The sequence below is a fragment of the Pongo abelii genome, chromosome X (genome assembly GCF_028885655.2).
Source record: "Pongo abelii isolate AG06213 chromosome X, NHGRI_mPonAbe1-v2.0_pri, whole genome shotgun sequence".
Taxonomy (NCBI): Eukaryota; Metazoa; Chordata; class Mammalia; order Primates; family Hominidae; genus Pongo; species Pongo abelii.
The window spans coordinates 135709821-135780148 of record NC_072008.2 but is presented as its reverse complement, the minus strand read 5'-3'; the positions used below and the strand labels follow the sequence as shown (position 1 = coordinate 135780148).

Genomic DNA, 70328 nt, shown 5'->3' with positions numbered 1-70328 from the left:
CCCAGTAGGCAAAGAGTAAGCATTCATTTCTCTTACCCCGCTCCCAGACAGCGTGCCACCAGCACGGCTGTAACCCAGTCCTTTCCTCCAGATTCGGCAGGTATCCCCTGCATCCCCTACTCACCTGTTGATGCCTGGCGGCTGAGCACCGGAAGTTCATGCTCCTCGTGCTCAGAAAAGGCCAGCGCCATCTTCTCAGGGCCAGGGCTGTCCAGGCTGTAGTCTGGAGATGTCGGGGAGGCAGAGCCCTCCTCTAGAGTGTCTGCCTGCAGGGAGGGTAGGCGGGAAGCTTTAAGGAGCCTTGCTGGGGTGTGCATGAAGCTGAAGAAATGGGCCTGGGCTTGGTGAAGAGCTGGGGGCTGGCTCAAACCCCAACTCTACCACTTATAGGCTGAATGGCACTCTCTGAGCCCTAGTTTCTTCCCCTTTTGTAAAAATGAGAGTGACAGTCCTTGCCCTGGTTACCTCACAGAAACAGGTTCAACCGGGGCGCCATGTGGATGTGCTTTTGTCAGCCTCAAGTGCCGATGTACATACAGAAAAGACCACAGTGGCACAACCTGGACTCAACCATTGTTACCGCACAACTGGGCAGACAATGTCGCTGGAGAGGAAACTACTTTTGCCTGTGCTTCTGTGTGCCAGGCCAGCCTGCCATTTCACTGAATCCTTACAGTGACACTTGAAGGTAAGTGGTATTGTTGGCCTGAGTTTACAAATGAGGAGTAAGGCCCAAGGGTTACTTACTCCTCATTTGTAAACTCAGGCCAAGGGAATTCAGGTTCAAGTCCCAAGGGAACCCACAACCACGCCAGACTCCAGAGCTCCCCCCACTTCACCACATCTCAGTGAGATGATAACTGTTTAACAGCTGGCCCTGATGAGCTGCCAATTCCCGTGTTGTAAACACTCCCCCCCACGGCCAATGTCAAGTTACCATTTTGACATCACTGGACATGTTGTCTGAAATGAGGGCGAGGCTATTGCGACCATGAAGATGCTATGGATGCACGTAACCTCAGCAGCATTGATAAGAGTAAAAGGTAGTACAAGAATTAGGAAGTGATGAGTTTTGAAGATTTACTGTATTACCTTTGTTCTTTTTTACAAAATTTGGTGTTTATTTATTTATTTATTTAGAGACAGAGTCTCCATATGTTGCCCAGGCTGGACTCTTACTGGGCTCAAGCAATCATCTTGCCTCATCCTCCTGAGTAGCTGGGATTATAGGCGTACACCACCAAGCCCAGTTTACCTTTTTAAAAAAATATAATTAACTGAATTGTAAGTTTCTTTAATTTGATTTTTAATAATGGTTGTGTTTAACAACTGGCTTGCAAAATTTTTGACAGTTTGACCAACTGCTCTCGTAAGCTGGTATAAGCCCAGTACGAGCCAACTCCAGGACACCACTGCCTCCGTGGCTCCTTTTAGAGCCATGGCAACCCAGACCCACTGTGTGATTTAAGCTTCTTGGGTCATGCCTGCCCCACAGCTGTCTGTGCTAACTTTCTTCCCCGGGCTGAAGCCAGCCTTCTCTGTTTTCTCTCTTTTTTTTCTTTTTTTTTTGAGACGGAGTTTTGCTCTTGTCACCCAGACCAGAGTGCAATGGCGTGATCTTGGCTCACTGAAACCTCCGCCTCCCGGGTTCAAGCAATTCTCCTGCCTTAGCCTCCCGAGTATCTGGGATTACAGGCACCTGCCACCACGCCTGGCTAATTTTTTTTGGTATTTTTAGTAGAGACGGGGTTTTCCCATGTTGGCCAGGCTGGTCTCGAACTCCTGACCTCAGGTGATCCACCTGCCTTGGCCTCCCAAAGTGCTGGGATTACAGGTGTGAGCCACTGTGCCCAATCTGTTTTCTCTTATAGGGATTCTATGAGAGAAAATAGGCCTTCCCAATCCCAGGGAAGTTCCAAAGCAAAGCTTTGAGCTGGATGGATTGCCTCAGGCCATTTCATCTTTCTTCAAGCTGCCCCTGTCCCAGGCCCACCTCCTCAAGAAGCATCCCTTGCCCACACTTTTCTTTTTTTCTCTTTCTTTCTTTCTTTTCTTTCTTTCTCTCTTTCTTTCTTTCTTTCTTTCTTTCTTTCTTTCTTTCTTTCTTTCTTTCTTTCTCTTTCTTTCTTTCTCTTTCTTTCTTTTCTTTCTTTCTGTCTCTCTCTCTCTCTCTCTCCTCTCTTTCTCTCTCTCTCTCTCTTTCTTTCTTTCTTTCTTCTTTCTTTGTCTTGCTCTGTTGCCCAGGCTGGAGTGCAGTGGCACGATCTTGGCACACTGTAACCTCTGTCTCCTGAGTTAAAGTGATTCTCCTGCCTCAGTCTCCAAGTAGCTGGAATTACAGGCATGTGCCACCACGCCTGGCTAATTTTTGTATTTTTAGTAGAGATGGGGTTTTGCCATGTTGGCCAGGCTGGTCTCAAACTCCTGACCTCAAGTGATCGGCCCCAGCCTCCCAAAGTGCTGGGATTATAGGCATGAGCCACCGTGTCCAGCCCAGTTGCCCAGACTTTCATCCCTTCTCAAACTCCACCCCTTCCCCTGCCAGCCTCCTGCCCCATCAAGACTGCCTGGCTGCCTGTCCGTGGCTGCAAGTGAGTTTCCCCTCCCATGTGACCTTTCTTCTTGCATCAAATAGGGCCTTTGGGCCTGAGTAGTGGCTATTGAGGTGGTCATGCTCACATTCTGCCAGAGTGGTCCCCAGGCCCCCTGGACACCGCCTCCCCTGTATCCCCAGGCCTCACCATCTCTTCTGACAGAGCCTTAACCATCATCTTGCCCATCTTCCTGTTCATGGTTCGGGAAATCACTGCCCTCCACTTCTTCCCCAGCTTTTTGCCACTCTTCCCAGCATCCTCTGGGGTGGGGACACCTGAGTCATCTTCTGGAATCTGTGACAACAAAAGAGGCGATCCAGGGACCCTGGTGGTCCTGCCTGGGTCCGGGACTTGAGGCAAAAGAGGCCTTGGGGTCATAGCAGAAGCTGGAGGGGGTGGAACTGAGAGGCCCCCATCTCCTCCCCTCTTAGCCCCAGCCATGTCCTTAGCCTTATAAATTTATAAATAGTTTGCTATTTAATGTGAATTGAAAGGAATGCAGGGGAGTGCTTGGTGTGGGGAGAGGTGGACCCTCTGTGTTAAAGGGGGCTTTGCCCCAACAATTCTGTCTCCTCTTCACCCTCCTCCCTCCCACCCCCACTCCCCTGCCCAGGGCCTGCAGCCAGATCCCCCAAGGATGCCCTGAAACTCACGTTATCATCCAGATTAAACTCCTTCTCGCTCACCACGGGGGAGCTGGGTTTGGATTTGGCAAAATCCTTGAAGCTGCTGGAGCGCTGAAGGGAGAGCTGGAAAAAGTGTAGGTGTTGCAATCAGTGGGCTAAATGGCTGCCCGAGGGCCCACATACTCACCTCCCCCCACCACACAATACCCACAGCCCAGAGCTGGCAGAACCACATTGCCCTGGGAGCCCCAGGCTAATGGGTGAAGCACCTCAATGTTCTTGGGGCTACCTGGTTTCATCCCATTCTTCACCTTAGCCCTGGCCACAGACCAAGTTCCTGACCTCAAGAGCTTCACACCTCAATCGGGCCTCAGACTTAGCCTGAAATTCCACCAGTTCCTCAAGTTTGGTCCCCAGAATACTGGGGTGAAAGACTACATGAGTCAGAGTAAACGTGTATCTACTACTAGAGACATACCTCAGCATCCACGAGCACATCGCCCAGTGTGTAACTGAGCAAATCCCTCCGAAAACCCGTGGCTCTGGCCTCCATGTCCTGGGTGTACTCTGAGCCAGGTCCCCAGTCACAGTGATAGGAACAAACACACTGGGGTCTCCAGCCTGATGAATTTGTGTCCCAAGAAGAGCAAGACAATCTGACTAGAAGCCAGCAAGACCTGGCATGACACTTTCTGGAAAAGCACAGTAGAGGCTTACTCACAGAAGGGGCCCACAGATTTAGGACATACGTGATTGGGGCTAATTTGGTAGAAGAAAGACACCATTTTCTCTTTCTTCTCAGCCTTTAATCTTAGCCACTAATGTGATGAGCTGGCAATCGTGACGTTTGCCAGTGTTTGGACTTTTAGGCATGACCTATTATTGTTTGTGGTCTGTGTTGATGAGATGTTTTTCAGGATATGAGCTTTATTTTATTATTTTTTTTTTTGTATTTTTAGTGGAGACGGGGTTTCACCCTGTTGGTCAGGCTGGTCTCTAACTCCTGACCTCAGGTGATCTGCCCACCTTGGCCTCCCAAAGTGCTGGGATTACAGGTGTGAGCCACCACGCCTGGCTGAGCTTGCCTTTTTTTTTTTTTTTTTTTTTTTTGATATGGAGTCTCACTCTGTCACCCAGGCTGGAGTGCAGTGGCAAGATCTCTGCTCACTGCAAGCTCTGCCTCCCAGGTTTATGCCATTCTTCTGCCTCAGCCTCCCGAGTAGCTGGGACTACAGGTGCCCGCCACCAGGCCCGGCTAATTTTTTGTATTTTCAGTAGAGACGGGGTTTCACCATGTTAGCCAGGATGGCCTTGATCTCCTGACCTCGTGATCCGCCTGCCTCAGCCTCCCAAAGTGCTGGGATTACAGGCGTGAGCCACCGCGCCCAGCCTAGTGAGCTTTCTTAAATATATATGCATGCACATGCCAGGTAGCAGCCAGAAACCAGGGCAAGGCAGGTAAGGAGGACAGGCCCCGGACACAAGAAGTTAAGGCTGAGCGTGTATCAAGATAAACAGTCGAGACCAGAAGATACACACAGGAACCAGGGTTCACAGATGGCCAGACAGATAGAGTAGGATAGACTGCAGACATCCGAGATAAGGGCTTGAGGAACTGAAGCCCCAAACCCACACAACATTGAAGTTTTCACATCCTCTTTCCTACTAAAGGGATTGTGTGTGTCCAGTGACAAACTCCCAGGGCAGGGGCAATATCACCTGTCCCCCACCAACACACACACAAATAATTGGCCCCAACTCCTGGGGACTGCAGTGTAGCAGTTTAGTACTCTTGATGGGTCTTGACCAAAGCCAAGTCAGCAATTGGGGGTCAGGGGTCACACATTCCTAAAAGTCACAGCAAGGTAGTTAATGAGAAACTAGGTCAGCGGTCAGGCCAAGCAGACGCTAGCACATTTGGGGCCTGATGGGTGGGGTGCCTGCAGCCTCTGTCAGAAAGCCTCCTCTGTGTTGCCCTGGGGAGCTGAAAAGGGGGCCATAGGTGGGTGTAGGGGGGGAGGCATGACCACGGGGTGACCACTCTGGTTCACCTGCATCTCCTCCATCTTCCTTTCTTGGTTGTCCCCTCCCACTATTCTTTCCTCTTTTTCTCCCTTTCTTTCCCCTTCTCTCCTCCACCTTCCATTTATTTCCTCCTCTTGTATGGCTAGGATGCAGCTGCCTGGATAACTTCCTCCTCTTATTGCATGGAAAAGAGGGAACGGAGAGAGGGTGGGCATCGGGCTGGCCTGGGCCCAAGGAGGGCAGGCTGGGCTGCTATTTATAGGCTGATGGGGCCTATTGTGGCCTTCTCTCCACCAGCCCTCAGCCTGATCTGCAGACCAGGAGGCTAAGAGTCGCCCCTGAAACCCTAGGGACTGGTGAGGCTGGAAAGCAAGCAGGAGGGCAGGCATGGGGCCGGAAGTCGGCTTTGTTGGGGAAGAGTAAATTCACCGCCTGCGTGCCCTCTAATTGCAGGTCTTTCCCAAGGCCTTTTCCTGTCATTAACTTCAGTCTGGGGGCTGGGAGGAAAGGCCTTTGGCTCCCAAACCCTTGTGCGAGGGTCCCTCTGTCTCAGTTTTAGCCCAAAGTGGGAGGAGATAATCACAAAGAACTACAGAGATGGTGCTTGGTCTTGGGCCCAGTTGGCTACTCTCAGCCCAGGGAGATGGAAAGGACAAACACATGTTCTTTGGGTGATCAAGTTTCAGGGCCCGCCAGGGTGGCATTTTGCCAAGCCTACCTCCAACCTCAGGGACAGCCCCAAATATCTTGACTGCCTTTCAGAGAGAGGTGACCCCCACTCAGGGTTGAGTTGAAATTCTTGAGCCTGGCTGGCTTTTCTCCTGGCTTCCCTTTGGAGTGAGGACTTCCTGGGAGTCATGCCGGACGGGGGAGGTGGTACCATACACTGTTGGCCCCCTTTTCACTTCATGGCTCAGGGGAATGTGTGGGCCTCTTGGAAAGAGCTACATTTCAAATGTATATTACATTTGAAATATACGAAATATATTGTTGAGTATATATGTATTGTATTGTATATTACATTTGAAATATATATTGAAATATATATTGTTGAGTATATATGTATTGTATTGTATATTACATTTGAAATATACTAAATATATTGTTGAGTATATATGTATTGTATTGTATATTACATTTGAAATATATATTGTTGAGTATATATGTATTGTATTGTATATTACATTTGAAATATATATTGAAATATATATTGTTGAGTATATATGTATTGTATTGTATATTACATTTGAAATATACTAAATATATTGTTGAGTATATATGTATTGTATATTACATTTGAAATATATATTGTTGAGTATATATGTATTGTATTGTTATTACATTTGAAATATATATTGAAATATATATTGTTGAGTATATATGTATTGTATTGTATATTACATTTGAAATATACTAAATATATTGTTGAGTATATATGTATTGTATTGTATATTACATTTGAAATATACTAAATATATTGTTGAGTATATATGTATCGTATTGTATATTACATTTGAAATATATATTGAAATATATATTGTTGAGTATGTATTGTATTGTATATTACATTTGAAATATATATTGAAATATATATTGTTGAGTATATATGTATTGTATATTACATTTGAAATATATATTGAAATATATATTGTTGAGTATACTCAACAATATTACATTTGAAATATATATTACAATTGTATATTACATTTGAATATATTACATTTGAAATGTAGGGCCACCAAAGAGTATATATACACCATATGGTTCCCCCTGTATAATTATAGTTCAAAGCCTGGCAGAACTCACCTATGCTATTGTAAGTCAGGATAGTGGTTACTGTGGGAGAAAGGGGGCATGTAGTTACTGGCAGGGGCATGAAGGAAGCTTTCTCAGAAGTTCAGCTCTGGATTTGTGACCTCCAGCAAGTTATCGAACCTCTCTGAAGCCCACTTCACATCAGGGCAAGTGTTCCCATCTTGGTTCTGCCACTGATTGTGTAAACTGGGTATGTTTCTTAACTTCTCTAGGTTTCTGTTTCCTCATTAGTGGAATGAAGACAAAAGCACCGACCTCATCTGGCTGTTGTGAGGATGAAATGAGCGAGTACGCATACAGTGCTTGGAACATTGTCTGACACGGCAGTCCCTTGTGGAATGTAGGTTTATGCTTACTCTTTCCTACAACCCACCTCCAGCCTCTTACCCTGGGCATTTCCCCACCTGGAATACTCTGCCTTTCTCTCTGTCAGCTGTAGTTTCTCCCCCTTCCAATTTAAGTGGAAAACCCGCAAATGCCCATCATCTGTAGAATGGATAAATTAATTGTGGCGGAGTCACACAAAAGAATAGTACCCAGGAATGAGACAGTACAACTGTTCCCAACAGTATGGATGAGTGTCACAAACATATGGTTGAGTAAAGGGGCCGGCCACCAAAGAGTATATATACATGATATGGTTCCCCCTGTAAGTTCAAAGCCTGGCAGAGCTCACCTGTGCTGTTGGAAGTCAGGATAGCGGTTGCCCTGGGTGAAAGGGGGCGTGTAGTAACTGGCAGGGCCATGAGGGAAGCTTCTAGACTTCTGAGAGTGTTGTTTCTTGATCTAAGTGCTGTCTACATGGGGTTGTTCACATTATAGAAACTCATTCGGTGGCGCAATTATGATTTATCCACTTCTCTATATGGATATTCTACTTCTATAGAAAGATTTTTCAATTCCAGCTTAAAAGGCAGCATCCATGCAGAAACCATGCCCTGATCAATCTCTCAGAGGTCCACACTGCCCCAGCCAGCATCCTCTTCCCTTACTTCCTGAGCAAACTTGGCTTTCCCCAGTGGTCTCCTGAGCTACCCCCTCTGCTCCTTCAGGGTACCAGGCATATACTGAGCACCCTGTGAGCTCTAGGCCCCACCTCTGTGTGTGTGAGAATCCAGCAATGAGGGGCTAAACTCCTCCCGCATGCCCAGCATCCTGCCAAGCACTTCATGTGTGCCAGCTCACTCCAGCATCGTCGCAGCCCCGCATCATATTCGCACCTCGAAGCAGAGGAGACCAAGATGCGAAATGAAGTGCCCTAAGCAGGGTGGCGCAGCTGGTCTTAGGAAGAGCAAGCATCCAAACCCAGGTCTATGACTCTGGAAGCCCAAGTATGTTGCTGTGCTCGTGCTACCTCAGAGCTCATGCTGTTGCCCCGCCCCACCAGTGTAGAAGTTAGCAGTGGATTGAGTGTAGTGGTGATGGCATGCAGGTGGTTTTTGAACAGAGCTCCTAGGAAAGCAGGTGGGAGTGCAGAGGGGGAAGGGCTCTGGCGGGGCTTCGTGGAGGAGGTACATTTGAGCTGGGACATGCAGGGGAGGCAGGATTTCTCCAGGTGGAGCTCGGAAGGGTTTGAACAAGAATGAAAGTTAGAGACGTTGAGAGCATGGTGATGGGATGGTGGGTGGGGGAGTAGAAAAGGCTATGGAAGGCTCTTGCCAGCCAGGCCAAGGGCATGTATCCTGTGGGCAGTGAGGAGCCACTGAAAATACAAAGTGCATGCTGGCGGGGTGTGGGGGTCATACTAGAGGTGTGCTGTAGGAAGGGAGCCATGGAGAAAGTGGGGATGTGGTAGAGCAGGAGCATCCTTAGGGGAACCAAGTCCAGGAAAAATCCCTCTCCACTTCCTATACCCCATCACTGGCCTTTGGGTGAAATCAGATCAAAGGGCTCGCAGAACAAGAACTTGAAGGAAGTCAAAGTCTCCAAAGGGCAGCTAAGAGGTCTGTCTCCCAACCCTGGGGCCTCTCCAATCCTTCATGATCCATGGGAGGCACCATGTCCTAGCCCTACCATTCTAGAGGGCCCACACCCTCCTCTGCTCTGCTGGCTGGAAGGTCACTCATTCCACAGCTATCTGGGTCTGCCCCACGGAGCTCTCCTGCTGATGGGTTGAATCTTTTATGCTCGTCAGACTCTTCTAGAGCCTTTGAGATCAACAAGGGGACAAGAGAGTGGAGAGAGAAGGAGTCAAGACTCTGGAGTCAGACAAATCTTGGCTTGGATCCCTGCTCGGCAGCTTCCCAGCTGTGTGACCTTCAGCAAGTTGCTTCACCTCTGTGAGCCTCAAGTGTCAAATAGGGATAATGACAATATCTGCCCCTACCTCACCAGGTTGTCGTGGGGAGTGAACAAGGTAAGAGATGCACAGCACCGTGCCTGGCATCCCATGAGCCCTGACTCTGGGGTGGCTCTTAGTACTATTAAGTCTTGTGTTCTCTGTGCCAGCACTGGGGGCATGGCTCATTCTTCTTCGCAGTGTCTCCCTATCCCCACCCATGCCTACAGCAGGCACCCCCTTGTGTGGTGTGCACGTGCACACTTGTGACAGGGTACTCGCACATCTATTCTTTTGGGTGATCTGTACAACCTCTTGAGGGGGGCAGATTACGAGTTATCCCCCTTTTCAGAGGCGAGGAAACTGAGGCCCAAAGAAAGTCAATGAGCTGTCCAAGGTCCTACAGCTAGAGCGTGGTAGGATTCCAGCTCAGCTTTCTTGCCCCTTGTCTGGCACATTCTCCATTGGCAGGCCCAAGAGGAGAAGCAGGGGCAGGAGAAAGAGGCCTCTCTTGCCTTTGTGCTTTCCTCTCCACCACGTCATCTCAGCCTCTGAGAGGAAGGGACTAGCAGTGATTCAGCCAGCCCACTGCCTCTGGGCCTGGGGAAGATGCTCTGTACCTTCTGGAAGTTTGGCTTTTGGGGGACATTTCCACAGTCTGGGGCTAGCAGAGTGTGTGGAGGCAAGCTCATCCCAGCTCTGGAGGCTGGCACCGGCTCTGGCAGGGGTTGGGGTGGGGTTTGCCTGGACTACTCTCCCCAAAAGGACCCCTTCTCCTGAGAGAGACCTGGGAAAATCCCAGGGGCCCACTTGCCTGCCGAACACAGAATCTGGGTAATTGAAGCTGGGAAAGAAAAAGGGGACTTCTGGCTTCTGTGTGCCCCTAGGTACGTCCGCCTGATGTGGCACAGGGTCCCAGTGTCAAAGCGTCAGCTCTTTCTCACACTTTCCTCCAGCTCAGCGCCCCTGTGGTTTGAGGCCTAGCAGTGTCTATAGAGCAATCTCTGTTTCCCACCCCCACCAGCCAGAGAGCAAGGGGAAGTGGCCCTGCTCTCTTATGAGTGGCAGCCAATGGCAGGCCTGTTGGGCCTAGCGCCATGCAGGGTTTGGACGGGGATGACAGAGCCCGTGTGAAGATTCATGAACCTCCCCCCTCCCCCGCCCACCACCACTGCAACCTTAGAGAAGCAGCTGGGGTGGGGAGAATACAGCTGGAAGTGGTAGCCACCCCAGGACCTGAGAGCTGGGGCAGGATGCACACCCCAGTGCCCCGAGTCTCAGTCTTTCAGCTGCCTTGGCCTCCATCTCTGAGCTGCTCCCCTGACAAGGGGGATCCACCATAGGGCACCTGGGCTGAGTTCCAGGGAAAACTGGCGGGGGATAGCCTGGGCCTCTAGGACCTAGTTCAGGCCTGCTTTGGGACTGTCCTAGCATCCCACTGGATGTGTAGGATATACTTGCTGATTGTCTGGGAGAATCCTTCAATCGAATTAAAGAATTAGGTCTAGAAATTCTCAAACCCAACCAAAGAAATCTGGAAATCCTCAAATTCAACCACAAAATCCTAGATCTGGCAGAGCCTTCAAGGAATCTTCCAGTCCAGTCTCTGCCCCAGGAGGATGAACACCTCAGCTATCCATGACAGCTGTTTTTCCTCCTGGCCTTTAAAATCCTCCTTCCTCAGCCTTCACTCCTACTCACCACCTCAACTTCATTTCTCATTCCCCACCCAGGAAGAACCTGTATGCCCCCTTCATCCCACTGCACTTCCGGTCACCTTTTCCCCCAAGACTGGAATGGCCTCAGGCCCCCTTCTCCAGGTTGGCTCCATCTTGGGTGGGGCCTGGGAGCTACCACAGAGCTGAGCCAAGTGGGCAGGGTCTGGGCCATGGCCAAAGCAGAGGAGGGGGTGGCGGTCCTGTGAGCATCATGGCTCCAAGCTGGGCGGCCCAGCGGGGCCCTTTGAGTGAGATGGCTCCTGAGAGGCCGTGGCCAGGGCAGAAGTGCTGGCAGGACCAGCGTAGAGGAGAGATAATTAAGTACAGGCTTAGGGTTCAGCTTAAGCATTGTATTTTGTTATTCTCAAATTCTAGTCTAAGATTCTGGCCCCTAATTTTAGATCTTTTTTCCCATTCTTCTAGGGTTGAATTGCATGACTCTAGACTTCTAAGGATCTATTCTGTAACTCTGTTGCTCCAGAATTTTAAACATCTCTTCTGTACTTCTGTTACTCTTGTAACCTTTGGGTCCCTGTCCCGTTGCCTTCTAGGTGAGTGGCCCTCACCTACAGACTCAACATATGGCCTTTGGCTCTTCCCACTTCCAAGAGTCTTGGAAGGGATGGGTCGAGCAAGCAGAGGAAAGGAAGATGTGAGTTCCCAAAATGCTCCTCACCTTTTTCTTCTGAGTGGGCTCCTTCTCACTGGCATTGGAGGGCTTGCGGCGCAACATGGTCCTCCACCCTGGGAGACTCTGTCCCTGCTTTCCTAGGTGTCAAGATGCAGAGGCCTCTTCCTTAGCCTCGCCAGAACTGCCCGGGGGCACTGCATGAACCGAGCCTTCAGCTGCCACTCTGACTGCTGCAGTGGCAGCTTGGGAGTGCGGGCCATGGACACCCGGCGGCAGCAGCATACAGGAAGCCCTGCCACGTGACCTACTCTTACAGCAATCGCAGCCCCTGCCGGCCCCTAGGGAGGAAGGAAGTCCAAGCTTCGGTCTCCAGAGATTCTGATGCGGACGGCTCTTGGGTTGAACAGTCAGAGAAAGTCCCTACCTTGTTGTCTCATGTCGATCATCATCAGTCCTGCTCCATCTTCCTAGAGATGGACAATCAGCTCGACATTATATGGCGTACCCAAGCCCTTTATCTGACTGACCAGAATCCAGAAACCAGAAGTTGGACCATCTGGCTGCCTGTTGGATCAATGCTCCCGGTCAACTCACATCTTCAAGGTCGTCACTGCCATCACTACCACTACCATCACCCCTGTGACTATCACCACTGCTACCATCACTCCTATCAACAGCCATCACCATACAGCCATCACCCCTACAGCCATCAGGTCTGCAGCCATCTCCGCTGCCATCAGCACACCTATAGCCATTGTCACTACGGTAATCACCTCTACAGTTGACATCCTTCAGCCATCACCTCTACAGTCATCACCATTGCTGCTATCACCCTTCCAGCCATCATCCTTACAGCTGTCACCCTTCTGGACATTACAGCCAACCACACCCGTGACCCTCTCACCCCTATAACCATCGTCCCTACAGTCATTTCTCGTACAACCACCATCACATCCGTGCAGCCATCAGCCCTACAGCCATCACTCCTACAGCCATCAGCACACCTAAAGCCATCATCACTAGAGCAGTCACCCCTCCAGCCAGTACCCCTCAGCCATCATGAATATATTTATCACCACCACAGCTGAAAAGCACTTGCAGCCAACTCCATGCCTCTAGCAAGTATCCAACAGGCATTTATCAAACACCTATGCAGTATATTCAATTTGTGGGTTGTCTGTGGCAGATTTTAATAATTTTAATAACTTATTGTTATTACAAAAGCAATTTGTATTTGTCATACAATTTCACAAACACATAAACAAAAAAAAATTTCAAAATTTCCCATCATTGTCCTCTACACTGTTTTAAGCATCTATCTACTCTCCGTCTATACACATTTTTTTTCTTTTTACAAAAATCATACTGCTCAGAAAACAGATAATTGGTTTGGGGAGAAGGGGAGGGGAGAGAAGGGAAGGGAGAGATCACACAGGGTAACAGGAAGCTTTTAGGAGTGATGAATATGTTCACTATCTTGATTGTGGTGATGATTTCATGGGGGAATACACATGTCAAAACGTATCAAATTGTATACTTCAAATATGTGCAGTTTACTGTAGCTCCATTATACCTCAATAAAGCTGTTTAAAATTTTTTAATTAAAAAGGGTCATAATTCACACTATTGGTGTCTGCTTTTCACACTAAACACAGTATCTTTTTTTTTTTTTTTTCGAGATGGAGTCTCTCACTCTGTCTCCCAGGCTGGAGTGCAGTGGCGTGATCTCGGCTCACTGCAACCTCCACCTCCTGAGTTCAAGCGATTCTTGTGCCTCTGCCTCCCAAGTAGCTGGGACTATAGGTGCGCACCACCACCCTGGCTAATTTTTGTATTTTTTGTAGAGACGGGGTTTCACCATGTTGCCCAGGCTGGTCTTGAACTCCTGGTCTCAAGTGACCTCTTTGTCTCATCCTCCCAAAGTGCTTGGATTACAGGCGTGAGCCACTGCACCCAGCTGAACACAGTATCAAGATTGTCTCATGCTAGGAAATATTCTTCAACTACGTGATTTATAACGGCTGCGAAACATCCCATTGTGTGGATGTGCCATGCTTATTTCACCAAGCCCTTGCTGATGAACTTGGGTTGGCTTAAATTTTTAAATTATTCATTGAACATACTTATGGTGAATATTCACATCCATAGTTTCTTTCTGTAGGGAAAATATCCAGAAGAGGAATTGCTGGGGTCAAAGGTATGCACATTTTTAAGGCTTTCAATTCTGTGGTACTTGTGAAATACTAGGCTTGTCCACCCCTGTTCCCAAGATGTTCTCGTGACTTCCTCCGCGATTCTGCTTTTTGCCCTCTGACCATCCAACCTTCAGGGTGAGCTCAGGGAAGATAAGATCTTTCTTCCCTAAGCTGAAACCATACATTCTTTGGCCTACTCAGTCGGCCAGGCAGACTCATGAAAAGATTCCACACCCCAGATCTCCTTCCCACTGGCCTGTGTTTTCCACCCTGAAAGTCCCTCCCAGGCGGCCCAGGGGCACTAGCAAGCGCGGTAACTGGTTAGGGCTTTTCGGCATATACAGTAGCCTGGCAGCCGTGTAGGGGACCCATCGGGCCTTTGGGGCTCTGCGTGACAAGGGGCAGGAGGGCAGCCCCAGAGGGTTCTGGGATTGGGGACGCCGCTGTAGTGACCTGGGGCACCTGGAGCCAGAGCCGTGAGGCAGGAAGCAGGTCGCAGAATCTTCCGGGCCTGCGCAGCGGCTGCGTCCCTTGCCGCCTCGCAGGATGTGCCCGCTTCCTGTTTGCTCAGCGCCGGCAGCGACCGAAGATCACACACTAACCGCAGAACCTTCAAAGGCGGCCAGCAAACCAGGGCACAGGGCTGGCGAGGCTTGGGAAAAGGCAGCGAGGGGGAGGTGAGGGTGCCTCGGAGAGAAATATGGAGAGGTGACCAGCTCCCAGGACAGAAGGGAGCAAGTGTTTTCAACGGCTTCCTTCGTTCTCCTTTTCAGATCTGTCTCCTCTGATCAGCAACACCTCCTCCCCGCCACCTGGGGACCGGAGCCAGTGGAGGCGGGGCGTCCAGGACCCCGCATCGGGACTTGGCTTTCCCCAGCTTTTCTCTTCCAACAGATTGCCCTGGCTAAATCCCAATAGGCCAGGTCCTTGCTGGCTAATGACCCTTAAACATGTGTTTAATAGATTTTCCCTTCTGGGTAACATATTTGCATTTTACAGGTTATGTTGTTTGAGGTAGGCAGAGCCCTCAGCTAAGGAAGTGATAGGAGTCAGTAGTTCAGGGAACAAGGTCACCTTAAACTTGATAATGGGCCGGCAGGCAGGACCTAGGAACTTGCTGTGGGCACAGCCTTGTGCTAGGCCTCGGGAGGAGGTACAAAATAAATAGCCATCAGGGCCCCTCGTACCTGGGAGCTGACATCCTAGGTGGGGTGGCAAGCTTACATTTACCCAGCACTTGTTCTTTACCAAGCACTACATTAAGCACTTGACAGATGTTTAATCCCACCACAACCCCCGGAGGCAAGTAGTTTAATATAAAGATGTATCCAGAAGTATAGATTTGGGGCAGAAGAACCTTGATTTAGCACCAATACTGCAGGATTGCAGGGTGTGTATGTGTGTGTGTATGTTTTGGGGTTCCACTGACAGTGAAATCAACCTGAACCCTCAGAGGGTGGATGTAGGACTACCAAAGACACAAAGGTCATCGTAGGCCACATTCAGATAAAGCAGCTCCCACACCAGCACACTCCAAGTATTTTTAATTTTAATTTTAATTTAATTTAATTTTTTTTTGAGAGTTTTACTCTGTTGCCTAGGCTGGAGTGCAGTGACGCGATCTCGGCTCACTGCAACCTTCGCCTCCTGGGTTCAAGCTATTCTCCTGCCTCAGCCTCCTGGGTAGCTGGGACTACAGGCGCATGCCACCATGCCTGGCTAATTTTTTGTATTTTTAGTAGAGATGGGGTTTCACCATGTTAGCCAGGATGGTCTTGTTCTCCTGACCTCGTGATCTGCCCACCTTGGCTTCCCAAAGTGCTGGGATTACAGGTGTGAGCCACTGCACTCAGCCAAGAAATTCTTATTTAGTAGATGATCATGAGTGGGATATTTGGGGCAGGTGAGATCCAGACCATGTACAAAAGCATCTCTCACTCTCTGAATGGATAGATTTCTGATTTGAGATAGTAAGAGTTTGGATAGTGAGAGATACTTATATCTGGAAAAACCTCCCAAAATATTCTTTAAGTTTTAATTAATTAATTAATTAATTTGAGACAGGGTCTCCCTCTGTTGCCCAGGCTGGAATGCAGTGGCGTAGTCACAGCTCGCTGCAGCTTCAAACTCCTGGGGCTCATGATTCTCCCACCTCAGCCTCCTGGGTAGTTGGGACTACAGGCACATGCCACCATTCCTGGCTATTTTTTTTTTTTTTTTTTTTGCCTATGTTGCCCAGGCTGATCTCTAACTCCCGGCCTCAAGTGATCCTCCTGCCTCTACCTCCCAAAGTGGTGCAATTACAGGTGTGAGCCACTGCACCCGGCCCCCAAAGATTCTTATTACCATTCCCCCCCATCCCCACATCTAGCTGAAAATTATTATACTTCATGGCAGGCAGTGGGCTTTACAACAACCTGGTAAGTCAGGCACTATTGTTATCCCCATTTTCCAGAGAGGAAGCTGAGGCCCAGAGGAGTTAAGTGAATTGCCCACACAGCTAGTAAGCAGTGGAGCCCAGCGTTAAATGCAGGTTTGGTCTTGGCCAGGGCCCACACTACTAACCACTCAGCCGAAGTGCCTCTGATGCGGAGTTCCTGAATGGGGAGGTGAGAGAATTATGGAGCCCTCGGCTTGCAGCCTTCTCTTGGCACCTGATGCTGGTTTGTGTGCCACACTAGGTGCCACAGAGCCACCTTGAAGCAGGCCCAGAGGGGAGTGAACAGGATGAGGAGGACATCTGGAAGTCGCATCACACGTGCAAAGCTGCAATAGCTAGGGTCGATTAAGCGGGGGTGAAGTATAGGGAAGTCATCAATGTGTGAAGTACTAAACTCCTGTCACATTTAGCCTAGGTGATTGGGGTGGGGAAGCAAGTGGTATGAATGATGGGGAACAGATAAATGGAAGGTTTTAGTTTATTCCAAGGAATAAATTTTGGCTATTCAGATGGCACTAGTTTAGCTCTGGTAAGTAATGATCTCCCCATCTCTTGAAATATTCAAGCAGGCCGGTCACGGTGGCTGACGCCTGTAATCTCAGCACTTTGGGAAGCCCAGGTGAGTGGATCACCAGAGGTAAGGAGTTTGAGACCCGCCTGATTAACATGGTGAAACCCGTCTCTACTAAAAATACAAAAATTAGGCGGGCATGGTGGCACATGCCTGTAATCCCAGCTACTTGGGAGGCTGAGGCAGGAGAATCGCTTGAACCTGAGAGGTAGAGGTTGCTGTGAGCCGAGATCACGCCACTGCACTCCAGCATGGGCAATAAGAGTGAAACTCCGTCTCAAACAAAACAAAACAAAACAAAACAAACAAACAAAAAAAAAAAAAAAAAAAGAAAGAAAGAAAAAAAGAAAAGAAAAAGAAATATCCAAGCAGAGGCCACATAGTTTCTTGAAAATACCTGGACATTTCCAAGGTGGAGCCCACTTTAGCAGCCCGGCCCATTAGCAAATTTAATGGTGGTCATTTTAGGCAGGGAGGGCAGAAAGAGCAAAATTGCAGGAGGGAGAAGGCGGGCAGAGGAAAGCAAAGAGACAAGGGCAGGTGACTCTTGCACCCATTCCTCACGCCCACATACAACACACACAGAGTGGGCAGCTGGTGGCAGGGGCTGATGGGAGGGGAGGGAAAGACAGTGATCTTTGGAACTCTGAACTCGTGATAAGGTCTTGGTTTTAAAACAAAACAAAACAAAAAACACCTGCTGGTAGCTCTGTCAATTACCATCAGAAGAGGAGGCTGGACTTTGGTGCTTAGATTAAAACACACTCATGACTCACTGGTGGGGGGGTGCACTTTCTATGGGGGACAAGTAGGGGCTGGGCTTCTCTGCATAAATCTCTGTCCCAAGGTTACAAGGACAAACCTCTCTGATCAGTGGGCCACTCCCCCATGGGGACAATTGTCCAGGGCTCCAGGGAAGAGGAGGAGCAGAACACCTCTCAGAAATGGAGTCAGGTTGACCTGACTGGATTCAGATTGTTGTATGGTCACCTACTGGCTGCATAACCTTGGGCAAGTGACCTCACCTGCAATGAGCCTTAGTGAAGATGGTAACAGTGATAATGTGGGACTTTCTTGTGGGTGTGTGTGACTAGGGTTACTACTCAGGTGACATGCATAGAGGGAGTGCTCTCAGCCCAGTGCCCAGCTAGTGGAAAGTGCTGGGTACCTGGTGAGTGACTCCACATCAGGTCACTTCAGACTCCATCTGGAGTTTCTCCCCTTGCTAAATCCAGGAAGTCCTTGGTGACTGTTAGGAGCTGCTGCTTTCTCCCTTGGTGTCCCCTTGGAATCTTCTTCTTCTTCTCCTCCTATTTTTTTTTTTTTTTTTTTGAGACAGAGTCTCACTCTGTGGCCCAGGCTGGAGTGCAGTGGCAAGATCTCGGCTCACTGCAACCTCCGCCTCCCAGATTCTCCTGTCTCAGCCTCCCGAGTAGGTGAGATCACAGGCGCCTGCCACCACACCCGGCTAATTTTTTGTATTTTTAGTAGAGACAGGGTTTCACCATGTTGCCGACCACGTTGCCAAACCAGGTTCATCTCGAACCCCTGTCCTCAGGTGATCCACCCACCTCGGCCTCCTAAAGAGCTGGGATTATAGGCATGAGCCACCATGCCTGGCCTGGCACCTGCTTCTATGTCTCTTGAGGTCCGCATCTGAATCTCTGCTACATGACCCTGTGGCCCATATCCTACGTCTCCACCTTGTCAAGAGTGCATCCCTCACCCCAAGTTGTTTTAGAACACAAGAGGTGTGACAAACAAGAGGGCCTGAAGCTGCCTGGGACCTGCTGAGAGAGAAACCAGCTTTTCAGCTTCGTGGACTTGCCACGGACCACTGGGGCTTTCTCAACCACCCATGCTACCCGACTTAAGCTGCTTGCTCAGTTCCTGTTTCACAAAGAAACAAGGAAGTGAAGAGATGGGCCGGCCTCTGGGCAAAGGCTAGCTGGGTAGGGGTTTGGGGAGCACCTCCCCCTCCTGACTGTGACGAGCCATGAGGGGCAGGGACGGACAGGGAGGAAACGGTTGCTACTGAATCTTTCGCATTTCTATATATATATATATATATATTTTGGTGCCAAGAGTGCCCAGCCACTCATTTGAGGAAGCACCCAGTGAGTTGGTAAAATTCACTGCTGACGTGGTTTAGCTGGCTGAAGAGTAGCCAGCCCAGCCCCTTCTGAGGTCCCAACTCACACACAGCTGGAACCAGCTGACTGGCAAACGAGCAAAGGCTGAGTTAGTTATCATTTTAAAAAATGAACTATTAAATGTCTCACACCTGTAATGCCAGCACGTTGGGAGGCCAAGGCAGGAGGATTGCTTGAGGCCAGAAATTTGAGACCAGCCTAGGCAACATAGACACCATCTCTATAAAATAAAAATTAAAAAAAAAATTAATAGGGCATGGCGGTGCATGCCTGTAGTCCTAGCTTATCAGGAGGCTGAGGAGGGAGGAGCACTTGAGCCCAGGAGTTCAAGGTTACAGTGAGCTATGATGGTGCCATTGCTCTCCAGCCTGGGTGACAGAGCAAGACCCTCTCCAAAAAAAAAAAAAAACCAAAAGGAGCCATTTAGACGATTTGTGTATGTACCTATCTACCTATCATCTTACCTATGCCCTTTTCTATTCAGATTTGAAGCTTGAAGGAACGTGGCTCAACACCGCCGTCACCATTGTTGTCACAGCTGCGTGACCTCCAACAGGTCTCCTTGGGCCTCAGTAGGTCATTAGAGGCAGTAAGGGAGTGACAGAAGCACACACTGAAAGCGAGAGCGGAGCCATTGTGGAGCTGAGTCAGTATGCTGCGGATTTAGTCCTTGCTCTGGCCCCATTGGACTGTGTGACCTTGGACAAGTCCCTTCCTCTTCCTGGGTTGCTGTTGAAGTTTCCCCATCTGTACACTGAAAGGACTGCACCAGGTTTGTGTGTGTGTGTGTGTGTGTGTGTGTGTGTTTGTGTGAATGTGTGTATGTGTTTGGTCATGGAGCTCCTATTCAGGATTGGCTCTGGAATTTTGCGGGCCTTGTGCAAAATGAAAATGCCCGGTGCCTCTTGCTTAAAAATTATCGAGAATTTTGAGACAGTGACAGGCGAGCATTAAACCAAGCATGGGGCCCTTCTAAGCACAAAGTCTTGAGGGACTGCACAGGTCCTACACCCGTGAAGCTGGCTCTGCAACTACTTCAAGTACAATTTTACGGGAAGCCCGTCAGGGCTACTTCGTGCAGCAGCTCTGTTTCCTCGACAGCCCCTGTGGTGTTTCTGAGGCATCTCAGGCTCCCGGGAGCATAGTTGGAAAGACGTAAATTAGATTTTGCTCTACAGCCTTTCTAATTTCAGCTATTTATATATAAAACTTGGGTCCCAGACCTTTTTCTTACCTACCTGCAAAGGTGAAGCTGAGTTGACCTTGTGCTGGGCAAATAACAGCAATATCATTTCTTGTCTGTGTGGCTTCCTGGTTTAGAGTGCTGCCACATCCGGGTCTCATGAGCCTCTCGCTGTAACCTCACCATGAAGGCAGTATGGGAGATTCCAGAAAGGATAACTGAAGACCAGAGAGAAGTGACTTGTCTAAGGTCACACAGCTGGCACAAGTGGGACTCAAACCCCGGAATCTTAACTCCTAGGAAAAGGGGCTTTTCCACATGGCCGGCTCCCCAGGCAATCAGCAGGCAAGGAGAGGTTTGCTAAGCCCCATCCTCCTACGTTAAAACAAAGTACTAGAGCCCAAGGGGACAGTTCCTAATGATTTTTCATTCCTAATGATATCACAAGAGTCCCTGTGTGTCAGCCCTGGTGTATGTGCCCTGAATGTTTCCCTGCCTGACCCAGAGTTAATCCCTTAAAGCAGGAATGGTCAAGGCTGGCCATCTGGGTCCCAGGGGAGGGAAGAGCTGGGGTGACTGTGAGCCCTCGTTCCAGCCACGTTCCAGGGCTGGGTTCTTCCTCCCAGAATGGTAGGCTGGAAGGGGCAGTTAAGGGGAATCAGAGATGAGGTGGAGTCCTGGGTCTCCTACTGAGGAAAAAAGCACATGAGCTGCCTCAGTCCAAAAGGCCTGTGTGAGGGTGTTGGTCAGGTGCCTGGTCTTGCCACCCATGACTTGCCAGAACCCCAGGAGCAAGTGTCAGGGTGCAAAGGCAAAGGTCTGGCAGGGTCTGGGGAGGCATTATGATGTGGATCTGCTTCTCACCAGTGGTGTGATCCTGCTTGAGCCTCAGTTTTCTCGTCAGTAAAATGATGAAAGCCACACCACTCCTCTTTATTTTTCTTTATTTTATTATTATTATTATTATTTTTTTTGGAGATGGAGTCTCGCTCTGTTGCCCAGGCTGGAGTGCAGAGGCATGATCTCAGCTCACTGCAACCTCCGCCTCCTGGGTTCAAACAATTCTCCTGCATCAGCCTCCCGAGTAGCTGGGACTACAGGTGTGCGCACCAAACCCAGCTAATTTTTGTATTTTTAGTAGAGATGGGGTTTCACCATGTTGCCCAGGCTGCTCTCGAAATCCTGGCCTCATGTGATCCTCTCACCTCGGCCTCCCAAAGTGCTATGATTACAGGGGTGAGCCACCACACCCGGCCGGGACTTGCCCTTTCTTGAGAGTGGATTCTAGAGTCCTCTGACTGGTTTAAATCTGTCTTTTTTTCATTTACCCAATGAAAAAAGTGACTTTGAGCCACTTGATAAATCTCTATGGGCCTCACTGAGTTCCCACGCTTGTAAAATGGGAATAAGAAAAGGGCCTTCTCAGAGGTTGTGAGGATTAAATGAGAAAATGCATGTAAAGCTTCTTGCACGGTGGCACATAAACACTCAGTAAATGGCAGTCATGATGATGATGATGGTCATGATGATGAGGGTGATGATGAGGGTGATGATGACTTTAATTTTATTAGTAGTACCTGTCTTTGTGGGGTGAGCAGGTGAGGGAGCAAATTACTTAGCAAACAGAGGCCCATCTTTAGATACTCAGTAAGGCTTGGTCAGGGCTGGGGCCTCTGGATGCAAGCATTGGTGATGGTAACCATCACAGGTCACCCTCACACTCAGCAGACTAGGCCTGATGGTCCCAGGCCAGGAGACTTCTCTGCCTGGTGCCTTTGCCTGGCACCCTGCACCTTGGTTCTTTCCTTCCACCAACTGTGCGCTGCTTGGCAAAGGTGCCAGCCCCAACTTTTCTGGACTACATTTGACAAGTTCCCCAGTGTAGGGCTCCTTTCTGTCCCTTCCACAAGGTTACAATACCTTTTTAGACAGGCTGGAGGTTGTCTGGTTGGGCGTGGTGTGCACGTGCATCTGTGCACATGCGCACACATACATGTGTGCTCACACACACACTCTCAAGCCCACGTGCTCCCCCACTGAGCTTCTAGGAGCCTCATGTCTCCCCACCCCCACCTCACCCTCTCTTCTTCCTCCCCCACCACAAAAGCCACAGGTGACAGCAGTCTCCGGCAACACAGCAGACACAATGCAAAACCCAGAGGCAAGTGTCTTTGTTAGGCTGTTTTAAACCTCTTAGCAGGATGTGGACCCAGGTGGCTAACGGCCAATTTGGCCGGAGCAAATTCTTCTCACCACAGTGGGCTCAGAGAATGAGGAGAGGGCTGGGAGGTGGGCTCAGGGACTCTGCATGGTGCTGAAGGGTGAAAGAGCTGGAGTGCTGGCTCATCTGGACCCATCAACTCCCAACCAAATGCGTGTGTCCTTAGGCAAAGCCCACCCCCTGTCTGAAGCTCAGTTTTCCTGTCTGTAAAATGGAGAAACCAGACACTGTCCACACAAGGTGAAGGGGCATCCAAGAATGCGGGAGGATTTAACAGCATTGTAGCTGTGGCTGCACTTTGGAAAGTTCAAAGGGCTCCTCGAATGTCAGGGAAGTCTAGAATAGTGACGGGTTCTGGCTGCCCAAGTTTGTTCTCCAACCTCTGGTAGGGTCATATTCCAGAGTGCCTCACCGCATTCCCTCTTACTCCACAGCCAAATTCCTATGGCTTAACTCCCTCTGCTGTTACTTGGCATAGAGCTCACCCAGGGTTTAGGAATGATGGGTTCACATGTGGGGGGTTGATGTTTCATGCCCTGGCTGGGTGGGAACAGCTCTGGCTATGCCCAACAGGTGGTGATAGGTTTGGGCTCTCCTGGGACCACAGCACCCTTGGGTGGTAGGGGCATTGCTCTCTTGGGGTTTTGTTTGGCGGGAGGGGAGCAGCTGTAGCAGTCTGTGCTAGGTTATAGGTTAGGCCTACTGAGATCACAGGAGAGAAGAGACTAGCTGGCTTTCCTATCTCGGGGCCTGAGGTTAGGGGCCCAGGGTGTGGTATACAACCCTGGGATGCAGGGAGGTGCTGTCTGGGACCAAGAAGCTCTGTGTTCCTGGGGCCTGATCTTGGAGAAGGAGGATGAATGCAAAGGTTTCCAGGCAATGGGCCAGCAGGGGCTCTTGGGGTGTGTTCAGTGCAGGGTGAGGAGAGCTAAGCAAGGGAGCCAAGCAAGGGAGCCCCCCATCTAGATGTAGGGTTAACAGGAGAGTCTGGAGCCTCTAGGCACTCCAGCCGAGGATGGCAAGAGTGGAGACCACTAACACAGAGGCCCAGGAGGCGGTGTCTGGGGCCCTGGCGGCCAGGGGCTCTGTGTGCTGTTGAAGCCACTCGAACTCCTCTAGCAGCTGGCGCCTCTGCAGCTCTGGACCCACCTTCTCCCGGATGGTCTGGTAGTAGCGATTCAGGTACTGGAGCTGCGAAGGATAGAAGGGGTGAGAGCCTCTCCAAGCCAAGCTGCCAAGAGGTGAAGTCTTGGTGACGCCCAGTCCCCTGCTGTGGTACTCCAGCTGTCACCATAGTCCAGATGGCCACAGGTCCCCCACCATCATCAGGCTTCCGGAATTTTCTGGGGCTTTTGAGAGGCAGTTCCCGTCGCTGGCTGTTTGATGTCATGGTGATGTTCATGGGCGGTGGGGTGGGTAGATTTCAGGCCCGGGAATGGGAGTAAGCTGGGCAGGCATTCTTATCCTCAGCTTACAAAAGAGGAGACTGAGGCAAAAGAATGGAAGGGATCACTTATAGTTCCAGGCCTTGTAGTGGCCGAGCTCAGAGGCCCAATCTCAGATTCCTCCAGTTATTCACTACCTGGGGTTGGGCAGGCTGGTCTGACTGGAAAGTTCTAGAAGCTCTGGGGTCTCTGATGAGCTGGGGAGGAATGCCCCAGTGTGTGTCTGCAGGTGCCACCAGTGTGGACCCTCCTGGAGGAGGTGCAGGGACAGAGGATGTGGTGGCAGGTAGCAGAGGCAGGAAAGGCCCAGGGTCAGGGAGAAGGCAATGCTGAGGGGCACTCACATGCTCGGGAGACAGCAGGCTGACATCGATGAGGTTCCGGTCATAGGGCACAAATGATACCACTTCAAAGGTCAGGTAGCTCCCTGGGTACTGGGAGCCCACAAGAGAAGGCGGGTAAGCAGGACAGTGAGGGAGGAGGAGGAGCTGGGCTGAAGGGAAGGAGGGAGCACTCCACCTGGAGGACACAAGGAGCTGGGCCTCATCAACCCTGGACACCCTGGCTGGGCCTGAGCCTTCCAGAGTTCCTTCTCTTGGCCAGCCCCCTTGTCTGCCACTTAGTGCTCCACCTTTGGTGCTTCCCTCCTGATTCTGAAAATTTAGACTTAGGTTTGTGTTTTTCAAAGTATGCACACCAACAGCACTTAGGGAGCATGATAAATATGCAGATTCCAGGGCCCACCTCCCAAACCTACTGGAGGCAGAATCCTCAGGGCAGGGCCCAGAAATCTAAATTTCAATTATTTTATTTTATTTTTTTTGAGATAGGATCTCCCTCTGTTACCCAGTCTGGAGAGCAGTGACGCGATCACGGCCCTCTGCAGCCTCTACCTCCTGGGCTCAGGTGATCCTTCTACCTCAGCCTCCCAAGTAGCTGGGGTTATTGATGGGCACCACCACACCCAGATAATTTTTGTATTTTTTGTAGAGATGCGGTTTCACCATGTTGGCCAGGCTGGTCTCGAACTCCTAAGCTCAGGTGAACCGCCCACCTCAGCTTCCCAAAGTGCTGGGGTTACAGGCATGACCCACCACGCCCAGCTGATCTGATGGTTTTATAAGACAGTTTTCCCTGCTCTTGTTAGCTCTCTCTTTCCTGCCACCATGTCAAGATCCTTGCTTCCTCTTCGCCTTCTGCCATGATTGTAAGTTTCCCAAGGCCTCCCCAGGCATGTGGAACTGTGAGCCAATTAAACCTCTTTCCTTTAAAAATTACCCAGTCTTGGGTAGTATCTTTACAGCAATGTAAGAACAGACTAATACACCAGTCTCTACAAAAAAATACAAAAATTAGCTGAGCATGGTGGTGTCCATCTATGGTCCTAGTTATTTGGGAGGCTGAGGTGGAAGGGTGGGAGCATCACCTGAGCCCAGGAGGTCGAGGCTACAGTGGGCTGTGATCATGCCACTGCACTCCAGCCTCGGCAACAGAGTGAGACCCTGTCTCTTAAAAAAAAAAAGAGGCCAGGTGCAATGGATGGCTCACGCCTGTAATCCCAGCACTTTGGGAGGCTGAGGTGGGTGGATCATTTGAGGTCAGGAGTTCAAGACCAGCATTACCAACATGGTGAAACCCCGTCTCTACTCTCTACTAAAAATACAAAAATTAGTTGGGCATGGTGGTGGGCGCCTGTAGTCCCAGCTACTCGAGAGGCTGAAACCACAAAAGATGTAGAGGAAAACCTATATCAATTCATTTATAATCTCAGGGTGGAAAAGAGTCTTTCTGTGTAAGACCACAAGCTATGAAGGAAAAGATTAATAACTCCGACTGAACTAAATAGAAAATGGAAACAATGTTTATGGAAACAGTGCCATAAACAAAGCCAAGAGATGTGAGACAAATATAGCACATATCACAGAGAGAGGGTGAATTTTCATATTTGCCATGAGCTTTTACAAATCCATAAGACAAAAATAGGCAAAACATGAAAAAATAAGGCAAAGGACATGAAAAGGCAATTCACTAAAATTAACACCAAATGGTCCACATGCATGTGGAACGATGCTGAAGTTCATCCTTAAAGAAATACAAGGCTGGGTGTGGTGGCTCACGCCTGTAATCCAGAACTTTGGGTGGCCAAGGCAGGTGGATCACCTGAGGTCAGGAGTTCAAGACCAGCCTGGCCAACATGGTGAAACCCTGTTTCTACTAAAAATACAAAAATTAGCCAGTCGTGGTGGTGTGCGCCTGTAATCCCAGCTACTCAAGAGGCTGAGGCAAGAGAATCACTTGAACCCGGGAGGCGGAGGTTGCGGTGAGCCAAGATCTCGCACTGCACTCCAGCCTGGGAGAAAGAGGGAGACTCCGTCAAAAAAAAAAAAAAAAAAAAAAAAAAAAAAAAAAAAAAAAGAGATACAAGTCAAAACAACAGTAGAATACCATGTTTCACCTATCAGATTGGAAAAATTAGTGACTTTGATGATTCTCAGTGCTAGTGAGTATGTGAGGAAATGGGCACTCTCACACACACACTGTTGGAGAAAGTACAATCGGTGCAACCTTTCTGGAGGGCAGTTTGACAATATCTATCAAATTACCTATTAAAAATGCTTGTACTTTTTGTCTTGGAAATCCCTACGCCAGATATGTACCTTCTGGATATAGTCCCAAAAGCTCACCAAGATGTTTATACAGTGAGGTTGATTTGTAGCATTGATGGCAAATATAGTAAAAATTTGGAAACAGCCTCAATATCCACGGTTGGTTAAATAAATCATAGGACATCCACATACTATAGGCTCTTCCACAACCCTTAAAAAGAATGAGGTAGATCTCCCTGTGCTATTGTAGAGCACTCTCCTAGGTTTACTATTAAGTAAGGGGCAGCGGGGCAGGGAAGCAAGGTGCAGAAAAGTATGTACGGTAGAATCCATTTTGTTTGAATTTTCAAAATATATACATAGATAGATACATACGCTACATGTGCCTGAAGTGTTCTCAGGAAGGAAACTGAGCAAGAAAGAGACTTTTTTTCCCTTCTCTTTTCTTTCTTTTTCTTCTTCTTTTTTTAGAGACAGATTCTTGCTCTGTCGCCCAGGCTGGAGTGCAGTGGTGTGATCTCGGCTCACTGCAACCTCCATCTCCCAGGTTCAAGCGATTCTCTTGCCTCAGCCTCCTGAGTAGCTGAGATTACAGGCACACACTACCACGCCTGGCTAATTTTTGTATTTTTAGTAGAAATGGGGCTTCACCATGTTGGCCAGGCTGGTCTTGAACTCCTGACCTCAAGTGATCAGCTGAACTCTGCCTCCCAAAGTGTTGGGATTACAGGTGTGAACCACCACGCCTGGCCCTGATTTGTATTTTTTTTTTTGAGACAGAGTTTTGCTCTTGTTGCCCAGGTTGGAGTACAATGGCATGATCTTGGCTCACCGCAACCTCCGCCTCCCAGGTTGAAGTGACTCTCCTGATTCAGCCCCCTGAGTAGCTGGGATTACAGGCATGCACCGCCGCACCCGGCTAATTTTGTATTTTTAGTAGATATGGGGTTTCTCCATGTTGGTCAGGCTGGTCTCGAACTCCTGACCTCAGGTGATCCACCCGCCTTGGCCTTCCAAAGTGCTGGGATTACAGGCGTAAGCCACCACGCCTGGCCTTGTATTTCTTTAAGGATGAACTTCAGCATCGTTCCACATGCATGTGGACCATTTGGTGTTAATTTTAGTGAATTGCCTTTTCATGTCCTTTGCCCTATTTTTTCCTGTTTTGTCTATTTTTGTGTTATGGATTTGTAAAAGTTCATGGTAAAATAAGAAAGCTCACCCTCTCAAAATGCCATAAACAAAGCCAAGATATATTTGTCACACATCTCTTGGCTTTGTTTATGGCATTGTTTCCATAAACATTGTTTCCATTTTCTATTTAGTCAGAGTCATTAATCTTTTCCTTCATGGCTTCTGGTCTTGCACAGAAAGACTCTTTTCCACCCTGAGATTATAAATGAATTGATATAGGTTTTCCTCTACATCCTTTGTGGTCTCATTGCTCACCTTACAACTTTGGTCCATTTGGAATTTTATTTTGGAGGTTATTCAGTTTAATCCCCCCAAATGATTAGCCATTTGTTCCCCCTGTCCATTTGCTGAATAATCATTTTTTTCTTACTGTTTTAAAAATCAGCTTTCTTGTAAACTAAATTCCCATGTTGTTTATGGGAATAAGAGGGTTTATTTCTGGACTAATTGTTCTGTTTCATTGTTACAGTTGTCTATTTCATCTCCAGTGTCATACTGTTTTAGTTATAGTAGTTTGTGTTCAAATTTGAGAGGACTGACTTTTCTTATTGCTTTTTTTTAGATTGGGTTTTGCTCTGTCACCGAGGCTAGAGTGCAGTGGCGTGATCACAGCTCACTGCAGCCTCAACCTCCCTAGGCTCAGACCATCCTCCCACCCCAGCCTTCCGAGTAGCTGGGACTGCAGGTGCATGACACCACGCCCAACTAATTATTTTTGTATTTTTTGTAGAGATGGGGTCTCGCCATGTCGCCCAGGCTGGTCTCAAACTCCTGAGCTCAAGCCATCCTTCTGCCTTGGCCTCCCAGAGTGCTGGGATTACAGGCGTGAGGCACTGCACCTGGCCCTGCTCTTCTTTTTCAGAATTTTCCTAGCTATCTTCGCATGTTTATTTTTACAAATAAACTTGACTGTCATTTTGTGAAGTTACAAAAGTATCCAGTTAGCACTGGAATTGAGGTTGTCTTGAATTTATAGATTAATTTAGAGAGAAATGATATCTTCATAATATTGAGGCTTCTCTCCAGAGAGCACCATTTACTTAAATCTTTTTTATGTCCCTTAGTAGAGAGTTTCTCCATGTAAGCCTTTTAAAGTTTACATCTAGGTATTTTATCTTGTTGGCTGCTATTATACAGAATCTTTATTTCTAACAAGCTCCCCTGGCAATTATTATGTGCATTGAGAACCAATGATATAGGGCAGGGATACTGATTCACTTGGTCTGGAATGGGGCCTGGGCATGGGCATTTAAAGCACCAGAAAACTCTCTGGGTGATTCAAATGTGCAAGCGAGTTTGAAAAGTCTGACTTATGGAATTCCTAAGGAAGACTCCAAATAAATTCATGCCTGCACACTAAATGCCCTTCTCCTTTGATCTTCCTCCCCCCTTTCCTCCCATGAAGCCCAAAGTCTCTGACATGCTGCCCACACCTCCAGCCCATCCTGGTGGCAGCTTACCTTGGTCTTTGCTTCTACCACGAGAGCCACGTCTTCGAGACGGATCCCAAATTCTCCATCCTTATAGTAACCAGGTTCTGGGAGACACAGAGATGCTGGTGGCATCAAGCTGGGAGAGGGCCCAAGCCCAGGCTTCCTGTACCTACTGATGAGTGGCTGGAGGGACTGGCTGCCTGGCTGTCCCCTGGCTGTTGACTCTGGCAGCCCCACAACTGGTTAGATGCTTGTTGGCTAAGCAGAGGCAACTCATCCCTGTCAGGCCTCAGATCCCCCACAGGGGCATCTCTGACTCACCCTCTCTTCCCTGTAGCCCAGCAGGGAAGCCCTAAAAACCCACTTGGGTCCTGAAGGTACTCCCATCTCCCTGGATGCCACTGTCCTGTTACTCCAGCATTTGGCAACTCCAGAGTCTGGTTATACAGCTGGGTCTACGGCCATACCACCCTGAACGCGCCTGATCTCATCTGAATATACAGCTGGGAACCAACTCCCAAGAGCAAAAAGAGAGTCTGGGCTGAGGGGAGCTGGAATTAGGGTGGGACAAGCCATTTGGGGCTGGGCGTAGCGGTGGGAATGGGGAGGTGAGTCCCGAGCTGTACTAGTGCCTGCTGTGCTCCTCTGAAGGCTGGTACACTCTAGACTGCAGTCCTGGGCTAGCCCTGCTCTGGGATGGGGTGGTGAGGTAGAGGGGCCTGAGGGCCATACCAATGGAAGTGAACATGCCCTTGGCCATGGCGATGTTGTTGGACTGGAATCCCACTGGCCCTAGAAAGGAAGACATAAACATGGTATCAGTTCTCCTATACTCACCAGCTTGGAAGTGAGCAGCTTCCGAGGAAGAGCAGATAAGTCAGGATCCCAGAGCATCTCTATGAGCACAGGTCCATTACATCATTGTCTGCCTGGGCCTGGAACACACCAGATTGGCTCTGGCTTTTATTATTTATTTAAGTATTGAGAGGGGTCTTGCTGCGTTGCCCAGGCTGGAGCGCAGTGGCGCCATCATAGCTAATTGCAGCCTTGACCTCCTGGGATCCTCCCACCTCAGCCTCCCGAGTAGCCGGGACTACAGGCACATGCCACCATACCTGGATACTTAAAACATTTCTTTTGTAGAGACGGGGTCTTGCTGTGTTTCCCAGGCTGATCTCAAACTCCTGGCCTCAAGTGATCCTCCCACCTTGGCCTCCCAAAGCAGTGGGACTACGGGCGTGAGTCACCACATGCAGCTGGCTCTGGCTTTTATTTCTCTGGGATCTATACAAGTTACCCACTAGGCCTTGACCCTCTTTCTGGTGCCCTCTTGAATGCCAAGCAGCCAGCAGGACTGGTCTGCTGCTGGCATTCCTCACTTACCCTGTGGAGCTGGGTAACCTTGGGTAGATCATGGCATCTTTGTGGGTCTTTGTCATTTCCATACCTGTGAAATGCTCTACCTTCATAGAGGGTATAATAAAAGGGGGGGCCTGGGGAGTGCTGAGGAGACACCTACACTCATGCACACACAGGAAGTTGCCAATGCCGTGGCCTGTCCCGTGACCATAATTGAGACCAGCATCCCACAAGGCTCTGCGGGCAAAGGCCTCCACCATTCGCCCTGGAAGGGAAGAGAGATTGACCCCAGTCAGATGGCTTTACCGAAGACTGTCCACCTTGCCCCTTCCTGCTCCACTATCAGAGTGGTGCCTAAGAAGAGGGGCCACTGAGAGGTCGCTAAGCATGCACCGATGCAATGATGTTGGTCTGGGATGGAGAAGGGCTGATGGATGGAGTTAGTGGTTCCCTCGCCAGACCAGCCCATCACTATCTCCAGCTTACCATACATTGTATCCATTACCTGGATTGATGCCTCTACTGTAATTTCTCCCCATCTGTCAGGGCTTTGCACTTTGACACCTAATTCCTCTAAGAATCCTCCCATAACTGCTGTGGCCCACTGATCTCTCCCACCTCTGAGTAACAGTGTTAGATTAAGAGGCAGGAAACTTGGGTTCAAGGCCTGGGTCTCCCGCTAACCTTCTGTGTGACCTTGGGCAAGTCACTTTCTCTCTCTAGGCTGGATTTTCTCATCTACATAAGGGATGGGATGATGACAAAATCCTTGCCCCACCAGCCTCCCAGGGTGATATTCTGAGTCCTGTGAAATCAGGGCCTGAGGCTGTGTCCAGTCTGGTTTCTGAAACCCACCTGATGTAGCAGCGGGAAAGATAAGCCTGGACAGGTCAATATTTCCTATCAGCACACGGGTATACGCCTCCTGATGGGGAGAGGAAGAGGTGATGTGGAGGACGGGAGGAGGAGCCAGGGGAGTTTCCAGCTGCTTGGCCTATGGATACATGGTGCAGGGCCCAGGCCTGGGTATGTGTGGGCAGGGTGGGGGGAGTTGCATCGTCATATGTGGCTGCCCGGGTTCTGGAAGATGGCCAGCAGAGGCTGAGGAGGGCCTTCCCAAAGCTGGGGCTCCATCACATGCTTCCCTCTGGCTGGTCTATGAGGATCATTACAATATCTGCAGGAGACACTTGGTGGCGGTGAACCGAGGCTGTGACTCCCTGGGCTGAATCCTGACTCAGCCACTTACTCTGAGACCTTGGGCAGGCAACTTTAACTGCTGTGTGCCTCAGTTTCCTTATCTGCGATGGGAAGATAACAGGACCTAGCTCCTAAGGTTGTGGGGAGAGGCGGGCAGACTAACGTACACAAGGTGCTGCCAACAGCGCGCATGCTTCACGGAAGTTTAGCGCTCTCATTCCTGCGGCTGTGACGGCTGCTGAGTTTTCTTAAGGCCTTTCATGAGGGTTGAGGTTTGCTGACTTGGCAGCTTAGCCTTCCTCTGTCAGGGGAGGGAGGTGGGCTGACCGTGGCCTCTTCTGGTCACTTCCAGAGGCGATGTGGTGAATCTCCGTCACCGCACACGCTCACAGACTTGTCACTTTGGGGAGGACAGCCAGAGGCAGCAGACTCCGCCGCTAAACTGTGAGCTCCTGGAGACCTGGACAGCATTTTGCTCCCCTCTCTGGGTTTCCAGCACAATGTCTGCCCCATAGTCGGCCTGCTGCATGCAGCATGACGGCAGCTCGCTGCTCCACCCCCAGGGCCCTCTGGTGCACAGAGACAATGCCCTCGCCTCTGCCCCAGCTGGCCAGCCCTCCCTGTTTCCTGAACACCTCTGGCTCCTTTCCACCGCGGAGGCTTCACTTGTGCCGTTTTCCTCCACTTGGGATGCCTTTCTTTCTCCTTTCTGCTGAGTACAGGGCCAGGCACACAGGCAACAACAAAAAAATACTTGTGCACTGATTTACCAGAATAGGATGAGGCTCAGCTTGGGCTGAGGCCTTGTCAATGGCCTGAAATATCCCTGGGGAAGCAGCAGGGAGCACTGGGTTTTCCGGCACCAATGGTGTCACCTTGGGAAAACTACTTAACCTCTCTGAGCTTCAGTTTTAGCCTCTGAAATGGAAGGGATCTTGACTGCTTGGGTGCCCCCTTGGGGGAGGGTGGTGAGGGGAAATCTGGGCCCATGCTTACCTTCTGGAAGGCAGAGGGGGTGCCCCAGTGGACTGTTCTGGTGACGTCTGTGGTCCCGTCCCTATGGAGAAGGAAAACCAACGTGTCCTGCTCTGCCAAATGCCTGGGGCTAGGGACTGGGGCCATGTGCTTTCTGTGTGCTTTCCACAAGTGGCAGGGCTGGGATGGGATGGGTGGACAGCGAAAGGAAGAAGACAGCTACCGTAATCAAAATCCCCTCTTCAGCACCTATGTGTGAAAGGCCTCTGCAAAGCTATCAAGTTAAAAGTTACTAAGTTGTCTGACAAGTGTGACTCCCCACCCTACACACTCCTCCCCCATCCCACTCATTTTGGCTGTTCTGTAGGTCTGGGTTTCCTTGGGTCCGGCTGGTTATGAAAGCAAGGCTTCTTCCAGGCTTCCTGGGAGGCAGAAAGGGGATTGTCCCCTTTTTACAGCTGGGGAAACTGAGGTCCAGAGAGATTATGTTATCATAACACTCTCATATTCAGAGAGTTATCGACCATTTATAGGACACTTTTGCTGTTCCCTGGGAAGAATGGCAGAGGAGGCTTCATTATCCCCAGTTCACAGATGAGGCCATTGAGGCCATGTGGCTGTTTCCCTCTTTGAACCTCAGTGAAGCCAGGCCTAGAGCAAGCACTGCCTCTCCACACAGTCCTCTTCATGGCAAACACGGATCTGACCCAGTGATTTGCTGAGTTCCAGTTAGGTGAAGCCTCAGTCCCAAGGTCTGATTCCCAACTCCCAGCTACAGCAGTTGGCACAGGATGGCCCCTGTGATCATGCCTTGGTGAGGGAGAGGGGAGAAATGGTCCCAGGGCCCTGGGGCTCTTCCTTGGGTCATGGGGTGTGGTGACCTTCTTCTTCAGAAGGAAAGAAGAAGAAGTGAGGTGACTATTTCCCGGCCTCACCCTACTCTGAGCACACCCCATTCCAGCAACGCCCCCACAAATTCACTTCCCCTTTGCTCATTGGCCATCTCAAGTACACACAGCATCGAACTCCTGACCAGCAAAGGCTGCTAAGCTGAGCGCCTGCTACTCTGGATCCCCTAGAGCTGTGCTAAGAACAAGCAAAGAGCCTCTGTCGTTAGCACATTCGCCATTTCCACAGGACTCGTTGCTCCTCCATCGGTTCAGTATGGCCCTTCTTTTGTCCCACCCCACGCTTCCCACACTTCCTTCCTCAATGAGAAGGGAAAATCTTTCAGGTCAGCTCAGCTCAGCTCAACTCTGGTGTGAATGATTGGCCACACGTTTGGAAGGAATAGGGTTAGCCTATTCTTTTCTTTTTCTTTCTTTCTTTTTTTTTTTACAGTCTTGCTGTATTGCTCAGACTGGAGTGCAGTGTCATGATCTCGGCTCACTGCAACCTCCGCCTCCCGGATTCAAGCGATTCTCCTGCCTCAGCTTCCCTTGGGAAGCATGCTCCACCACACCCGGAAAATTTTTGTATTTTTAGTAGAGATGGGGTTTCACCATGTTGCCCAGGCTGGTCTCAAGCTCCTGACCTCAGGTGATCTGCCTGCCTCAGCCTCCCAAAGTGCTGAGATTACAGGTGTGAGCCACTACGCCTGGCCAGGTTAGCCTATTCTGCACGGCTGTCATGTCTGAGCATTCAGGTTGTACACTGTACAAAGGTAGCCCATCGAAAGGGTTGCTTCTCTCATCTGCCCCCACCTCCACCCTGAACAGTGTCATGGGGAAGAGGAGGCTGAGGAGTCTGCATGACGTTGGTGGTGCGGGGGTGTCCAGGGTGTGCACAAGTGGATGAGAGTAGGGTATATGTGTTTGTGTAGCCAGGCAGGGACATTGAGTATAGTTGCTCAGACTGTGTAATAATACGTGGACTTAGAAAACATTTTACTTGAGGCTGGGCATGGTGGCTCATGTCTGTAATCCCAGCACTTTGGGAGGCTGGGGCAGGTGGATCACCTGAGGTCAGGAGTTTGAGACCAGCCTGGCCAACATGGTGAAACTCCATCTCTACTCATATATATATATATATAGTAGAGATGGAGTATATATAGTAGAGATGGATATGTATATATATATGTGTATATATATATCTACTATATATATATCTACTACATATATATATAGCTGGGCATGGTGGTGGACACCTGTAATCCCAGCTACTTGGAAGGCTGAGGCAGGAGAATCACTTGAACCCGGGATGCAGAGGTTGCAGTGAGCCAAGATCGCGCCACTGCACTCCAAACCTGGGCGACAGAGTGAGACTCTGTCAAAAAACAAACAAACAAACAACCCACAAAAAACAGTAACTTGAGCAAAGGGAGTCTTTTCCTAATTCCCACAGAGGTGCTGCCTGGGTCCTGCCACTATTCCAGCCTCTGTGTATTTCCCACTGTGCAGGGACCCCCATGTGTGAAAATGGGAAGGATGTTCGGGGCTCATTCCAGGTCTCTCCTTTCTCAGACAAAGAATCCGTGGCCCAGGAAGGGAAAGCTTTGGCTGACTCTTGGCAGGCTCAGGAGGTCTGAGCAGAGACATCCAGGCTAGGGTGAGGTGAGGGGTACATACCAGTACTGCCCCCCAGAGTCCAGCAGGTACATCTCATCTGAGGACAGCTTGCGGTTCATCTCCTTGGTCGGGCTGAGAAGGGGAGAGAATGCTGAGAGGGTCAGCCTAATCCTGCACTGGGTCACGTGGGAGGCCTTGGTGGGAGGACCTCTGGGGCCTGGGCTTCCAGGCCAGTCCCTCTGGAGGAAGTCATTCTATCCCAAAGGGCCCTGGAAGAGAACTTAGCTTCCGTTGCTGCTGTCCTCGGCACACGTCTGTTAATCCTGCACCTGGCTGAGCCAGGCCCTGGTCTCCAGGGAGGAGAGAGAGGGTAAAGCCCAGAATGTGAGAGCTGGGAGAGCCCTAGAGACCCCCCAGATCAGCTGTCTCCTTTTCCATAAGGAGAAGCAGGCCTGTGGAGGCCAAGGGGCTTGCACGAGGATGCATGGTAAAGCGACAAAGAGCTGGGCCTCTACCCAGATGCTCCCTCTGGCCCTTTGTCTCTAACTTCCTGCTGCCTCCGAGAGCAGAGGGCCCTGAGAAGAAGCAGAGCACAGGAAGGGAGGATACCTCCAGGGTGGGGCTGCAGAGCAAGAGGTGGTAAAGCTGAGGAGCACCCATCCTGCCACTCTAGCCCAAGTGGGTAGGAGGGGCTGGGGCAAGGCAGCCAAAGGCGTGGGAGACACCAGGGGACAGCAGAGGATGGAATTCTGGGACATGTCAGGCACTCCCTTGGAGGGCATTGACCTTTCCCTGCTGTGCCCATGCCACGCGGAGGCAGCTGGTCAGCTTTTCATCAGGCAGGCCTGCAGGGGTTTGTTTTCCATAGGGCCAAACACCTGGCTAGCCTGTATCTTAGGCCCACCTTGGTTGGTTCAGGCTGAGTGAACAGACCTCTCTCCATGTGAGCTCATGAGCTTTAAGCATTAGCTAACATAAGCAACACACGGGAAGCCAGGGAAAAGCATCCAATGGCATCGGCGTCTTCCTTCCAGGTCCCCCAGCCTCCAGCGCTCAGGCCTTTTCATTACAAGGCAACTCCCTACTCCACACTGAGCTCCTCTCCCAGCCCCCACAGGGCTAAGGGCCTCGGACCTTCAACGTGGACTCGGGTCCCAGAACGTTCCCCTCCCCTACTCTGTTCCTGTATACACACAACAGGATCCCCCAACAGGGCCCTAGAAAATTCTTTTTCCTCAAGTACCTGTAGTGGGCCAGGGCAGCATTCAGACCACTAGCAGAGATGGTTTCAAAACTGGGTCCGGAGGAGAACTGTTCTTCTCTGGAAAGTACAAGGCAAGGCATGGTCAATGAATGGGCCCCTGGACTAAGCTGGGCCTGGGATATCTAATCAAATCCAATGAAGTTCACGGCTGCCTCTACCTCTCAACTGGACACCATTTGGCTCTCCCAGCCCTCACCTCCTGGTTCCATCTCCCCAAGCCCTGACCTGTCATTTATAGAGGAATATCAGAGGACACAATGTAGACACCAGTTATTTCCTCTCCACCTCCATTTTACGGATAGGAGTGAAGAAACCCAGCTCTCTGTATCTGAAAACTCCCCCAGTCCTGGAAGAGCATCCTGTACCTCAAACCTACAATCCAGCCCTGACCTGGGCCAAGCATGCCTTCGGGAATCCTCCTCCCTACCTGGTATTCTCAAGTGGTCCAGGGGCTGACCTGGTCTGAGCCACAGCACCCCTCAGGGAGATTCAGACTGTGCCTGAAGCAGACACTAGGGGACGCTATTGGGTTGTGGCCCTTCGAGTTGTCCTGCTTTCAGCGGGGCGGGAAATATCATCCAACGCCCCCTGCTCAACTCCCCGACCACCCAAGAACCTGTCACTCCTTGTTCTCCAGAGCCCTCCCCCACCCAGCATGCATATGAGGAGGATCTTCCTTTCTGCTAAGCAAGGGGACAAATTCCCCCTCCCTGTCCCCACTGCCACACTAAAAGACAGCCAAAAAGGACGGCCGTGGCTCTTCACCCTCGGAACTTGTCCACGAGCTCTGCCCCCGAGAACTCATCCACTGTGCCTTTGGGCACGTTCTTCTCCAGCCAGACCAAGTACCGGATCACAGCCACGGCGTCCCGCACCTGGAGTTGGGGAAGCAGGGAAACAGAGGAGCCGGGTGAGGTCTGGTTGCAGCCACAGGCTCCAAGATGATGGAGATCAGATAGCTGCTCCAGGATGTGGAGCTTTAAAAACACTGGCTATTTGATGTCAAAGAATTCTTGTTAGTGTTTATGTATGATCATAGTGTGTTCCTGTTTTTGAAAGAGTTCTGTGTTGACGGCAGAAATGACACGCTATCTAGGATTTACTTTTAAAAGAATCCAGCAGCAGAGGGGGTGGTGGTGGTGGTAATGAACATGGGGTTATAGACAAAACAAGAATGGCCATGAGTCAAGGATTGTTGAAGCTGGATGAAGGGACACTGGAGATTATGATGCTATTTTCTCTATCTTTGTGTGTGTTTAAAATTTCCTGTAAGACAAAGTTTTCTTTTTTAAATGAGATGGTTTATCTTAATTTTAACAAGAATTCTTTTTTAAAAATTGAGCCATCCTCTTGCCAGTGTGAGGAAATCATTATAGCTAACACTTATTTAACACTTAGAATGTGCTAGGCGGTGCTCAGAGCAATATACATATTCATTGAATTCTCACAACAACCATATGCTGTAAGATTACTGTTATGATCCTCATTTTACAGATGGGGTAACTGAGGCCCAGAGAGGTAAAATGACTTGGTCAAGGTCACCCAGTTAGGAATTGGGTGGAGCTGGGGTTTGAACTCAAGGCACCCTAGCTCCAGGGCCTGTGCTCTAAACCACTGTACTATATTGGGGGCAAGGATATGTGGTGAATGTGGGCGCCCAGGAATAATTTGGTGTCTGCTTCTTTTTCTTTCTTTCTTTCTTTTTTTTTTTTTTTTACCTAGTCTCGCCCAGGCTGGAGTGCAGTGGCATGATCTCAGCTCATTGCAACCTCTACTTCCCAGGTTCAAGCGATTCTCATGCCTCAGCCTCCTGAGTAGCTGGGACTACAGGTGACCGCCACCACGCCTGGCTAATTTTTGTATTTTTAGTAGAGACAGGGCTTCACCATGTTGGCCAGGCTGGTCTCAGACTCCTGAGCTCAAGCAATCCTCTCACCTTGGCCTCCCAAAGTGCTAGGATTACAGGCGTGAGCCATCACGCCCAGCTTGCTTCTTTGTTTCATTGAGGGTCTTCTTCAGGCTCTTCTGGAGGCCTTTCCTTTCTAACTCATTAGGCTGGATACTCCCAAAAGGCCATGTCTGCCTGAATGTGGACTTACGTGGCTGGCCTTGAGGAGGGCCTGCTCCTTGCTGTTCTTCACTGCCTTGGTCATCATCACTGGGGAGTAGGTGTCTGTCACGAGTTTCTCCTGTTGGGGGCAGGGAGGAGAAAAGGAGGTCTGGGGGCACAGTAAAGGAGGTCTCCATGGCACAGGACTGGCAGGAGGACCCAGCAGAGGTGAGATTTGCCACCGTTTCGTGGCAATGCTCTCTACTCTGTGTGCTTTCTGTCTTTCCTAGTTTTCCACGTCCAGCTGAACCCTCTCTCCTTCCAGGAAGGCTTCCTTGATTGACACTGCCTTGCTTGGCAGTGAACTCCCTGTCTTCGGATCCCACCAGCACTCTGGGATGGATCAGAGTCTGGCCTGAGTCCATCGACAGGCTGTCCTGACAGTGTAAGCTTCCTGTACATATCATGATAGCTACCATTTATTGGATGCTACCATGTGTCAGCCATATACACTATCTCCTTTAAATCTCCACTGAGCGACTCCTGCGAGGTCGGGACTCTTATTGCCATTTTATAGGTGAAGAAAAAGACCCAGATTGGCTAAGTTGCTTGTCCAAAGTCACTGCACAGCTAGTTAGGGACAGAGCTGGAATTCATTTTCAAGTTTGGCTGACTCCAAAGTCTCTGCTAGATCAGACCATATACTCTCCAGCCTCCTGACAATTTTATGAGCTCTCTGGACGGCCATTCCTGTTTCCTCTTCTGTCTCTTCCCAGTTAGGCCAAAAAGGGAACTCACTGCACAGTTGTTGGCTGACCAGGTGACTGAATGGCTGAGGGGCTTCACCCCACTTTAGGTTAAGACTTCTCAGGCCTAGAGTGGGGATTGGTGCCTAGCTTGGGCTGGGGCCTGGAAAACCCACCTTGGGTATCACTTCATAGATCCCATACATGGTATAGCTGGTCCCGATCCAGATCCTCACATCTCCCAATGCGTAGGCCTGGATGCTGTCACGAACTTGGCTGTAATCCTCGATTTGCACACACATGGGGCCTGTGCAACTGGAGTTCAGATAGCTCAAGGTTTCGGAGCTAAAGCGACTCTTGTTTGCAAATAACCTGGGTGGGGTGGGAAGACAAGGAGGGTCCTGAGCATCTGCTAAGGATGCAAAGGACCAGAGGCAGTCACAATCCCTTTGTTCCTGGAGGTCAAAGGAAGCCAGCCCCAGGGAGTCAAGCAGGCCAGATTTGGGATTCAACAGGGACAGAGGTTTAAAGAGTCAGGAAAAGCCAACAGGGGGTTTTCTAAAGGGTCGTGCTGGGGCAGGCACCGAGCTGATGGGCAGCCAGAGGGCTGTATTTTAAGGCGGGATCAGTGGTGGGGCATCAAGAGGGTGGAAGTTGGAGAAAGTCCACAACAGCAAGCTAAGGAAAAGCCATACCTAATAGAAGAGTCCGTGAGCAGCGTGTAGGAATAGAAGAAGGGGTTATAGGGGATGTCACTGGCTCGAAGGTTGAAGAGCCCTGGGAAGAGAATTGACAAGGACTATTTAATGCTGATCTGCCTGAGGCAAGCTTTTCTTTTCCTCTTTCTTTTCCTTTCTTTTCCTTTCCTTCCTTCCTTCCTTCTTTCCTTCCTTTCTTTCTTTCTTTTTCTTTCTTTCTTTTCTTTCTTTTCTTTTCTTTTTTCTTCTTTTCTTTCTTTTTTGACAGTATCTTGCTCTGTTGCCCAGGCTGAACTGCAGTGGCAAGATCTCACTGCAGTCTCCACCTCCCAGGTTCAAGCAAGTCTCCTGCCTCAGCCTCCCAAGTAGCTGGGATTGCAGGTGCCCGCCACCACGCCCAGCTAATTTTTGTATTTTTAGTAGAGACGGTGTTTCAACATGTTGGTCAGGCTGGTCTTGAACTCCTGACTTCAGGTGATCCGCCCACCTTGGCCTCCCAAAGTGCTAGGATTATAGGAGTAAGTCACCGCACCCAGCCTGAGGCAAGCATTTCTGACACTTTTGCCCCACTGTTTCCTTTGGCCCCCAAAGATTACCAACAGCATGCTTGCATCATCTACCTCTGCATATTACTCAATCTTTTTTTGGGGGGGTGGGGGAGTGGGCGTCTTCGAGATGCTGTTGAGAGTTATGGATCTTTTCCCCACAGAAAAATGCAGATACTTAGCAGTCAGCACACAGTTCCAGTGGGTCCCTGGAATATCTGAAGCCCAGCCATAGGGATCAGACAAGAAGTCCTGAGCCATGTCGGAAAGAGTAGAGTCCCACTGGGTGCTAAAGGTGGGAGAGTGAGTGCCCTGGGGTAGTGGCTAAGTTGTTGGGAGGCATTTCCTGCTTCTCCTCCCCTTAGTGGGACAGAAGCACTTTGCTGCCATGGTCAGTTCGTTCCTCTGGTGGCCTGTGGGCTGGTCCCAGCTTGCTCAGGGCTACCTTTTGTCCTTTTTCTGCAGCCATGAGCTCCTGCCCCCTTACCCTTCTTGGTTCCCACGGGCTGTGGCCATGGAGTTCTCAAGAACTGGTGGGCAATGGTTATTCGGGGAAGAGCTAGCTCTGTGCTGCAGGGCCCGGGAGGCTTGGGGCATTGGGGAGACCCAGGCGCCCATCCATGTCTGCAAATCCGCACTCACAGGCCGTCTCCTCAAGCGCCGACAGAAGGACGGCAGTCGGGGCCTTTTGATGCTTCTGCATCTGGCTTCGGATGCCAGATACTTTCTCCTGCCATGTGCTCCCTAGAAGCAAAGGAGCCCAAAAAAAGTGTTAGTGACAGACCTTGCCTTTGGCACTCGGTTCCTGGAAGGTCAGCCTTAGGGTAACAGTTTTGCATCCTCTTAAAAAGCAGCGGAACCCTTTCCTCAAACAAACTCTTACTTGTGTACTCATTAATGACATGGGCCCTGGACCCAGACGGGGCTCAAATCCTGGCTTTGCCATTACTGGATGGGTGACCTTGGGCAAATTACCTAACCCCTCTGTATCTCATTTTGCACATTTGTAAAATGGGGATGGAGTATAATAAGTATCTGCCTCAATAGGGCTGCTATGAGGATGGAATGAATTAATATTTGTAAAGCACACAGAATGGTATCTTGAGATGTAGTAACTCTTGTATCTTTCTGATTAATAAATAATCATGCAGACTGAGATCAAGAGAGCAGTCCTAGTTGAAGGACAAAGGGGTAGGGCTGGGGCCGTGTTCAACCTTCTCTGCAGTAACCCCAGTATTTACTAAGCCGCGGGTACTGGGCTAAGCACTCCATGTGCATTGTTCTAATTCTTACCCATCCCATTTTACAGATAAGGAAACTGAGGCTTCAGAGAGGTAAAGTGACTTGTCTAGGGTTTCACGGATGCAAGAGGTGGAGCTGGGATTTGAACTCTGGTCTGTCTGACTGCATGGCCCACACTCTTAATCTGTACAGACACTGTACTGTCTTGATAACATTGTCAGTCTCCAAATCTGTCCTTAAACTCTGTGTCACAGCACCGTCCTTTCTCGGATGCTTATATCTGGGTTCTATGACTTTAGTTTTCATCTTCTATCCCTGCCCCCTGCAAGATATTCAAAGAGTCTACCCCTAGGCAGGACTAGGAGTTTGCTGGCCGAAGGCCATAAACATTAAGGGTCCTAGTTGGGTTCAGATATGAGCATAAATAACTTAATGTCATGAAAAATATTTCATGTAAACAGGTAAAACTATTCAACAATGACCAAAGCTTTGGGTACAATACATTTTGTAGGTTTATTTTACTACATATTTTACACATAATTTATGTTATGTGTATTTTACACATAACATAAAACGTATCATTTTAATCTTTTTAAAGTGCACAATTCAGTGGCTTTCAGCACACTCACAATGTTGTGCAACCATCGCCACGATCTAATTCTAGAACATTTTCATCATCCCCAAAGGAAACCCTGTACTCACTAAGGAGTCACTCCCTATCCCCCCTCCCCTGAGCCCCAGGAAATCCCTAATCTATTTTCTGTCTCTATGGATTTGCCAATGCTGGATATTTCATACAAATGGAATTGTACAATATGTGGCCTTCTCTGACTGGCTTCTTTCACTTGCAATTATGTTTTCAAGGTTCAGGAATATGATACCTTTCTGAGAAACCAAATGAACCCAAATTTCAATGGTCTGGTGCGTACAGGTATCTTTGAGTAGCGAACTTTTCATGTTCTGCCCTTTGCACTCTCCTTTCTCCTTTAAAATCCGCAAGTGGCTGGAAAGTCTCTCTCGTCTTTGTAAGCTTATTGAAGCTGAACTCTGTTCTTCGGCTTCCAAACTCAAGCTCCAGGTGCCTTTTTCTTGAAGACTGGCAGCGGGCGATGACTCGGCATCCCCTCACTTTTGGGAAGTGACAAAACCCTTCCAGCCCCAGGAAGGTTTTTCTTTTTTCCCCTCCCCTTCTCGACATAACTTTGACTTTCTTGATCTGAATAAGATGAGTTTTATTTATGATTTAACAGTCTTGGATAACAAATTTCTTTAAAAATGGTGTCAAGATGCAGAAAGAATGATTCTAGAAGTTACATCAGAACAGATAAAGAAAAATGGACACAATTTTCACTTGTTTCATCATGGCTGCTATTTTGAAATCTACCTCCTGCTGTACTGGCTTCTTTCTAAATGAGAAATTATGTGGACTTGCGTGCAGAAAGGGATCTCTTGGCTTGATCAATGTTACTAGGAATCCAAGTTCATTGGCTCATTCAGAATTCCCAGGGAGATAGGAGTGGTTGGTGGCCAAGATACTGATTCATGATCAGTAGCCTGGTCCTGGTCAGGACTTTAGTTACGACTTACAGGAATCTTACAACATACTGTTCTTTTGTGATGTATTTAGATAGTGTCAACGGGGTCAAGGTTATTGATGTTACATTTTTCTAACTTTCCTGATTGGTCCAGCAAAACCTGAACTGTAATTTGTGCTACAGAATGACTCTGAACTTAATTATTTACTTCTTCTGTCCACTCCTGGCCCACCTGACCCCAGCCGTCTCACAAATCTAAATTCTTCATCACAAGAGGGTCAGAAGTAAAGGTCTGAATGATTCATTATGGATCAGTCGCCGCCACCAGGCAAGCAAATCATATCATGTTTTTTTCTCTCTTGAAAGGGGTTGGATATTTTCTCTCATCTTTCTCTGTTTCCCTTCTTTCCTCCCTTCCTGCTCCATTTTGCTTCAAATCCTAACATTCTTTAACCCAACATTTTCTAAATATGGCTGGAGGACATTTTGATTCAGACTCCTCAAGGGGAGGGGGCCCGGAAATCTGCATTTTAAACAAGCATCCCAGGTGACTCAGGTGCATGCTAAGGTTTGCAAACCACTGCTTTGGTACCTCTGATGATGAAGTTCACCACTTACGGAATAGCAGCCGGGACCTGCGTTGCTACAAGTTGGAAAGGAAACTGGGCTTACTGAATCACCTGTGAATGCCTCCTGCAGGGCATAAATGGGTTGACTTGGAACCGGTGGTCTCTCTGATCCCCATACCAGGTCCACAAGATTGGTTGTGATGGACACCAGCTGTCTGTTAGAGCCTTGGAGGGCCAGATCATAACTCTCCCAGGTGTCTGCAGAGACAAGAAGGAGTCACTTGTCCCTTGCCCATTTAAACCTCAGGAAAAATTGTGATTCAAGCAAAGTTATTCCTGGTTCCCTTTGCCTCCCTTTGCCTCCCTTTGCAGCCCAGCTGCCCGGAGCCTGCCCCAGCAGCCTGCCCACCCCTCACCCCTGGCATGTGTGCCCACGCTGGGGTATGTTTCTCATCCTCTTTCTGCTTTCCAAGCCTAATGCCCTGAGCCTACTCTAACACTGATCGCCACAAATTGGCTAAGCTTGTCTTTTTCATTGCCAGTGGCTGTGGGTGGTCCTTCTCTTGGGCACTAATTATTTTATCAGAGCTTCAATGTCACAGTCAAAATGAATGGTGATGTTCAGGCCGTTGGACAGGCTGGCAAAGAAGCCAGTTCTAAAGCACAAGCCTTTCAGTACATATTCATGAGGACTCCCCTTTGGGGGAATGGGCTTGCCAGCTGTCTGAGGCCCCAGAACTCAGGGAGTTGTATTCTCAGGGGCCCTTTTTTTTAAAACTCAGAAGCCCTCCCAACTCTTTTGACCCTTCTAAGCTACCTTCCAGAAGAGGGTTACCATGTGATTCCAGCATCATCATTGGCAGGGTTCCAGGGCACAGAGGACGGTTCTGGGTTCAAGCACATCCTGGCCTATTCATCCACTAGCTCTTTAATGATTCACTGAGTCTTCTAGGTTGGGTCTCTGCGCTTATGAATTTTAAAATATTTGTACTGATTCTTTTAAATATATTTTAATTACGCAATCCATGAATACATCCTCATTGCAAAACATTCTGCAACTACAATTTCAAATGCTCTATCTTTATACTCCCACCACCCCTCCTTCTACCAAGGTCCATTTCTTTATATCCTAGGGAAGCTGAGTCACCCTCGTTGGCATGGACAAATTCAGGGACTGAGGGAAGAGCATACCAATGGACAAGAGGAAGGGGTCAAAGCCCACACGCCCTCCAGCAGGAATCTCCGTGAGGAGCCAGGTGACAATAGGAGTGGTGCCAACTGAAAGAAAGATAGGAAGGAATGCAGAGGTCACTTCCAGGGCCAGCCCCAGGCCCTCCAGCCAGGGGTCCTGTCTGATGGTCCTACCACGTGTGTCTTCCTTGAGATCAGCCTTGAAAGTCAGTGATGGCCTCAAATTTCCTAAGCTCCCCACAGAGGCTCAGCATGGTCTTACATGCATGCTCTCACCTATACCTTCCTGAACCTAGTCCAGGTCCCAAGACTTGGGGGACAAATCCATGCAGCCCTTCTACCTTCCTTATGGAGCTCCCAGTTGCAGTCCATCTGCCGCTCAGCCTGAGTCCAGTAGCGACTGTCGGTCCAGACAGCTGCTTTCTTCATAGTCACCACTGCAGTTCCTGGGGCAGAACAGAGAAACTTGCAGGTGAGGGTGAAGGGGAGGAACATGGCATTAGCTGATGGATGTGCAATGCAGTGCTGGCTCTGAGAATACCACAAGGGGCCTCTGGAAAGAGATTCTCTCCTCCATTGGAAAGAAGTGAGGAAGGAGATGTTAAAAAGAGCTGTAGGGGGAGCTGGCAGAAAGGTGTCCTGAATCAGGCACCTCTGCTTTGTGTTGAGGGCTGCTTGTGGACTTTCAGCAGAAGTGAGATCAACTTTTGGCTGCATGTAGGTGCTCTCAGGAAAGATGGGGCTCAGCGTAAAGACTTGGTGGCTGATAGGGAGGCTAAGCCAGAGGCTCAGCTGAGAACTGTTGGGGAAGAATAATCCAGAGACTTTGGCAAAGGGAAAAAGAGCCTATGATGCACGAGGCAGGGTAGTTTGAAACCCAAGGAGGAATGTTTGAGGATCAGGAAAGGAAGCTTAGATTTCATTCAATGGGCCAGGATCATGGTGTGAGGCCCCTTCAGACACCGTGATCTCATCAAGGGCTTCTATGTTTGTGTCTCATTCGGCCATGTGAAGTGATGTTGTCCGTAAAACAACTGGCAAAGGAAAACTTTGTCCCCAAATGAGCCCTCATGTGAAAGGAATCAGCGGGTTCTTAGCGGTTAGAGGTAGAAGTAGCAACTATTTAGAAACGGAGCCCGGGAGTGCTGGACTGGGCCTGGTTGCAGCAGAGGTACTGAGCACGGGAAGGCAGCCTCTGCCTCATTTCTACACAGAAAGTGGCTGGTGGGCTATGAGATATGTGCCCTGGGGAATCTGATGGTTTTGGGGTGGTGGAGGGAGACAGAGAGAGTAGAAGGGTTTTCTCTACAGTAGGTTCTGGGGTCCCAGATGCTGAGACACTAGCCACATTAGGTCCTCTGTGACCACCTCTGGATCTACCAACAAAAGCAATGGGGCTGGGTAATGATTGTCACCTGCAGACCCTGTAAAGCCTGTAATCCATGCACGCCTCTCGTCATGTTGGCCGATGTACTCGTTCTAGGAAATCAACAACACCGTCATTAGCCTTTTTCGTGGTGTCAGATCCCACATGAAAGGCTCCCCACCACATCCCAGTTATTTCTGTCTGTCGGCTCCAACCCCTTGTCAGCTATAAGCCCAAGCACACCAAGTGCCTCTTCCAGGAAGCACTCTATAACTCTCCCAGCCTTCAATATCTTCCCTTCCTCCGAGCAACTGTGTCTTTTGCAGTTCAACTCCCCACCCCCCACCGTCCACACTGGACTCAGTGTAACACTGGACTGTTCTGCAAAGGAGCCTTGTTGCCCTGCCCTGCAAATTCTATGCAGTCTAGGGTCCTGTCTTTTGGCTCATTTGGGTTTTCCCCTCCAGCTAATCCTTCTCCCTCCTGAGTCAAGCACAGTACACTGGGAACATCATAACTTCTGCAAAGGGCTTTACACATTATCATATTTTGATCCTCATAATCCTTGGAGATAGATCTCATTACAGACCCATTTCTCTCTGCAGAAGAGGAAACTGAGGCTCAGGGAAGTTCAGATACTTACCCAATGTTCTTAGCCCTTCCCAGCATGTGGGAAAACTAAATCAAACAAGCTCATTGACACTGAAAATGCCCTCTCTTCCAAATGGGCTGGTGTTGGAAAAGTGGATGGTGTGGAGGGTGGAGCTAGTGAGGGGAAACGGTGGGATAGGTGCCCCCCTCCACAACCAACCCCGCACTCCCATAACCCAGGATTTTGGAGCATTTTGCTACTCCATTCCACAGAGCATGGGAAGGCCTGGGCCAGAAAGGACCTTAGAGTTCTTCCAGCCCAATTTCCAGCCCACCTTCTAACCTCCTAGGGCAGGGATACCCTAAACATTCATTCTGGATCTGCCTTCTAGGAATTGATGAAAATCGATTCTGAAGTTGTTTATAGTTTAATTTCTTGAGGTTAAGGAGGTATGGCAATGTCTGCCCGCCTATGTAGAGGGATACATTCCTTCAGTTGCCCTAAAACTACCGTGTCCATGCTCTCTACTTCCCTCCCTTTGCCCATCAGATCCTTTCTCTGTCTTCATCTTCTGAGTTTTAACAGCTCTTGTTTGTAGTCTCTGACCCAGGGTAGCAGAGAGGGCAAGGGGGAGAGAAGCTATCTCTTACCATGTGAGCATCTGTTTCTGGGATGATGTAGGCTGAGAGATTCTGGGTCTGCATCTGCTGGCGGAGGGCTGTGAGTGACATTGTGGTATTGACCACAGTAACTGGAAGGTACTGACAGATGACAAGAAGACATTGAGACACAAACAAACAGATACACACGTTGCTTAGAGAAAATGACATCTGGGCCCCTGGCCTCCAGAAGAGCCCCCAGCCTCTCCTGAAGCAGGGGTTTGGGGAAGTTAGGCTGGCCTGGCTTGGGAAGGGATGGGGCGGCAACTGATGTTACTTCTTAGTCTAGATTAAGATGCCTGGGCTGGGTGGAGATGGAGGTGTTGGAGAGTTTGGAAAGGGACCCCTTGTGACAGTAATGGGACCTGAGTCTGGGATACGGGTGTGGGTGAGAACTGCAGGGTTCTGAGCTCTGGCATTGGGCCAGGCCATGCAGACAGTCCTTCTTTGGCTAACTGGGGGTAGGGTTGCCGGATTAGCAAATAAAAATACAGGACACTCACCTAGTTATGCTTGCATTTCAAATAAACAATGTGTAATGTTTTAATGTAAGTATTGTATTAAAACATGCACAATTTGGGGCATACTTGCACTAAATTCTTATTTGTTATCTAAAATTCAAATGTAACTGGGTGTCATATATTTTATCTGGCAATCTTCCCTTGGCAGGGCTTTTTCAGGTTGCTACCCACTGGTCCCAAATGGCAGAGGAGAGTGAATGAATGCCCCCAGCAGTTTGAGATATTGCCCAGAAAGACCCTTTCCAGACCAGTTCTCTATTTCTTTACAGGTCGTTTTAGCTTTAAAACGAAAAGCATGTTTTCGTTTGTGCTGTTTTGCTTTCTACTCCACGATATATCCATGTTCGTTTTAATATAAAAGTAATGTGGTTCGCCCACCCACCTGCCTGCCCCAGGGGTCCCATAAAGTTGATATTGCTAGCAGATGTACTGCGTTTTTCCCATGGCTTACAGTGCTGCTGGCATGCCTATCCCTTAGCCCTACTCTGATTGTAGAAAGAATCACTCTGGTCTCTAGCTAGGAAGCTGACTACCCAAGCCCCTTCTGCCGGGCCTTTTCCTCATCTTCACACCCTAGGCCTCCCTCTCTTGCCCTTCCATTGGCTCTTCTTTGGTTTTGGTTTTGTTTTGTTTTGTTTTTGAGACAGAGTCTTTCTCTGTCGCCCAGACTAGAGTGCAGTGGCACAGTCTTGGCTCACTGCAACCTCTGCTTCCTGGGTTCAAGCAATTCTTCTGCCTTAGCCTCCCGAGTAGCGGGGATTACAGGCACCCGCCACCATGCCTCGCTAATTTTTTTATTTTTAATAGAGACGGGGTTTCACCATGTTGCCCAGGCTGGTATCGAACTCCTGACCTCAGGTGATCCACCCGACTCGGTCTCCCAAAGTGCAGGGATTACAGGCGTCAGCCACCGTGCTCGGCCTCTGTTGGCTCTTCTAACCTCTGTCTTCCTCCCTCTTCCCTTCTGTGCTTCTCTTTTTGCTGTCACTGTAGAATTTGTCTTTTCTTTCCTCTGCCTGGCCTCAGCCAAAGGCCAGCTAGGGGCCTCCTGCCCTCCTCCCTCCTCCTAGCGGGGTTTCCCAGGTTCAGATCAGGATGGAAGCAGATAACCTGCTGCGGGAATGAGTGGGAGGGAGGGGAGGGCACTGATGTGGAGGGGAGGGAGTGGAGGGGGGAGGGGCCAAAGAGTCCGGAAATCAGGAGAAACCCTGGTAGGAGGAGGGGCTACCAACTGACCTAATGGGGGATAGAGAAGATGATAGGGCAGGGCGGGGGTGCTGTGGTGCAGAGGTGCGTGGGGCAGGGGTGGGGGGGTGCGCGGGGCGGGGGAGGTGCTGTGCGCGGGGGGGCAGGGGACACTCACAGGGGGGTTGGTGGAACAGTTTCTCACATCCTGCCCTCCGAGGTCCACTGGCTTTGGGTGGCCCCAGGCACAAGCTAGAAGCCGGGAGAAAAATCCAGGGTCATTTGGGGACCAGCTAGTTCCTAGAGAGGGAAGGAGTATCCTCCCTCAGCCCACCCCGCAGGGCCTCCATCCTTTGAAACGCACGAAGCTGGCCAGCTCTACTTGAGGATAAAAATAATCACATTTCATAGGAAATCAGGCTGAATTGGATAGCACCCTGGGTCACAATCAAAGAAATCTGTTTCATAGACAAGTGATTGCCACTTTTGGATGGGTTTTAGTGCTCATTAAATCAATTTTTCTTCTAATCTAATTGGGTCTTTTCAGGGTTTAGTGAAGTGGAAAAGTTGTGTGTAAATTAAATTTTTGTTATCAAATTTTCTTTGAAATGCTCTAGAAGATCACGCTAAATAATCACCCCACCTTCATTTTAGCCTTTTATAAATCTAATTGTATGATACATTGGGTTGACTTTAATTCAAGGCCTGCTTGCACTGTTTCTTACAGTCCAAATCTTTGCCTATCATTCCAGGCTCATTTTCAATATATTAGACAGAAATCCTAGTCTGCCATGGTGGGGAAAGATGGATTAATTAGTATTTAAAGACACCCTATTATGTGCCAGATACTGAACGCAGCAATTCATCTACAGTATCTCATTTGATATTTGTGACATCACTATGAGGTGGAAATTATTGTTCACTTTCTGCAGAGGAGGAAGTCAAGGCCCAGATAGATTTGGTAACTTGTCTAACTTGTGCCACCAGGAGTCAGTGGTAGAACAGGGATTTGAACCCAGGCCATCTTAATACAAAAGAGGTGAGTGCCCTTTCAGTCCTCCCACTCTGCCAAGTATGAGAGGTGGGCCTGGAAAGGGTGATGCCACAGAAAGGACAGAGTATATGGAGATCTAGTTTCTAGTTTGGGCTCTGCCCCCAATTTAGAGTGACTCGAGAGTGACCCCCCGCCCCAATATTCATTGAGCAAACATCCCCTAAACGCCTACTGTGTGCCAGACACTGGACTAAGTTCTCCAGGCTCTGGACCTCTGGAAAGGAGAGGTTTGAATTAGACAAAGCCCCTTCCTGCCCTGAAAGCCCAGTGGTCTCTGATAGTCCTTGCCTCTAACCTCCCTGTCTTTTAGGGAGGGATTTCCCTAGATGGTAATGGGGCCCTGAGTGTGGGGAGACATTACACTTCCCCGCCCCTCCTCCTTTTTTTTTTTTTTTTTGAGACAGAGTCTCTCTGTCACCCAGGCTGGAGTGCAGTGGAGTGATCTCAGCTCACTGCAACCTCCGTCTCCCGGGTTCAAGCGATTCTCCTGCCTCAGCCTCCCAAGTAGCTGGGACTACAGGCGTGCACCCACCACACCCAGCTAATTTTTGTATTTTTAGTAGAGACGGGGGTTTCACTATATTGGCCAGGCTGGTCTCGAACTCCTGACCTCAGGTGATCCACCCGCCTCGGCCTCCCCAAGTGTTGGGATTACAGGCGTGAGCCACTGCGCCCAACGCCCCCCCCTCTTTTTTTTTGTTTGAGATGGAGTCTCCTTCTTTTGTCCAGGCTGGAGTGCAGTGGCACGATCTTGGCTCACTGCAATCTCTGCCTCCTGGGTTCAAGCGATTCTCCTGCCTCAGCCCCCCAAGGAACTGGGATTACAAGCGTGCGCCACCACGCCTGGCTAATTTTTGCAATTTTAGTAGAGACGGTGTTTCACCATGTTGGCCAGGCTGGTCTCGAGCTCCTGACCTCAAGTGATCCACCTGCCATGGCCTCCCAAAGAGCTGGGATTACAGGCATGAGCCACCACGCCCAGCCACACTTTTGAGTGGGTTGAGCTACAGATGCAAGGAGGGTGGCTGGGGTTCAACACCATGAACATCCTGCGTGATTTTGTCTTGGTCTCATAAACTCAAGGATCAGATGCGACCCATACTGTTCATTTAAGAAAACGAACACCCATTTCTGTAGAAACAGATCCCTGGCAAAATTTTGGCACTGATATGCTAACATAAGAATCGGGACACAGCCAACTTATGTCTCTCTGGACACCAGAATATGCTGTTCTCTGAGGCCAGGGCTGTGGCTCCCAAGAGCAGGCTCTGCAGCTGAATGACTCTGTGGTCCCTGACACAAGGCCTGGCACTGGGTAGGTGCTCAGGAACTGGACGCTGAGTGACTGATCAGGCCCTGCTGACAGACAACAAAGAAAGGAAGGTTAGGGTGGGAGCGCTGGGCTGGGCACCTAGTGGAGGACAGAGAGGGTGCCGCAGGAATGACAAAGACTCTCTCCCTGACCAAAGTTTAGTTAGGCTCCCCCAAAGCCTCTTCTCCACTTGGCCTTGACCTTGGCCTTCTGTGTCTGTCCTGCCCTTGCCAGGCCTGCATCACCCAGTCTTGGCAAGAATCTTGCTAAGTCAGTTTAGACACCCTTGATATCTGATCACTCTGGCCTGCTGTCAGCAAGAATCCTGTTCAGTCGGTTTAGCGAGAATCCCCCTACCCTTGCTATCTCCTCTTAATACTTTTCCATCCGCTGACCCCCTCACTCTGCTCCTTGGCTACAGATCCCTGGAAGTCTTTTCTGTAATCAGAGTTGAGCCCCATTTCTCTCCTCTATTGCAATGTGGTAGTCTTAAATTAAGTTTTCCTTACTGTTTTAACGAGTGTCAGAATATTTTTTTTTCTTTAACGGGGGGAAGGAAAGGTGCCAAACCAGACTCGATCCAAGTCATGAGGGCCCCCAACACTGGCCCTGAGGTGTCTCTTCCTCAAGTCAGAGACAGGAAGCAACAGAAAAAGAGACTCGGGCCCCAACCCTCACTCTAACCCTTTCTGAGCTCAGAGGGGAGAGGTCAGAGATGCCTTCCAGTGGAAGCTAGGATGCACATACCACAGATGAGGACGAGCCAGGGGCAGCAGCCCCAGTGAGCCCGGGCCATAGGGTCTCCAGATGCCGGCGCTGGGTGGATGGAGGGACAAGGGAGAGAGGGAGGGCTCTTTCCCTGGCCTCTTCCTTCAGGCCTTTCCTGGGCTCGAGCAGACAGAGGGTGGGGGCTGGCGTCAAGAAGGAGGCGTCTGGCTGCTGGGTGGAGAGTGCTTCTCTGGTCTTTTGTTTTGGAGGGCTCTGGGAGCCAGGGTGGGCAGAGGAGCTCTGGGCTGCCCGAGGCGGACTGTGCAAGTTCCTAGTCGTCTAGGATAGGGTGTGAGGCTATCCTGGGCAGAGTCCAAAGATCTCAGAGACAGAGGCACAACAGCTGGTCTCAATCAGCCTGCTTTTCCCAGCCCCCTCTCAGCGGCAGAGCCCCAGCCATTCCTTGATTCGGTCCCCTTCCCTCCAGCAAGCTGATTCCCATTAGCTCCCACACTCTGAGCTCTGGCTCCAGCACTGCTTTTGCTGTGGAGATGGAGATTTGCCTCTTGCTGCTGCTCCTCTTTCTCCCCACCTCTTCTTCCTCCTCGTTTTCCTTCTCCTCCTCCTTTTTCCTCCTTCCCCTCCTTTTCTGGGCTCCTCCACTTCCTCTTCTTCTTCCTCCTTTTCCCTCTTCATCCTCCTCCTTTTCTTTTTTCCTCCTTGTCCATTTCCTCCTCCTCCTCCTTTTTCCTCTTCCTCCCTCTCCTTTTTTCCTCCCCCTCTTCCTCCAAGCTGGCTGGAAAAGCCAGTGTCCTCTCTTCTTGTAGTGCTTGGCAAGTCCCACTGTACCCCTTGGGAAAGTTGGTTGTGACTGGAGAGTTACTTTCTTGAGCTGGGATGAGTCCGCCCAGGAGCGCCCACTCTGAAGAAGTGATGCCAGCTCTTCCCTTGGGATCTGGGGAGTCCCATTCCCCTGCATTTTCTGAACCTGCACTCTGGGGAACCGAGGCTGTTAGAGCCACTCACACCTGGGAGGAAATGAAAGCCCAAAGATGCCCCTATCTGGAGGGTTCGGGGGAGCCGCTGAAGAGGGAAGAAGACACAGAAAGGGGAGTTTGGGCGCTCTGAGAAGACTAATTTGGTGAACTGGAAATGCTCTTTCTGCTGTAGCTTCTAGAACAGGGATTTGGTTACCCTGAAGTGTGAGTCACTCGTAAACAACACAACTCCCGATGAGGGAAGTGGAGAAGTTGAGGCCTGCCTTGTCTTCACGCCCAGCTGAATCAGAGGGCAGCTTCAAGGCAGCTCCTAGTAAATGCTCTGCAGAACCCTTGCTCTTTGGGCTCGAGGAAGATGATTTCCCAGAGAGGAATGCTTTAGAGAGACAAACAGACCCAATGGGGATGGATGCTCACCTAGCCTGGAGGGCCCCAGAGGCAAACCGCCCATTCCTTTTGTTTCTATTCTTATGTTTGAAACAGGGTCTTATTCTGTTGCACAGGGTGGAGTGCAGTGGCATGTTCTCGGTTCACTGCAACCTCAGCCTCCCGGGCTCAAGTGATTCTCCAGCCTCAGCCTTCCGAGTAGCTGAGACCAGAGGTGCGTGTCACCATGCCTGGCCACCATTCCTTTTGTTTCTATTTTTAATGGATTTACAGTCTGCTTATGTCCACATCAAGTGTAAAGCAACTTTCAACAATCCATTCAAGAATGACAAAATAGGCCATTTTGAAGAGGGAAAGAGGACCTTCATGGGAGTCTCTGAAGGGGCAGAGTCAAAATGAGTGAGGTGGCTCAGTGAACTTCATTCTCAGGAATAAAAGCAGAGGGCAGGAGCCCACAGCCTCAGAGGACAGACCAGGGACAAGGAGAACATGAGAATGCTGTCATTCAATAACTGCTGAAGCTCCCGCAGCCTTTTCCCCAGGCTCCTCTCTCCCACGCCTTCCAGGGCTGGTAATGAAATCATTCCCAGAGACCAGAGCACTGGGAAATGTCCCCTCAAAGGCTCCTGCCTCCTCTGTTTGCTGTAGTAGCCATCCTGAAGGGCAAGCAGGTAGAGCTGATGGGATTTAGCAGGGGAAGATCCCTGAAGATAGCCTTTGAGGACAAACACGGTCCTGTCTTTCTGTCTGTGAATTGAGCCTCAAAACACTGACTTGGGAGCCAATCTGCCTGAGTTTCAATCCCAGCTCTGGCACCCACTAGCTGTGTGATCTTGGGCAAGTGACTTTATCTCCCTGAGTTCCAGCATCCTCACCTGTGAATTGGCATAATAATAGTACTTACTTCTTAGGGTTGTTATGAGGATTCAATGGGCTAACGTTTGTGATGCTCTCAGAACATGCCTCGCAGAGACAAGAGTTAATGTTCTACAAATGTTTGTTAATTCACATAGTAGAACTAAATAAAGCCAGTCTCATCTGTACTTTGTTCTTTCTCTCCCTGGCATCCAGCACTGCTGAAATAGCAGTTGTTATAGCAAAGATCAGCTGAGCTGAAGGGCTAACCCCCGAAGCAAACAAACTAAACGGGGATTCCACCCCCATCTTCTGGACTCTGCCCAGGAATGGTCCCCACATAATACTCAGCCCTCTGGTTTCATACCTCTGGGTCCCAGCCTTAGCCCTGGTGGCGAAGATAACTTCACTTGCCTTCATCAGCTCCTTCCTTATCTCCCTATCTTGAAACCACTGTCTTTACTCTTATCAGTTGAGAGACTTCAACCCAAGTTGGCAACAGGCTTGAAGTGGAAAGAAATGATTCAACGTGGGGAGGGTTGAATGGCCGAGTCTTTGCATCAAAGTTGTTTGGAAGATGCATGCGTCACTGGAGTCTCGCTCTGGCCTGCTCAGGCAGTGGACTTCTGCTTGTTTTACTTTTTGGTCCAAAGCTAGCCTAAAGGCCAAATTCTGAAATCAGAGGTGATCTTCTCTAGAGTACCTCCTGTCTGTGCCTCTTATTTTGCACCCTCATGCCACCCCAGGCTTGTCATCCTGACTTCCAACCTGAGCCTGCCCTCTCTGGGCACCAATGCCTCCTTGACTTCCATCAGAATACACCTTCCTGACTTACATGTTCTCCCACCAGGTGACAACCACTAGGTGTCCTGAATCACAGCTGAGGTCACAATAGCAACTCATGTCATGAGTGTGAATGAGAAAATGCATATAAAGTGATGAGCAAGCAAGGAACTCTAGCACCAGGGATACAAACAACTCTGCTGTGGGAGCCCCGGGGAAGAAGGGTAGAACCTGGAGGAAGGCCAGGAATCAGAGAGGTGGAGTGAACCTTGGCAGTAGAGGTGCAGAGATGGCATTGCAGGAGGTGGTCACAGGGAAGGACAGCGGTCTAGAGGCAGATTGGTGGCAATAATGTGAAAAGCAGCCTGAGGAAGCACAGGTGGACAGCGCCATGGCCTGGAATAGCCGGTGACAACAGGAAAGTCAGAGACCCAAGGGGGCTATGAGCACTGCAGAGCATCCCCTGGGGATGTCCCAAGTTACTGAGGATGAAATCGTGAAATGATACCTGAGGTTCTGCAGTTCTGCAGGTGGGAAGGAGGCTTTTGAGCTAGCACATGCCCAATCTAACTGTTCATGTGACCTCACAGGCTGAGGGACTGTGGACGCGTGGCCTCGTGGGCACAGCATGTGATTGCTGCTTCCAAATTCCCTTTATACCCTCCCATCAGGTTCCAGCATCTCATGCTGGGAGATAGGTAGGGTTCTCAGCAGCAGAAGAGAAGAGAAGACAGGCTTGGAGAAAAAAAGTGGCTTTGCCCAGGTCCAAGCTGACCTGTGGCAGAGCTGGGACTCAAACCTGGGTCTGGGGAACTTAAAAGCCCATGCTCTGTCCATTGGGCCTCACTGTCACCCCAATCTGAAGATCCTCCATGGCTCCCACTGCCCTCAGGGCAGAATTCAATCTCTTCAGCTCAGTGGCCAAGGCCTTCCTCTCTAACATTACTCATCTCTTCTTGTCCACATTCTTTCTATCCATCAAAGTCCAGCTCAAAATTCATCTTGTCTACCAAGCCCTCATCACATCAAATTCATCTTGGAGACTCCCATAACATTTTATGGGAGCTTCTATTTTCAAAGCCTGACATTGACCTTTTTCTTTCTCAACAACTCTTCTGTCTTAGGTCACCCATCCCCAAGGGCAGGAGCTTGCTTTTTATAAATGTTTAGATCTGGGACAGGTCCTATCCAGGACAGAGCCCAGCAAAGAGTGGGCTCAACACAAGTTTGTGGAGTTGATGCTAAACCCCACCATTGTGTGGCCCAGCCTCCCCATCCTTAACCTGAAAGGAATGCTCTGAATGGAGGCCAATTTTCCAGCCCCAGAAGGCTGCTGTGGTGCTGTTGAATGCCTCATCCATCACATCTGCCCTGCTTTGACACAAAGCTACCCTGCCTCTGTGTGTGTGTGTGTGTGTGTGTGTGTGTAGGGTGTGGTCACACAGGAGGGGAAAAGAGCTCATTTCATGGCATCTGATCTTTGGTGCTATGAGGCCCAAGACCTCACCCAGACAGCCAGGCATCAGAGAAGGGAGTTTCTTTCCTCAGGGTGAGGGTTGGACGTCCTTCGCTGTGGTTGGTGGATCCAGTGGTCAGCTCCTTTTCAGCAGCTCACAGCTGCCCATGGCTCCTCCTTCTTCTTGTGAAATCTGTTGGTGATTGTGTTAGACCGTTTTGCATTGCTATAAAGAAATACTTGAGATTGGGTAATTTATAAAGAAAAGAGGTTTAATTGGTTCACAGTTCTTCAGGCTGTACAGGAAGCAGAGTGCTGGCATCTGCTTTTGGGGAGGCCTTAGGAAGCTTACTATCATGGAAGAAGGCAAAGAGGGAACAGGCATCTCATATGGCAGGACTGGGAGCAAGAGAGAGAGTGAGGGGAAGGTGCCATACACTTTTTTTTTGTTTTTTTGAGACGGAGTTTTGCTCTGTCACCCAAGCTGGAGTGCAATGGTGTGATCTCGGCTCACTGCAACCTCTGCCTCCCTGGTTCAAGCAATTCTGCTGCCTCAGCCTCCTGAGTAGCTGGGATTATAGGTGCACGCCACCATGCCCGGCTAATTTTTGTATTTTTAGTAGAGACGGGGTTTCACCATGTTGGTCAGGCTAACAACCAGATCTTGTGAGAACTCACTTGACAATGCAAAGACAGCACCAAACCATGAGAGATCCACCCCCATGACTCAAACATCTCCCACCAGACCCCAATTCCAACATTGAGGATTATAATTCAACATGAGATTTGGCAGGGGCACATCATTCCACCTTGGTCCCTCAAATCTCATGTCCTTTTCACATTGCAAAATACAGTCCTCTCTTCTCAATAGTCCCCCAAAGTCTTAACTCATTTCAGCATTAACTCCAAAGTCCAAAGTCCAAAGTCTCATCTGGAAATGAGTTCCTTCAACCTATGAGCCTGTAAAATAAAAAACAAGTTATTTACTTCCAAGATGCTATGGGGGGGATAGGCATTGAGTAAACATTTTCATTCCAAAAGGGAGAAATTGGGCAAAATAAAGGGCTACAGGGCCCATGCAAGTTTGAAACCCAGCAGGGTAGTCTTTAAATGTCAAAGCTCCAAAATAATCTCCTTCAACTCCAGGTCCCACATCCAGGCCACACTGACACAAGGGGTGGGCTCCCAAGGCCTTGGGCAGCTCTGCCCCTGTAGCTTTTCTGGGTTCGGCCCCTGTAGCTGCTCTCACAGTTGTTGAGTGCCTGTGGCTTTTCCAGGTGCAGGGTGTGAGCTGTTGGTGGATCTACCATTCTGAGCTTTGGAAGACTGGGGCACCCTTCCCACAGCCCCACTAGGCAGTGCCCCCAGTGGAGACTTTACATGGGGGCTCCAACCCCACGTTTCCCCTCTGCACTGTCCTAGCAGAGGTTTTCCACGAGGGCTCTGCCCCTGTAGCAGGCTCTGCCCCTGTAGCAGGCTCTGCCTGGGCACCCAGGCTTTCCTATACATCTTCTGAAATCTAGGCAGAGGCTGCCAAGCCTCCTTCACTCTTGCACTCTGCACACCTACAGGCTTAATGCCATATAGAAGCTGCCAAGGCTTACAGCTTACACTTTCTGAAGCAGCAACCTGAGCTGTATCTGAGGACCTTTGAGCCAAGGCTGGAGCTGGAGTGGCCAGGATGCGAGAAGCAGTGTCCAGAGGCTGCACAGGGCAGCAGGGCCCTAGGCCTGGCCCATGAAACCATTTGGTCCTCCTTGGCCTCAGAGCCTGTGATGGGAGGGGCTGCCTCTTAGATCTCTGAAATGTCTTTTTTAGTTATGCAAATATCTCTAGCAAGTGGTTACCCCACAGCCTGCTTGAATTCATCCCCTGAAATCGGGCTTTTCTTTTCTACCACATAGCGAGGGTGCAAATTTTCCAAACTTTTACACTCTGCTTCCCATTTAAATAAAAATTCCAACATTAAGTCATTCCTTTACTCCCACACCTGAGCATAGATTGTTAGAATCAGCCTGGTACCTCTTGAAGGTTTTGCTGCTTAGAAATTTCTTTCGCCAGATACCCTAAATCATCAATCTGAAGTTCAAACCTTCACAAATCCCTAGGTCATGGACGTGATACAGCCAAGTTCCTTGTTAAGGTATAATACAGGTGACCTTTGTTCCAGTTCCCAGTAAGCTCCTCATTTCCATCTGAGACCTCAGCAGCCTGGACTTCACCGTTTACATCACAAACAGCATTTGGGTCACAACCATTTAACTAGTGTCTAGGAAGTTCCAAACTTTCCTTCATCTTCCTGTCTTTTTTGGAGGCCTCCAAACTCTTCCAACTTCTGCCCATTACCCAGTTCCAAAGCCGCTTCCAGATTTTCAGGTATCTTTATAGCAATGCCGCACTTCCTTGGTATCAATTTTCTGTATTAGGCCAATCTTGGACTGCTATAAAGAAATAACTGAGACTGAATAATTTATAGTGAAAAGAGGTTTGATTGGCTTACAGTTCTGTGGGCTGTACAGGAAAGCATAGTGCGGGCATCTGCTTCTGGGAGGGCCTCAGGAAACTTACAATCATGGCAGAAAGCAAAGAGGGAATAGGCATCTCACATGGCAGGAGTGGGAGCAACAGAGAGAGTGGAGAAGGAGATGCCGCACACTTTTAAACAACCTGATCACTTGAGAACTCACTGACTATCATGAGGACAACACTAAACCATGAGGGATTTGTCCCATGACCCAAACACCTCCACCCAGGCCCCATCTCCAACACTGGGGATTACATTTCAGCATCAGATTTGAAAGAGACATATATTCAAACATTATCAGTGATTATGGTTCAGGAAATTTGCTAGTGAGACCCAGTGGATCTGGCTAGAGCCCTGTGTAGGCCAGTTAGCTTGGTTCACTTCAGTGGTCACAGACTAAGTCAGATCCTGAGCCCTGGCTGAGTCCAAAGCCCAGTCAGGCATGTCACAAACCTATGCTGCCCTCTCAGGGGCCTTGCACTGCATAAGGATGCATGGCGATAGCACCACTGGGGCTCACCAAGGTTCTAGTTGATTTCACTGAACCCTTCATTTGGTGGTCTTTGGGCACTCTCCCAACCTTCTGTCCTCTTCAGGAGCCTGATCTCTTTACTTCTCAGCCATCTTATGCCCCTCTCCTTGCCATCTCCACTCTAGCCATATGCCATTCTTTGAGTCCCTCTTACTGTGTCTCCTCTAGTAACAGGGTCTTTGTTCATTTCTCTTCACCCAGAATACCCGCCCTTCCTTCCTCTCTTTGCTCTATGAACTCTTCCTTCCAGTCTTGCCTCAAATGTCATTTGGTCTGGAAGCTTTCCTTGACCTCCTGGCGAGGTTGACTTCCCCCATTAGTTCTGTTACTGCCTTTGTCACAGGTCCCGTCATCTGCCTTTCAACACTTCCTCAGTCGTGGAAAGGACCACAGCAACTAGCTCATGGCTGCCTCTCCGCAACACGTCTGCCATTACCATGAGTCATATCAAGGTTCCTTTCAATGACTGATCTAATGTCCTCCTTCTTCAAGTCCAAAGCTCCTCAGCTCAAGGCCCTTTCTCCTCCACTCCTCCTCAGCCTCCCACAACCAAAGTAGCATCTTGGGCCTTGCCACTGCTTGGGATCACTGTCCTTTGACATACTGAACTCCAGCCCCCCATTCTCTGAACACACCCTCCTGTGCTTCTCTCCTTCACTCTTATTGCACCTGATTTTTGACTTCACCGAAACATCCTGTCCCTTGCCCTATGCTCTTCCTCTCCATTTATCAGCAACCCTTGGTTTCCCTTCCCTCTCTATTTGGCTCAAACTACATAACCCATCACTCCAACCTCGCTTTTACTAGCACATTTAACTCTCCTGTTCCTTTGTGCTTCCACTCCATGTATCCTGCCAATGTCCATCCCCAGGTAAAGCATGCTCCGATCCCAGGGTCATTGCATATACCGTTCCCACTAACAGGAATGCTCTTTTTTCAGATGCCAACATGGCTCATTCCTTCGCTTCATTCAGTCCTCTGTTCAGATGTCCCCTTTTCAGAGAGGACTTCCCTGATCTCATTATTTACACAGTGCCTCTGTCACTCCTTATTTCCTATTCTGTATTATTACCTCTTCAGAGTATTTTCCTGATATTATATTGTGTATCTATTTGTTTATTTTTGTCCACTGCTATATCTCAGGGCCTAGAACACTACCTGGAGCTTAGTAGGCATTCATAACTATTTGTTGAATAAATAAGTAAACCCCAGGACATTTGAACCATCTGTCTTCTCTACAGGAGAATATATCCCAACCCTGTTTGTTGGGATCACTCCAAATTTTTGGTGTCCAACCTCGGCAGGCCTCTTGGTGCTGCTTGGCAATCCTTTTCCCTGTCCTGAGTCAGCTGTATTTTCCGTTGTCCTTGTGGGAGATTCCAGACGTTTATCCTTGTCCTCAAATCCCTACCCTGCTTGCATTTCATGACTGATGGACTTCAGGTTGTTTCTGACTTTGCATTGTTACAAACAGGGGCCATGAAAATCCATGCACATGAAGTATTGCTCTAGGATCCATATCTAGAAGTAGAAAAGCGTACAGTTTTGTCATGTCAATAGATTCTGCCAAACTGCCCTCCAAGAAAAGCTGTAGCAATTCACAGTTCTACCAATAAAATAGCTGTTTCCACAAAGTCTTCAACACTGGATAACATCAATGGTTTAAGGTTTTTACAAATTTTATGGGTGAAAATTGGTCTCTTGCTGCTTTGTGTTTACCTGCTAGCTGGTAAAGGTTGACTATGCTTCCTTATGTTTTATTTGCCTTTTATTTTTTTCTTCATCTTTGAGTACCCGTTCCTTTCATTAGCCCATGTTCTCATTGGGTTGTTTGTTTTTTTCTTATTAACTTAAAAATGAGATCTTTATATATTTTGTGCATTCTTCCTTTATCTGTTTGACAAATATTTATATACCTCAAGTATTTTCTCCCTTTTAACTTTGTTTTTAATTTTAGAGACTGAAATTTTTTTGTGTAGACAAAAGCCTATCAAGATACTCTTATAATTTCTAGAACTTGTGACTTACTTAACAAGGAAATACTGTCCTATATATTCTCACAGTTTCATATTTTTTTTTGTGAGTGCACATGTGTTTAGCTCATTAATCCATCTGGGAATTGTATTTGGATATGACAAGAGGTACAGATTCAAGAATATTGTGCCCTAACCCCCCACCCCCAATTTGACAACTAATTGTCCCGACACCATTTATTGACGAGTATATCTTTTCTTCATTGATTTTCAATGCCTTATGTAGTGTATATTATAGTCTCACATATACATGGGGTTGTACTAGACTCTTGTTCCATTGATCTATGTCGCGGTGCCAACATTACACTGCTTTAATTACTATAGCTTGTGTTGTGCTTTGATAGCTGGCAGTGGAAGACTTCTTGCCCATTTTTTAAACACTTCTCTGTCATATTGCATATTTCCTTCTCTAGATGATCTCAGGATCAGCACATCAAGTCCTATAAAAATTCCTGTTATGATTCAAATTGATATTGCGTTAGATGTTTGGATTAATCTGGGGAAAATGTCTGAGTTTTTAAAAACATCCTGGAATATACCTTGTCTTTTCATTGATGCAGGTATTGTATGCCCTTCTGTAAAGTTGTCTATGCCTACCCTCGCCCATAGTGGTCTGATTTGAGCCCCGACCACTCCACTAAAGGAGCTCTTGCTAGAGTCATTAATGACCTTTGTGGTGTTTGCTACTGAGAGGTGGCAGGTTGTGGGGATGTCTTTGTCCACTCCCCTTGAAACTGGGCAGGGTTTTATGAGTATTTTGACCAATGGCAGATGGTGAAAGTGAACTTTCCGTTTATTTAGGTCTTCTTTAATTTCTATATGCCATGTTCTGTAGTTTTCTGTACACAAGTCTTTCACTTCCTGGGTTAAATTTATTGATAGATATTTTATTCTTTTATGTACTACTGTAAATGGAATTATTTTCTTCATTTCCTTTTGGATTTTTCATTGCTGATGTACAGAAACATGGTATATCAGTCAGTCTGGGCTGCTGTTACACATTACCATAGATGGGGTGGCTTGAACAATGAACATTTATGTTTCACAGTTCTGGAGGCTGAGGAGTCCAAGATCAAGGTGCTGGCAGATCAGGTGTCTGGTGAGAACACTCTTCCTGGTTTGCAGATGGCCATCTTCTTGCTATGCCCTGATATGACAGGTGGAGAGAGAGGGAGGGAGGGGGTAGAGAGAGAGGGGGCTCTCGGGTCTCTTCTTATAAGTGCACAAATCCCACCAGGTGGGCTCGACCCTCATGACCTCTAATCACCTCCCAAACTTCTCCATCTTCAAATACCATCACATTGGGGATTAGGGTTTCAACATATGAATTTGGAGGCACATGAGCATTCTGTCTGTAGCACATGGGACCCTTTCTCTTGGTCTTCAGTTGCCATAAAAGCAGGTCTACTCCCCGGAGACCTCCAGGCTGTGAGGAAGCTCAGAGTAGCCTCTGCAGAGAGGTGGCATGCAGAGGCCCTGAGACCACAGGAAGAGACAGAGAGAAGCCCAGCTAGCCCCCAGGCCAGCCCCTAGCTCCCCGCCACCCAATGTTCTAGCTTCCAGCCCCTTTCTGGCTGCAACAATAGGTGAGACCCTGAGCCAGATTCCTTGCCCACCCCAAATTTCTAACCCACAGAAACCATAAGAGGTGATAGGATAATACCATGATTTTTGTTGCTTTAAGCCACTAAGGTTTTTTGTTTGTTTGTTTGTTTTTTGTTTTGTTTTGTTTTGTTTTAACATGGCAATAGACAACGAGAACAGCCTTCTACTTCCCAAATCTAAAGGGCCATTTTAAGGGTAATGACTTCTCTGTGGTAGTCGACTTAGCAGAAGTGTTCCCTCATTGAACCTCTCCTTTTCTTTGACTTTCTTGACAATTGTTCCTGGTTCTCCTCCTACATCTGTGGCTACTTTTTCTTAGTCTTTTTCCTACACTTCTTTTATTCTCCCTTCCCCTTAAATATTGATGTCCTGGCCTCAGCCCTCTTCTCTTCTGATGAATTACACTCCACTCTCACCCATCTCCAAGTCGGTGCTGGCCCAGGTCTCTTTCCTGAGCTCTAGACTCATAAAACCAATTGCTGGCCGGGTGCGGTGGCTCATGCCTGTAATCCTAGCACTTTGGGAGGCCGAGGCAGGCAGATTACGAGGTCAGGAGATCAAGACCATCCTGGCCAACATGGTGAAACTCCGTCTCTACTAAAACGCAAAAAATTAGCTGGGCATGGTGGTGTGTGCCTGTAGTCCCAGCTACTTGGGAGGCTGAGGCAGGAGAATTGCTTGAACCTGGGAGGCAGAGATTGCAGTGAGCCGAGATCGCGCCACTGCACTCCAGACTGGCGACAGAGCGAGATTCAAAAAAAAAAAAAAAAAAAAAAAATTGCATACTGACCTTCTACCTGGATGTCTCTTTCTCCATAGGTGCAAAATGGATCTCTTCATTTCCCATATGCCCCAACATGTCCCTGTCCACCCAGTTGCCCAAGCCAGAATTCTGAGGGTTATTGCAGACCTCTCCCTCCCCCTTGCCTTGAAACCATGTCTTGTCAAGTCTACCTCCTACATGTATCTAAGGACCATCACTTCCTCTGCTTTCTGCCCTGGACTATTGCCATAGATCCTAAGTGATTAGTCTGCTTTCACTCTCTTCCCCTCCAAGCTACCCTCTACACTATGGCCAGTGGTTAAGAACACCAGCTTTGGGGCTAGGTAGATCTGTTTTTGTGCCCCATCTCTGCCATTCATTGGCTCTGTGACCTTGGGCAAGACATTCACTTTTCTGAGTTTCAGTTTCTTCATCTTTAAAACGGAAGTAATAATAATAATTTTACCTACTTGGAAGGTTGATGCCAGGATTCAATAAGAATGCATACTCAGCATTTTGCACAGTGCCTGGCACACAGCAAATGCATAATAATGATTGCAGAATGTTTGAGAAGGGGGCTTAGATGAGAGTATGAATGGCTCTAGCAGCTTCCTTTCTTTGCTGAAAATAACAGTTCTGAACTCATGGACTACACCAGATGTGGTTTGGCTGTCGAATCTGAATAGGAAAGACTGTGCATTTGTCCAGATTAAGGGAGAGCACGGATATTGCAGAGGGCATCTGAGTTGTATTCCTGAGGTCACAGCGGCAGCTAGGGCCTGGAAAAACTGACAGGTCCTTGGAAGCTGACATAACTGGCCCAACTGGAGCCAGCACATCTGGAACCAGACAGCAGAGGGCAGCAGAGGTTGGTGCGATTGCAGTTCCCTGGGTTGGAGTCGGGGTTGGGGAACAGAAACCTAAAGGAAAAATTTGGGATCCAAATGGGGGTTTGGCTAGGGGAGCTGTCCAGAGGATAGCAGTGCTCTTGAGCATCCTTTCCCTTAGGGCCTGGGATGAAGATGGTTAAGGAAGTAAGGCTGCTTGGGAGGAAAAGAGGGGGCTAAGATTTAGAAGTGGGAGCTGAGTGAGTGAGTTGGAACTTTTACAAAGTATACTAAGAAAAATGAATCTATCCTAGTCTTGTCTATTTGGGCCTTTGCTCATTTCTAGGAATCCCAATGGTCCTTCTATGGGCAGAGTTATCAACTGGGGACCCCAGAGGGTGGAGATGCTTTTATGTGTGATAGATGATGAGTTTGTAGTACAGGTAGGGGCCACATCCCTAAGGTATGAATAAAAGAAGCTTCAGGCTCATGAGGAAACCAAGGCCCAGAGAGGGGAAGTGACTTGCCTAAGGTCATATAGTTAAGATTAAGAGTGAAAGCCAATATTTACTGAAACCTTCTAGCTATTGCTGAACACATTCCATGCGTTACCTCACTTAATCCTCACAATAACCTCATGAAGCAGGATCAGGTGTTGTATCATCACATTTTACAGAGGAAGAAACTGAAGCTCAGAAAGGCTAAGCCATTTGCCCAAGGCCAAACAGCCAGTCAGTGTTGCACCAGGATGCAAATCCAGGCAGCACAATTCCAGGGCCTGTGAACGTAACCACCACATTCTGCTACTTGCCTAGGCCAATGGTTAGGTTTCTGGACTCCCAAATCAAGGCTCTTACCAGTATAGACAATTACTCTATATTGTCTTGGATGGGAACCCAGTTTCATATGTCAAGTCCTGGTCTCAAATTAAGTACACTAGACAGGCAGTTTGCTACTTTAAATGGAGCCTCAGTTAATCCTTTTGTGAGGTAAATACTGCCATTTTTCTTCTGCTATCTATAATTTACCTGCATTGTGATGTTTCTACACTGTGTGAACTGTCCAGGGGACATATGGTTGGCATGCTTCCTATAGAGCATCACTGCTGATACAAGTTCTGCTTTAAAGGGCTTCTTTCCCAGTCAGCTCTGGATTTCTCCTGGGCTTCCTTCCTACACCACATTGTTACTGTAGTCCAGGGACGGTGAAAGAAAGTCAGTTAAAGTGATGTTTTCTTTAAAAAAATTCTTTATTTTGTTTTCCTTGTACTATCGCTTGTTGTTGAGCAAGCAACCATTCTTATTCAGTGTCTGTCTTCATAGAGGCATTCATTCATTTATTCATTCATTCATAAAACACTTGCTGGGGGCCTGCTATGTGCCAAGCACTTTGCTAGGTCCTAGGGGTACAGTGATGAACCAGGAGAGCATGGTCCTTGTCCTCATGGAATTTTGAGTCTAGAAAGGAAGTCAAATCATCCCTCTCAGGTGCCTCTAACTGAAATTGGGAAGTGCCCATCTTCTCCATCACCGTTGCCTTAGCTTGAGCTCTTATCATGTCTCTTCCTTGGATCACTGCAGCTGGTCTGCCAGTCTCTGTTTCTCCCAACCCCCACCACAGCCTGCACACAGCAGACAGCAGCAGACAGACTCCACCTTTGAAAACATCCCTTCAAACATGTCACATCCTTCCCCTCCTCAACCTGCTCAAAATCCTTCAATGACTCCCCATTTCCTGTCAAATGACATCCACATTCCTTCACCATCTGGCCCGATTCAAGCAAGTTCATGAGCCCATTCTGCCCTATCCTCTTCTCTATAACCTCATTTCCTACCTGGCCATCTGCTTTAGTAGGTTTTCTTACTGTCCCCATACACTTCCAGCTCATTCTTCACCTTTAGTTCCACCTCCTCATATCCTACCTATCCTACAGAAGCTCTGACTGGGGTACCACCTTCTGTAGGAAGCCTCCCCAAGGACTCCCTCCTTTCTCTGCTCTCCCTTCTCTGTGATCCTGGGCCCAAGGCCTGAGCTGGTGCGAGGATTAAATGACATCCCATTATGGGCAAATGCTTTGTATTGTATCATGGGAGATTTCATATCCATTCTCATAGCTACCGTTTATTAAGCACATGTTCTCTGCTAGACAGTGGAGCTCAGTGGCTTAAAGAAACCATCTCGCTGAGTCCTCATAACAGCCTATGAAATAGACAATATTTATTAGGTCCATCATTCAGATGAGGAAATTGGCTTAGGGAAGTTGTGTATCTAGCCCAAGATCACACTTATAGATAGGTCCATCTGGGGATCCTGTGCTCCTTCCGAAGGTGGTCCATTGGACTGAGCTGGTTTGAATCCCAACTGTGCCTCTTTTTAGAAACCTGTAGTGCAACTTTATACGACCTTTCAGGTCTTTAACTCTTGATTTAAAACTTTCTATTAATATTTTCCCTGGTCCTAATTCTCTGCTTTTATTTTGTCATTATTTTTTCATTGTCATTAAGCACCTCAAAGTCTTTGGGAAACAAGGTGGGGTAATTAAATTAAATGCATGAAAATAAAATTGTTTCTCTTGTCTCCACTCATAGTGCCCAAGAAAGAAGTGGGAACCGGTGCTAGGCGAGCATCGTCTAACCTCGTGCTCTGCAAGGCCTTGAAGAAAAGACAATCCAAATCAGAAGCCAAAGGTCAGTTCTTTCTGCGAAATAAGAGTCCATGCCAGGTTCCCTATCAACATGCCTGACTGTGGCATGGACTCTATTTCCTTCCATAGTTTTATTTTTATTTTTAAGGAGCCATCAGGTGGTAATGGATGATTCATGCTTTACTTACTCTTCTTGTTTATTTCCCTTCCTCGACCTTCAGATTTTTTTCCCCTTAATGTTTGTTCCGGGTTTTGACAAAGCACCAAGGTACTTGACTTGCATTGGTAACTTTTTTTTCTAATGTCTTCTTAGGAAAAAAAATGAAAGGAAGTGACAGTATTCCAAAACCATCTTTTATTTTATCAGTGGATGGATTGCACCTGCTGCTCTCCAATTGTTTCCTTTTACAGTAAAACCTCATTAGAAGACATTCCATGAGTACCAAATGGGGATAGCTTGGGCCCTATCTGTCTTGACTTTGTCCACTCTCAACAGTCATAAATGAATTGAATAAATGGACTCTGTGCACTGAGTTTCTATACTTCAAGGCAGCAAACTTTATCATTTCCTTGGCAGGACCATTTGCATACAAATGATTGATGCTGGGGATTCTTTTCATTTCATTAAGGCAAAGTCTCCTAAGACCTCGATTAGGCTACAACTTGTTAGCTTACTTGGAGCTACTGTGAATTATTCAAAGCAATAAAGCTTCATTTCTTTACAAGTAACCTACAATACAGATGGTTCACTAATTTGAAAGGCTACCTCCAATTAGTTTGAGTAAGTGAGGCTGGACTGCATTCAATAGCAATTTATTGATTTCTTTCATCATACAAATCACTCTCCCTAGGCAAGAATTCTTTTTAATAGCCCCAGTACTCCGTGAAGACTGGAACAGTGGCATCTCCCTCAGAGACAAAGATGTGGTGCCCACTCACCTGTCTCTGAGTTGGAATCTTACTAGTAGAGGTCACTTGCACTGATACATCCACACACTTAAAATCTTGTTCTTAGTGGCTAAAATTCAGGGTCAATATATGGCTGGGACAGAGGATTGGTTCTGCGTGATGCTGGCCAAGTTGCTTTACCTCTCCAGGTTGGAGTTTCTTCACTCTGCAATTATATACTCAGTCTGTGAACGAGATTAAGGGCAGCCCGTTACCAAGGTTTAGGCTCATTCTCTGAACAGGTTTGGGGAACATTCTAGGCTGGGGTTAGTGCTCAGTCAGTGGCCAGGGTTAGACCTTGCTTTGTGGATAAAGAGCTAAGTGAAGGGGACTTTATTTTCTAATTCTAACTGCCTGCTTATAGGTAGCGCTATGCTCTACCCCACTGAGCTGAGGACATAAGACACCAGTAGCAACGAGGCAAGACGAATTATAGGACAGGGACACTTAGGAAGATAGGGAAAGATACTGGAAAATTTATATTCCCTGTCTAGTACCTCAACATTTTCTGTAAAGACGGCAGGAGGGAGAGGCTCACTCGCAGTCACTGACGTTGCAAGGAATCATCAGATTCCAAATAATTATTTGAAATTGGTGCATTTCCTTGCTGTGAATTTCTTTCTCAGGGACTCTGGCCATGGGGTGCTGGTGGGATCTGTTCCAGTCAAGTTATCTATTCTCTATGTCTCCTATGGGTGTGGAAGAAAGGAGATGGGCTGGGCCACCTTGGCCATGTTTGAGTTAACAAATGACAATAGAATTCCTGCTTAGAATGCTAGGGAAATAGGTTTCTCTGACCTCCTGGGAGGAATTGTAATCACCAAGTTTTCAAAAGGCTAGGGAATCTTAACTGAAGGCTGCTTTTCATTTGAGACAGGAAGAGACAGACACGGAGGGTGACACTGATAAGTGAAAGGGCGTGAAGCACCATTTCCCCCTTCAGGATGCTGGGGCTGGGCTGGAGAAGATGCAACAGGAGGTGGTGGTGGTGATGGGGGAATCCACTGTGCCTGACCTACATGCTCACAACCACCCTATGGGCTCATTACCATATTATTCCCACTTTACAGGTTAGGAAACTGGGGTACAGAAAGAAACAGAGGTCACCCTGCTAGTGAGTGCAGTGATGTAATTTGAACCCCAGAACCTCTGAGAATTATGGTTATTGGAAATACCAAGTCAATTTGGAATAGCAGGAAGACAAGGAGAAGAGGTGGAGGGGGTTATGGTATCATGGTACCTCAAGTGCCTGGAGGTGGCCTCAGTGCCAAGAGGTAGCACAGTGTAGTGGTTAAGAGCATACACTAGGAACCCAACAGTCTAAGCTGACAGACTTGGTTCAAATCCCAGATCTCCCACTTTCTGGCTGTGTGACCTCAGGCAAGTTACTTGACCTCTCTGTGCCTCGGCTTCCTCATCTGCGAAATAGAGACAGGGATAATAATAGTACCTACTTGATGGGATTGTTATGAGGATTGAATGAATCAATGAGGGAGAGTGTTTAGGCAACACCTGACACCTAGCAAAAGCTACCTGGCTGTTTAACATCTAGCATAGTAATGAATTG

At 48.7% G+C, this 70328-nt stretch overlaps 2 protein-coding genes across 4 annotated transcripts in view; both read right to left on the bottom strand.

The window, feature by feature from the left end:
• The window catches only part of SASH3 (SAM and SH3 domain containing 3), a 15969-nt gene extending 4000 nt beyond the window's left edge, over positions 1-11969 (bottom strand). The window contains exons 1-4 of one of the 3 annotated variants that reach the window (XM_002832090.6): positions 11733-11969; positions 3248-3343; positions 2742-2888; positions 125-266 (exon numbers count right to left, since the gene is read on the bottom strand). In XM_002832090.6, coding sequence (XP_002832136.1) covers positions 125-266; positions 2742-2888; positions 3248-3343; positions 11733-11789 — 442 coding nt within the window. In that variant the 5' untranslated portion in view covers positions 11790-11969. The remainder of the gene's footprint in view (positions 1-124; positions 267-2741; positions 2889-3247; positions 3344-11732) is intronic. The other 2 variants (XM_054545051.2, XM_063721365.1) reach the window with 2 other exon arrangements.
• A 10416-nt stretch (positions 11970-22385) lies between these two features.
• Positions 22386-52870, bottom strand: XPNPEP2 (X-prolyl aminopeptidase 2). Its single transcript, XM_024240697.3, has 21 exons — positions 52446-52870; positions 49511-49584; positions 47618-47728; positions 46425-46488; positions 45351-45455; positions 45010-45096; positions 43930-44076; positions 41115-41216; positions 39925-40006; positions 39406-39601; positions 38533-38622; positions 37199-37308; positions 36413-36490; positions 35230-35301; positions 32684-32744; positions 31343-31412; positions 30648-30752; positions 29861-29920; positions 29156-29232; positions 24240-24329; positions 22386-23641 (listed from the first exon to the last, which is right to left on the bottom strand). The coding sequence occupies exons 1-21, from the start codon at positions 52492-52494 to the stop codon at positions 23447-23449; spliced, it is 2025 nt and encodes a 674-aa protein (XP_024096465.1). The 5' UTR covers positions 52495-52870; the 3' UTR covers positions 22386-23446.
• Positions 52871-70328: the final 17458 nt, after the last annotated feature.

Excerpts from the sequence above, each read along its gene's own strand:
- XPNPEP2 (XM_024240697.3), bottom strand. The coding sequence starts at position 52,494 with ATGGCCCGGGCTCACTGGGGCTGCTGCCCCTGGCTCGTCCTCATCTGT. Across the intron at positions 38,623-39,405 it reads TCTATGAAGTGATACCCAAG|GAGAAACTCGTGACAGACAC; the intron begins GTGGGTTTTCCA and ends TGCCCCCAACAG. Across the intron at positions 31,413-32,683 it reads CCCCCTCTGCCTTCCAGAAG|GAGGCGTATACCCGTGTGCT; the intron begins GTAAGCATGGGC and ends TCTCCCCATCAG.